The 72,089-nt window shown below is 31.1% G+C and overlaps 3 protein-coding genes across 6 annotated transcripts in view; 2 read left to right on the top strand and 1 right to left on the bottom strand.

The window, feature by feature from the left end:
• The first annotated feature begins 12,449 nt into the window (after window positions 1–12,449).
• On the top strand, window positions 12,450–26,972 carry LOC109795870 (uncharacterized). 4 transcript variants are annotated; one of them, XM_083077146.1, is made up of 8 exons: window positions 12,450–12,609; window positions 12,878–13,055; window positions 13,177–13,277; window positions 13,355–13,397; window positions 13,506–13,562; window positions 13,711–13,768; window positions 21,568–21,695; window positions 22,079–22,249. In XM_083077146.1, the coding sequence occupies exons 2-8, from the start codon at window positions 12,942–12,944 to the stop codon at window positions 22,232–22,234; spliced, it is 657 nt and encodes a 218-aa protein (XP_082933272.1). In that variant the 5' UTR covers window positions 12,450–12,609; window positions 12,878–12,941; the 3' UTR covers window positions 22,235–22,249. The 4 variants fall into 4 exon arrangements, with proteins under 4 accessions (XP_082933272.1, XP_020211020.2, XP_082933274.1 ...); XM_020355431.3 differs by lacking the exon at window positions 22,079–22,249 and adding an exon at window positions 26,604–26,972 and having other exon boundaries at window positions 12,451–12,609; XM_083077148.1 differs by lacking the exon at window positions 22,079–22,249 and adding an exon at window positions 26,608–26,972 and having other exon boundaries at window positions 12,451–12,609; window positions 21,568–21,699.
• Window positions 26,973–40,332: 13,360 nt separating this feature from the next.
• Window positions 40,333–41,654, top strand: LOC109796710 (Putative AT-hook DNA-binding family protein). The gene has a single exon (XM_020356470.3). It carries the CDS (start codon window positions 40,547–40,549, stop codon window positions 41,366–41,368), a length of 822 nt encoding a protein of 273 aa, XP_020212059.2. The 5' UTR covers window positions 40,333–40,546; the 3' UTR covers window positions 41,369–41,654.
• A 26,836-nt stretch (window positions 41,655–68,490) lies between these two features.
• The window catches only part of LOC109798147 (ubiquitin carboxyl-terminal hydrolase 16), an 8,490-nt gene continuing 4,891 nt past the window's right edge, over window positions 68,491–72,089 (bottom strand). Inside the window, exons 8-11 of the mRNA XM_020358383.3 lie at window positions 71,604–71,688; window positions 71,294–71,506; window positions 69,683–69,744; window positions 68,491–69,371 (exon numbers count right to left, since the gene is read on the bottom strand). Coding sequence (XP_020213972.1) covers window positions 68,705–69,371; window positions 69,683–69,744; window positions 71,294–71,506; window positions 71,604–71,688 — 1,027 coding nt within the window. The 3' untranslated portion in view covers window positions 68,491–68,704. The remainder of the gene's footprint in view (window positions 69,372–69,682; window positions 69,745–71,293; window positions 71,507–71,603; window positions 71,689–72,089) is intronic.

Raw genomic sequence — 72,089 nt, 5'->3', positions numbered from 1 at the left:
AAAGGCTCACCAATCCATGTTAATCCCAAGCGGGACCCTCCATAGATTAGCGGTTTTCATAAAAAGGAAGGGTTCATGGAGTCGCCACCAATGTTTTACTCAAAACATTGGAAAAAGGGATAAGGCAATTGATTTTATAAATCAACTTCGGCCATTACAACCAGAGTTGGGTAAGGGAGTCGGTTACGCGTGGGGAAGGTGTTAGCACCCCACAGCGCCCCTTTCGGGTTCCCTATGACAGATTATTTATTAAATAATAGCGCAAAATTACTAAATTACCCCTATTTATTATAAGCGATTGTAAATTAAATATCTACATGATGATAAATTTAAATATACACACAGAAAGCAGTAAAAGGAAGGACTTAAGAAGAAACCTTTGAAGCGTGCTTTTATATTCAAGTAAAACTGGGAAGCTTTTTGGCGTTCCCTCGCTCTACAAGCCCGCTCGCTCCCTCCTATAAAATTTTAACTATGGAAATCCGGAGGATTTCCCTTCGACTAGGTTCGAATCTCCAAGCTAAATGCTCGGAATTCCAGAACTTCGTCGGATCGACTCCCAGAGAGATTTCTAGGGCAGAACACTGCTCAAAAACCCCAGAATACTCAAGGAGGGAGTCAAAACTCAGTGTAAAAGTGTAGAATGACGTTCCATTGACGTCATATTTATAGGGGTGAGGCTCAATACGGTCTCTGGGGGTCAATACGGTCAAAATTGAAATTTTGAACTACAATACGGCCGTATTGAATTCAATACGGCCGTATTGAAGTTCAAAAAACTCAATCCGGGTCGGAAATAAAGCTTGAAGACTCTCGAAGACTGAAGGAAGATCAGCCAGAAGGACTTCCAGAAGGCCCAAGGAGGGTTCTCTATAGGTCTAGAGGTCTTAGGATAGCTAAAATAAGAAAAGTGGGAAGAATGAAGCCCAATACGACCTCCCAGAGGTTCAGTACGGCCGTATTGAACATTTTGAACTTCAATACGGCCGCACTGAACTCAATACGGCCGTATTGAACTTCAATACGGCTGCATTGAACTCAATACGGCTGCACTGAACTTCAATACGGCCGCACTGAACTTCAATACGGCCGTATTGAGGTTTTTGAACTTCAATACGGCCGTATTGAATTCAATACGGCCGTATTGTAGTTCAAAACTTCAATACGGACCGTATTGACCCCCAGAAACCGTATTGAGCCTCTTCCCTATAAATATGACGTCAATGGGACGTCATTTCACACTTTGACACTGAGTTTTGACTCCCTCCTTGAGTATTCTGGGGTTTTTGAGCAGTGTTCTGCCCTAGAAATCTCTCTGGGAGTCGATCCGACGAAGTTCTGGAATTCCGAGCATTTAGCTTGGAGATTCGAACCTAGTCGAAGGGAAATCCTCCGGATTTCCATAGTTAAAATTTTATAGGAGGGAGCGAGCGGGCTTGTAGAGCGAGGGAACGCCAAAAAGCTTCCTAATTTTACTTGAATATAAAAGCACGCTTCAAAGGTTTCTTCTTAAGTCCTTCCTTTTACTGCTTTCTGTGTGTATATTTAAATTTATCATCATGTAGATATTTAATTTACAATCGCTTATAATAAATAGGGGTAATTTAGTAATTTTGCGCTATTATTTAATAAATAATCTGTCATAGGGAACCCGAAAGGGGCGCTGTGGGGTGCTAACACCTTCCCCACGCGTAACCGACTCCCTTACCCAACTCTGGTTGTAATGGCCGAAGTTGATTTATAAAATAAATTGCCTTATCCCTTTTTCCAATGTTTTGAGTAAAACATTGGTGGCGACTCCATGAACCCTTCCTTTTTATGAAAACCGCTAATCCATGGAGGGTCCCGCTTGGGATTAACATGGATTGGTGAGCCTTTTAATAAAATTGCTCGTTTGACGAGGTCTCAGTTTGAGAATAAGTCATTCTAGCAATCCATATTTTTAAACAAATAAAAGAGTCCAACCATCCCTCGCGAGTGCCGAAAGCCCCGTTTCGGGCCAGTGGCGACAGATGGCGACTTCACTGGGGAAGCCTCGAGAGTCAGTCCCATTTAGTGACAGATTATTTTTAACAAATAATAGTTAAAATTACTTTATTACCCCTTGCTTGTATGATAACATGCTTTATTTATTTGGCTTTAATAACTGTTGTTTGTTTAATTTTCCGCAATTGTTTGAAATATAAATTGCACACAAACCTTTGCACACAACAGTTCCCTCTATACCCGGGGGCATGAGTGGTAAGCCATAGGGAGTGGATGTTAGTACGGCCGGTTGTCGAATGGGTCTATAGGTGCCCGTAGACCGTTGTCGGAAAGCATCACTCAAGGTGATAACCATGAACTCAAGTCCGACAGTGCGTTGGAGCTTTCCATCGGCTTACGACGAGAGGAATTGGGTCCCTATAATGGGGGCACCTTGGGGGCCTCAGACCGGTGAGAACAGTTAGAACCACCTTGAATATGCACTTTTCTGCAGGATACCCCTACCTCGTGATTCGCTCGTGACTGTTCGTGGATGAGTGAATTGTTTGTGCATTGTTTATGTGAAATTGTATGAGCATACATTGCATTTCTTTAAACATACAACATTCCTTTTTAAAAATAAGAATAAATAGGAATAAGAATCTTCCATTGCATGGTGTTAACATCTACCTTCATCACATTCATGTAGGTAGTTTCCCTTTTCACCCAAAAAAAATACAAAAAACAAAATACCCAAAAAAAGGAAAAAAGGGTTATTTATCCAAACCAAGCAATATCATGCATCATCTTAGGGACATCCCGAAAACATGATAATGCTTAGTTCAATAAACACAATGCATGCATATTCAACCTCATCATCTCATATCATGCATTCTCATCAAAGATCATGGAGGGATCTAGATTTGCATTTCATACATCCCTCCCAATAAATCATTAATAAACATTAATAAAAAGAAAGAAATAATCGATGCGTATGTTCAAGATGGATCGCACGCCATTTGTTATTAAGTGTAAGCCAACAACCGCGCCAAGCGAGCGCACATCAACTCCGTTGTTGGTAATCAAGACGAGTAAAGGGGAAGGTCCAACACCGTTAAGGATCACTACTCCAAGGCCTTTTCCCTACGAATCAAATAAGGCTGTGCCGTGGATATACGACATCCATTCTTCTGCCGACAGCGATATTTCCAACATCGCTGGACTTGGGGGCATGACTAGGAGTGGCAGGATCTACACTCCCGAAGATCTTCATGATAAAGCCCCCAAGAATAAAGAAAAAGAAGAAAAGAAAACCGAGGAAAAAGAATCCGAGGAGGAGACAGACGAGCTGTTAAAGTTTATCCGATAGAGCGAGTACTCCATCGTGGATCAACTTCATAGGACGCCCGCAAAGATTACCCTATTGTCGTTGATCCTAAGCTCCGAACCGCATCGACAAGCTCTGTTGAAAGTCTTGAACGAGGCATATGTGTCGTATACCATCTCCCAAGACAAGTTTGAGGGGATTGTTAGTCACATCACGGCTAATGATCACCTCACTTTCACCGATGAAGAGATCCCCGCCGAGGGACCAAATCACAACAAGCCCTTGCACATCTCTGTAAAGTGCAAGGAGTATCACATCGTAAAAGTCTTGGTGGATAATGGATCTTCCTTGAATGTGATGCTTAAAAGAACTTTTGATCAAGTGGCAATCGAGGGAGTCCAAATGCGCCCGAGCAACATGATCGTTCGAGCCTTCGATGGTTCTAAAAGAGAAGTGGTGGGAAAGATCAATCTTCCAATCCAAATTGGACCCACTATCTTTAATGTCGAATTCCAAGTGATGGACATTACTCCCGCATACAGCTGTCTCCTCGGCCGACCTTGGATTCATGATGCGAAAGCTGTTCCTTCTACGCTCCACCAGAAAGTCAAGTTCATAGTGGGTGACAAACTGGTGACCGTACAAGCTGAAGATGACATACTCATCAGCAAGCCATCCACCATACCTTATGTGGATGCAACGGAGGAAGCTTTAGAAACCGCCTTCCAAGCATTGGAAATTGCCAATGTTGAGACATTTCCCCGAGAAATGAAGAAGGTAGCCCATATGCTCACTAAGAACGGATACTTGCCAGGACAAGGATTAGGCAAGGACTCCCAAGGAATCCCGGAGCTACCCGTTATCAAAGATAATCCGGGGAAACAAGGGTTAGGATACAACCCTGTTAAAGATCAAAGAACGAAGAGGAATCAAGATCCTTCTCGACGTTCTTTAAGCCAGATCTTTAGGAAGGCCGGTTCACAAGCATCAAGGTCGGTCGTCGTCATCAAGTGCTCTCCTCCTTCCGATAGGGATGTGTCAACCTGATGACTATTAGAGATTACTCCTCGGGGACAGCCCGACCCCCGAGCCTCGATAGGGCACATGTTTCCACTATGATTATAATAAAATCATTCTTCATTATTTCTTATTGCTTCTTTTCTTGCTTGCAATAAAATTCTAAACCACATTATTTAACCCTGTTTGAATGAACATAAGTGAGGTTAAAATCGTCTTAATAATCAATAAACCCACATCATTTTGTGTGGAAGTGTGTGTGACAACTTGGAGCACCTTTCCTTGGCCTCAATAAGTGCCGTCATGGATAAAAAGAAATCCATTCAGGACAAAAATCCTAAAAAACAAAAAGCTCGGCAGGAAACCCAAAAAGGGAACTGCGCAAAAATAAGAGCAAAAGACCCGCTAGGAATCCCACAAAAGGGTGACCTAGGCAAAAATTAGGGTTACAAAATAATGAACAAAAACAAAAGCCCGCTAAAACTCCACAAATGGGTGTTTTAGGCAAAAGTTAGGGCAATCGAAAAACAGAATAAATCCATGATGGTACCACCAACTGAATTCAACAAAGGGGCTCAAGAAAAGCTATCCAAGTTGTCAAATCACAAATGTTAATAACCAAGACGTGCTTAACTTCATAAGTGTTTAATCAAACAAGCCTAAACACTTAAGCCTACCATTGGCCAAGCCATTCTTACAAAAACAATTTTTCAAAATAAAAATAAATCCCCTCTAAAACACAAACTTTCGAAAAAGAATATACCTTTCCTTTCTTTTCTCTCTTGTCCCAAACGATTTTTGAATAATCTAGTGGAAACATGGAGATATAGTAGTCAATAGGAGGGTTGACACATCTTCTAAAGGAAAGGAAAATCATTTGGTTGATGACACCAAATCTCAATATAACATGCATCATTCCTCGGTCATAAAAGTCGGCAGCGCACAGTCCGTCTGGAGGAATGGCAAAATCCAAGCAAAAAACGCATCGGTTAATTCTTTTGAAAAGTGAATCAAATAGAATTAGGTGCATCATACTGCATACATGCATACAGATGATAGGTGTAATGGAAGATCACTTATTCTCTGTTTATTGAAAAAACAAAAAAATATATATAAACTTCAAAAAAACAATGCGCCCGTACCATGTTCAGTACACCCGTACTAAAAATAGGGTTATGAACAAATTTTCAACTCAATACGGGCGTACTAAAATGGATATGGCCGTATTGGCCACAAAGAAATTTTCAAAGACCTCTTCATGAGGCAATTACATAAAATAGAAAAAATAGGAAAAATTGCTTGTGTATGACAGCAATCAACAAAAGTCGAAAACGAAAAAAGGCAAGGATACGAACAATACTCCTCAGTTTGTACAGAATAATTGAGCCTGGAGAGGCTTGCTGAAAAAATACTTCCTCAGAATAATTAAGCCTGGAGAGGCTTGCAGAAACAATACTCTCTCACCATACAGAATAACCGAGCCTGGAGAGGCTTGCCGAAATAATACTCTCTCAGAATAATTGAGCCTGGAGAGGCTCGCCGAAATAATACTCTCTCAGAATAACTGAGCCTGGAGAGGCTCGCCGAAATAATACTCTCTCAGAATAACTGAGCCTGGAGAGGCTCGCCGAAATAATACTCTCACAGAATAATTGAGCTTGGAGAGGCTCGCCGAAATAATACTCTCTCAGAATAACTGAGCCTGAAGAGGCTTGCCAAAATAATACTCCTCAGAGACATTTCTGTATAGAAAAAGCCAAAACCAACAAAAAAGGCAAAAAATACAGAAAAAGCCAAAATCAACAAAAAATACAGAAAAAGTCGAAATCAACAAAAAAGGCAAAAATACAGAAAAAGCCAAAAACGACAAAAAAGGCAAAAGATTTAGAAAATCAATCGCCTCCCACAGAATAATTGAGCCTGGAGAGGCTTGCCGAAATAATACTCTCTCAAAATAATTGAGCCTGGAGAGGCTTGCTGAAATAATACTCCCACAGAATAATTAAGCCTGGAGAGGCTTGCCAAAATAATACTCTCCAAAAGACGTCTCAGCTCGCATTCTCGGGCTGAACAAAAAACCAATTCATCATACAGAATAATTGAGCCTGGAGAGGCTTGCCGAAATAATACTCCCACAGAATAATTGAGCCTGGAGAGGCTTGCCGAAATAATACTCTCTCAAAATAATTGAGCCTGGAGAGGCTTGCCGAAATAATACTCATACAGAATAATTGAGCCTGGAGAGGCTTGCCGAAATAATACTCGTACAGAATAATTGAGCCTGGAGAGGCTCGCAGAAATAATACTCCCCAGAGAAACCCCAACTCAAGCTCACGGAACAAATCCCCAGCAAGAGCTATCAAAGCAAGATCGACAAAATTCTCAATGGAAGCACGATCGCCCAAGCAGTATATCTAGTCAAAGGACTTAAAACTTCCTCAGTGGAAGATAGCTCTCCAACTCAGGCGTTGAGTGAGTCTAAGCCTGTAGAGGCTTCCTAAATAATACTCTGGGATACATAAGATCCCCAAATCCCCATTCGCCTACTCAAGAGGCATTCCTACAAAAAGGAAAAAAATCAAAAGATCAATAATCATTCCCCAAGTGGAATTCGGCATCGAGCCAATCATTAAACGTCAAGATGATCCGCCTAACAGAAGAGGCTAATCAAAATCAACAAAACGACAAAATCCCCCAGCGGATGATAGCCTACACAGAGGCAACAAAACCAGAAAAAACAAAAAGAGTCACCCGAACAAGGATAACCGGGATACTCCACCATCGTCGAAAGGACGTCAGCCAATCATAAGGCACCGCTCATCTCAGAAAGAGCATCTTCGTGTCTACACCCCAGGGAAACAGAAATTCCTCAATGGGCACCAACTATGCAAAGGAAAGTTGGGACACAAGAACCTATGAGTAACTGCACATCCCCTAGACGGATCCCTGCGTTATCCAGCCCTCAGTGGCACAAAAATCAAAAACAATCGTCAAAGCAGCATCGTGGACTGTGGAGACAAAATCAAAATCAACATCCAGAACCCCCAATGGATAATAGCCTACATAGAGGCTACAAAATCAGAAAATCAAAGAGAGACACCCGAATAAGGATAATCGGGATAGTCCACCAACGTCAAAGGACGTCAGCCAAACATAAGGCATCGCTCAATTCAAGAAGAGCATCTGTGTCTACACCCCAAGGAGTCAGAAATTCCCCATGGGTACCAACTATGCAAATGCAAGTTGGGGCACAAGAACCTATGAATGACTGCACATCCCCTAGACGGATCCCTGCGTTATCCAGCCCTCAGTGGCACAAAAATCAAAAACAATCGTCGAAGCAGCATCGTGGACTGTGGAGACAAAATCATCACAAATCCCTGGAGAAGGAAAACTCACGCTACCCAGTTGTCGAGAGCACCGAGGTATGCACAAGTCTGGAGAGACGGTACTCAAACAAAGTCTGGAGAGACGGTACTCAAACAAGGTCTGGAGAGACGGTACTCAAACAAGGTCTGGAGAGACGGTACTCAAACAAGGTCTGGAGAGACGGTACTCAAACAAGGTCTGGAGAGACAGTACTCAAACAAGGTCTGGAGAGACGGTACTCAAACAAGGTCTGGAGAGACGGTACTCAAACAAAGTCTGGAGAGACGGTACTCAAACAAAGTCTGGAGAGACGGTACTCAAACAAGGTCTGGAGAGACGGTACTCAAACAAGGTCTGGAGAGACGGTACTCAAACAAGGTCTGGAGAGACGGTACTCAAACAAGGTCTGGAGAGACGGTACTCAAACAAGGTCTGGAGAGACGGTACTCAAACAAGGTCTGGAGAGACGGTACTCAAACAAGGTCTGGAGAGACGGTACTCAAACAAAGTCTGGAGAGACGGTACTCAAACAAAGTCTGGAGAGACGGTACTCAAACAAAGTCTGGAGAGACGGTACTCAAACAAAGTCTGGAGAGACGGTACTCAAACAAAGTCTGGAGAGACGGTACTCAAGGTCTGGAGAGACAGTACTCAAAGTCTGGAGAGACGGTACTCAAGGTCTGGAGAGACAGTACTCAACCATCAGCGTCGTCAGAGGCACGTTGGTGTTCAACTTCCAGCTCGGGCGTCGAGTGAAGTTGACCCTGGAGAGGGTAAACTTAGCTACCGAGGTTGTCAGAAGCGCCGAGGTATGCAACAACCTGGAGAGGCTACTCAACAATTTTCCACCGGAAGACGCTACAAGTCAGAAGGTTGGCACATCACCCGGACAATTGGGTCAACTCCTTTACTTGTCAGCCGGTACACCAAAAGGCCGTCCGACTAAGTAAAGGGGGGCTGTAGACCCCTAAAATTGTCCGGGTCGGAAATAAAGCTTGAAGACTCTCGAAGACTGAAGGAAGATCAGCCAGAAGGACTTCCAGAAGGCCCAAGGAGGGTTCTCTATAGGTCTAGAGGTCTTAGGATAGCTAAAATAAGAAAAGTGGGAGGAATGAAGCCCAATACGGCCTCCCAGAGGTTCAGTACGGCCGTATTGAACATTTTGAACTTCAATACGGCCGCACTGAACTCAATACGGCCGTATTGAACTTCAATACGGCTGCATTGAACTCAATACGGCTGCACTGAACTTCAATACGGCCGCACTGAACTTCAATACGGCCGTATTGAGGTTTTTGAACTTCAATACGGCCGTATTGAATTCAATACGGCCGTATTGTAGTTCAAAACTTCAATACGGACCGTATTGACCCCCAGAAACCGTATTGAGCCTCTTCCCTATAAATATGACGTCAATGGGACGTCATTTCACACTTTGACACTGAGTTTTGACTCCCTCCTTGAGTATTCTGGGGTTTTTGAGCAGTGTTCTGCCCTAGAAATCTCTCTGGGAGTCGATCCGACGAAGTTCTGGAATTCCGAGCATTTAGCTTGGAGATTCGAACCTAGTCGAAGGGAAATCCTCCGGATTTCCATAGTTAAAATTTTATAGGAGGGAGCGAGCGGGCTTGTAGAGCGAGGGAACGCCAAAAAGCTTCCCAGTTTTACTTGAATATAAAAGCACGCTTCAAAGGTTTCTTCTTAAGTCCTTCCTTTTACTGCTTTCTATGTGTATATTTAAATTTATCATCATGTAGATATTTAATTTACAATCGCTTATAATAAATAGGGGTAATTTAGTAATTTTGCGCTATTATTTAATAAATAATCTGTCATAGGGAACCCGAAAGGGGCGCTGTGGGGTGCTAACACCTTCCCCACGCGTAACCGACTCCCTTACCCAACTCTGGTTGTAATGGCCGAAGTTGATTTATAAAATAAATTGCCTTATCCCTTTTTCCAATGTTTTGAGTAAAACATTGGTGGCGACTCCATGAACCCTTCCTTTTTATGAAAACCGCTAATCCATGGAGGGTCCCGCTTGGGATTAACATGGATTGGTGAGCCTTTTAATAAAATTGCTCGTTTGACGAGGTCTCAGTTTGAGAATAAGTCATTCTAGCAATCCATATTTTTAAACAAATAAAAGAGTCCAACCATCCCTCGCGAGTGCCGAAAGCCCCGTTTTGGGCCGGTGGCGACAGTGTTGAAAATTTATAAATTGATATTGTGTTAAATTATTATGTTAACAGTATAGTTGCTTTATACTGATTATGTTTATTTTTTGAATACTAGTTTACCTTTCTATGTTTCCATGAGATTGGATTGTAATTGTCATATTTGGTATGGGAGAAGAGCAATGATAAGTTACTGTTAAAGCTTGTGTTTAGGCCATGTTGGACAACGGCGGTGCAAATGTTTTAAGCTACCTTAGTGTGGTTGGTTGTTAGTAGTCTTAACTGACTGACAATTAGGAATTCTTTCATACATTAGTATTGGATTACTTTATAAATATATACATTATATATGCTTTAGTAGCTGATAAACTTGAAATTATACGTGTGTATATTATCATCGATATTACTAGTATGTTAATTGTAGTTGATTGTAGTTTTATATTCTTTCACTATTAACAGTTGTGTCGTTAAGTGTGGTGACCTGTCGGATCGTTACACATATCATATGCAAATGATTTTTTTAGATGAAAATTAAAATGTTCAATTTTAACCATTAAATTAAAATAAACGATTTAAATTAAAAGATTATAAATAAAATTATCATATATTATCACCATCATGATTGTCTTTATCATTATCTCAATCACCATCCATATTGCAATTTTCGTCTTTATCATTATCACTGTTGTCATTGTCACCACCACCTTAACAAAGTGACAACAATGATGATGGTGATGATGATGATAGTAATGATAGTAACAACAATGATGATGACAATAATAGAGATAACTAGATAAGGATAGTATATTGTAATTTTATTTGAATTATTTTAATATAATTTGTCCATTTTAATATAAGAGTTAAAATTAAACATTCCCATTTAAAAGGTCAATCCCATATTATACGTCTTTGTTTATTAGTAATAAAAAAATAATTTATCACATTTTTTATATTTAAATAAGATAAATTATTTTAAATAAAATCACTTTTATTTTTTCTTTTTCTTTTCAAAGAGTCACTTTTAAATGTTATTATGTAATTGAAAGTATTTTTTAACAAAGTAATTAATATTTCATGTCAAATATTTATTATATATAACTAAAATTTATAATAAATCATGTGTATAAATAAATATTATATTTGAATATATATATATATATATATATATATATATATTATTTAAAATCTGTTTAAATTGATATTTTTAAATAAATAAATTATATTTAAGATTTATAATATTTAATTTATATTATAATACAATATTATTTTTATTTTTATGATTTATTGTTAAAATATCAACTCTTAGCATATATATATTTATTTTTTATTTTGTACGAGAATATTTTTAAAGATTTTTCTTTATCTAAATTTTTTTAAAGATTGTTTAATTTTTTTATCTAAATCAATTTTTATTTATTATAACTATTTATAAATTAAATTTGATATTTTAAAAATAAATAATCAATAAATCAGATCCTATATATTTAATATGAATATATATCTTGCACAAAAGTATTTTTAGAATTTTTTTTAATGAGAGATTTTTTAAAATCTTTTTAAGTTTTTTATTCAATGTAGTTTTATTTATTATAATTATTTATGAGTTAAATTTTAATAATTTTAAAATAAATTGCTAATAAATAAAAATAATATTATAATATAATATAAATTATTTATTATAAATCTAAAATATAATATATATATATATATCTTTAAAAATATTTTTTATATAAATTTTAAATATAATTTATATATTTAAACATGATATTTTTTTACATATAATTTATTATAAATTTTAGTTATATAAAATAAATAATTTAATTGCACAAGTTAAAATACTAACTAATATTTAATTTATAAATAAATATGATATTTATTTTGTATATTGTATTAGTTAAAAAAGTTTAAGTTATTATTTTTTTAATATTTATTTTTTAAATTTATATTTAAAGCATTCAATAACTTTATGTTATATATATTTAATCAACTCAATATATTAAAAGCAAAATAATTATCTTGTATGATAGACTATTATTTATTTAGAGAATTTTTGAAAAATTCTTTTAACTTTCTATAAATTTAGGTTTTTTATTTATTATATTTATTTATAAACTAATATTTTAGCTTGTATAATATACAAATATTTTTATTATATATAATATAATTAAAATTTATAACAGATTATATATCAAAATATTATATTTAAATATATAAATTACATTAAAAATAAATATTTAAATTATATTTTAAAATTATAGTAAATAATTTATATTATAAAAATATACATTTATATTTATTTGTAATTTATTTTAAAATATTAATATTTAATTAATAAATAATTATAATAAATAAAAATCATATTAAATAAAAGATTAAAAATTTCTTACAAATCTTTTTCTTTTGAAAAATTCTTAAAACCAATTTTACATAAAATAAATTTAAATATTTAGAATTGATTGAATTTAAACATTTTAAAAAATATAATAATTAAAATAATATAATAATATTTATTTATCTTAAATCTAAAATTTGTAAAAAAAAATTAAAAATTAAAATATAATTTATATATTTAAAATATCTATTTATACTAATTTAAAATATGCTAACATACGATTCAGTTCTGCGACAAAATCTGAATCTTGTTCTTGAAAAAACAAGGATTTTGGAGAGTTGTTTGACTCGAGGCTGATTGGGGTTCTCTCTTACAAGGTCTTTCTTCATCCTCCTACTCTCGCATGCATTCTTATTCCTGTTGTAAGTGTGCATGTTCTTACACTTCTTCTCTGTCCAAGCTTTCTTTTTATTTATTTGTTTATTTTTGCATGTCACTGAAATTTGAAAATTTCTGTTTATTTTCAAATTTTGGTTTCAATTTTTTGTTTAGTTCATGTTTCTCGTCTTTGGTGTTTTACATGACAATTGAATTTTGGGTAAAGAAGAATGACATACACAGATTAATGCTGTGTGTATGTTTTTGTGTTAGCCTAGACAATTAATTGATTATGTTTTCTTGTGGGTTTAGTGCATTATTTAGCGGTGAAATCAACAAGTTGGGACCTTTGGGCTTTCTTAGCCCAGATTGAACTATGAAGGCTTGTGGGAGTAGGAGTGAGACCAGTGAAGAAGTTGCAAATGATTCAGTGGCTTTGGGAGATGTGATATTTATCAAGCTTCGCAGTGGCTCATGGTGGCCTGCGCAGGTAGGCGAATTTTCGTGCTTCCAGATTTCTTTGACCTCGTGAAAGGCTAGATACCATGTTTAATATCAACTAATTGATGTTTAAATTACCTTTTTTTCTGAAATAATTGACTTTGTTGTAGGTTGTTGATGAAAATAGTGTTAATAAGAGTGTTAAACCGAGCAACAGGAGGAAACGATTGCCAGGGGAAGTCCTTGTTAGGCATTATGGAAGTTATACATAGTCAGTATTTTTTTCTATTGATGATCTGTACATTTTACACATTAATTCGTTGTAACAATCCTTGTTTCCTTCTGCAGTTCTTATGCAGATCCTATTAAATATGGTTCTGAGTTTAAGACGGTAAGTTGATATTTGGAAACTGTTTGATATATTTATTTACTTTTTGTCTCCTTGTAAATATTAGGGCTTTGCATGAATTTCTTTGTCCTTATATCTCTGAGTTTTCAGATACTTGAGCAAAATGATGGTTCTCTCAGGAAAATACTTCTGCAGGCTCTTGAAAAGGTACATCGTACCTATAACTTTTTCATTTGGATTGCTAATGAAGTCATGAGCATGATCTTCAGTTTTTTGTTTTTTTCTTAGGCAGCAAGTTGTCTTAAACACTTTGAACTAACTGTTTGGTTTGCTGTCATTTTTTTGTGGGTGAAAGGATCTTCCTAGTACAAAATCCCATAGATCAAAGGGGTCATCATCATCAAAGCCTAAAGGTTACCCCATTTTCTTGCAATTCTAATGGTTTTGCACTTTTTCTTTACCAAATTACAATTGCATAGCTATTTTGAGTTTCCTCTTTCCATAGAAAAGAAAAAAAAGGAGTGAAAAAGAGTGTAAACACCCAAGTGTTTGGGCTATCCCTTTTCCATTTGTTTTTGTTGGTTTATAGTTGATTTTGTATATTTATCAAATGCATTGTTCTTTTATTCTTTTTTGTTATTTTAGATATGTTGGATATCTCTTGTTGACTTGCTATTTAGGTTGATCCCTAAGATTAAGAGATAATTATTTCCTGCATTATTTGTTGTATCATAAATGTATTTATTCAGCCCATTGTTGAGGGTTCTCTTCTTCAAGAAATCAGTAAAAGGATCAGTTATAAATTCAAGTTGGTAGCAAAGCTTCCCTGCCCTTTGGTTTGTTCTTGGTATTTGTCAACCATGGTATAGGCTGACCCTCCCTATTTTTTTTACCAAGTATGGTTTGAGGCATAGTTATCAACCGGCGGAGCAGCCGACTCTCGAAGTGGGATTGTGGATAGCAGGATTACTAGTATTCTAATGTTATATTTATGTATATTAAATAATAAATTATATATATATATATATATATATATATATATATATAAAATCTAAAAAAAGCATAACTCTAAATTCATGCATTAATAATTTTTAATGATAAAAGTTTATAGTACTCGAACAAAGCACATCATAAAATGTCTAGAAAATAAAGTGCTTAAAGCTTAAGTCATCTATAGCATAGCTAAAGCTCTAAATAACTAAAAAATTAAACATTAAAGTTCAATCTTCTTCCTCATCAAGATTAAAGTTTTCTTCTCCTTCTAATTCATCACTCCCACTAGCATTAGAATTATATTCTTCTTCTACTTCATCTTCATCTAAATCTTCTTCCACTACTTTTGTCACTTTTTTCCTTTTTCTTTACTGATGTAGATGCAATTGTTGTTGCCTTTTTCACTAGTGTTTGTCTCCTAGTGTATTTCAAAGGTTCACTAGCTTCAATTGCCTTGGCCTCATTTGTCCAAGTCAAAACATCATCATCAAAAACCAAATCATCTTCAACATTATCATCTTCATCCTAATCTCTCAACATCCACTCATTGTTATCATCAATATCATTTAAGACAATATGATCAATTACATCCCGTTGCTCAAAGCGTTCTTGTAGAGCTTGATTGTATTTAATAAAAATCAAGTCTTGAAACTTTTGGTGCTCAAGTCTACTTCTCTTCCTTGAGTGAACCTATAATAATTTAAAAAACATGAATGTTAGTTAAGTTTCCATTTTTAATGGTAAACTCAAATTTAAATTGTTCATTTCAATTTTACATAAATACATTAAGTCATTAGCTTACATGCTTAAAGGTATTTTAGTTATGCTCTCAAACCAATGAGCTATAAATCAAGCTTAGTACCTTAATGGCAAGAATTTGCAAACGTGGTGTATGTCCTCAATACATCTTCCACCACTCAACTGAAATGCTTTTCATACACAATGCATTAAGAATTGAATATTATTATTTACACAAAATTATCAAATAATCATAAAATTTGTAAGTGAAGTTAAGACTTAAGAACTTTTTAACTTATTAGGAGCCATCTTAACCCTTGTTCTCACTGCTACAAGAATGCTAAATCTGTCTCCCGCCCTTTTATACAGTAGCATCTGAGTGTGAATGTTGTCTACAAATTCATTATCCCTAAGCCTGTCAATACATTTGTGGATGTCATCCATCACTTCATCATCATCATCATTAATTTTTGAATTTCTTTAAAAGAACTCGAGATTTAGATAATATTTTGTTGCATGCAAAGGATGATGAAGTTGGCAATCCCATCTTTTATCAATAATTGCAAATATATCTGTGTATTTTTCTTCATTGTGATTGAAAGAAATTTGAATTGCCTCTTTTGGCCCTATCCATAACTTCATAAATGTAATCCATTGACAATTTTTTTTCATTATCCACTAATCTCAAACCACGTACAATAGGCCTTAAAGCATAGATAACATCACTCCAAAATGGAGGCATAAGAATAACATCTATTGTTTTCTTTCCCTTATTTTCTTTGGTTCCCTTTGACTGCAACCATTCATTGGATGTAAACATCCTTTTAAGATTGGTTTTTTACTTATGCAATTGTTGCAAAATGAGAAAGGTTGTTGCAAATCTTGTAACTCAATGCATCAACAAATGATTGTAAATGAAACCCACAAGCGTAATGCCTCTTTGTATTACCCTTTTAACTTTAGGGATCTTTCCAATATCTTCTAGTATCAAGTCAAGACAATGGGAAGAACATGGAGTCCAAACCTAAAAAGACCAATAACAAAATAATTAAAATTAAAAGTTATAACTTATATAATCTTATGAGTATAAAATTAAAATCTCATTGAGGAACGACGATGACTAATTCTTGCCTACCATAACATAATTGTTTCCATTGTCTGTCACCACTTGAATAACATTTTTTTCTCCAATTTCCTCAACAAAATTATTTAAAAGCTCAAGCATTTTCTCACTAGTCTTGGTATACTCAGAACCATCCATACTCTTCACAAACATTGTTCCCAATGAACAATTTATTAAAAAGTTAACCAAAGTTCTATTTTTTCTATTCATTCAACCATCAGATAGTGAGTATTCATATTTTACTCTCTTCATGGCCCTTCAATAAGCCATTGGTGTATTCCAATTTCTTTTTAAGGAATGGAACTCTCAATTCATGGTAGCTTGGTGGCTTAAATGGGGATCGTAGGTGCCAATAGCTTCAACCATCAATTTGAAACTTTTTGATGGGGCAACATTAAATGGTATTCCATTCCTAATAAAGAAGCGGGCAATGTATTGAACTACCCTTGCTCTTGGTTTCTTATTACAAGTATCATTTAAACTTGTTTGTTTGTAGACTTTACCTAATTTGATACTTTCTTCCGATTTTTTAGCAAAGTGCAAATCAAGAGGACCTTCGACGTTTATACCCCTCCTCTTGGTAGTAGAAGTGGCTTCACTTGATGTAGATAAAGGTCTCTTAAATCTAGCAATAGCTTGGATGTCATCTTCCTCTTCATCTTCTTGCATAGACTCCATATATACTTCATTGTCAATTTTTTTCTCTCATAAGCAACCTTTATTTCTAATTTAATATCCTCTGATATTTTTTTGCAAGCATGTACATCTCCGCTTATTTGAAGTTGATGTCTTTTTGCACTAGTAATTCCTCCTATAGAAGTTTTTAGGCAAAAATCACAGGTTACACTCTTACTGTTGTTTTTGTCTTTAAAGTTATTCCGCTTCCAAAATACATCAATGTTGTCACCAGTAGGCTTAAACATTTCGATTGAAGAACTCATTGATGGTGTGAGACAAGGACTAGTTCCAATAGCGTTTGGTTAGGCCATGGTTCTGCTGATCACCAAATAAAAAAAAAATGAACTGAAAAAAGAGAAAGAAAAGGAACAAACAAAAGAGATGAACAGTGGAAAAATAGGAAAGAAAAGTGAATATAAACACGAGAATGACGGAGAATAGAAAAAAATAAAGAAAAAAGAGAAAAACAAATTGATGAATGGAAAGTCATTAAAGAAGATGAAGCAAATCACAGAGTCGTTAGAGAGGATGAAGTAAGAATGTCAACGGAGAGAGTCGTCAAAGAAGATGAAGCAAATTGTTCAAGCAAGTGAGGGAGAAGAGAGTTACAATGGGTTAAGATAGTTCGTCACCTAATATAAAAGGCGATGGGACTTATGAGCTCATTTAATGAGGTATTTTCAGATTTTTTTTTAAAAATTGCCACGATAGACCGCAATGCCCCACCGCAATCGTCGCTACTATGGCCACTATTGACTACTATGATCTATGGGTCTCTCTTTTGTGAAGGACCTCTTCCTATTTGGTTGCTGCTCTAGTTGTTTCTTGTGCTTTTCTTGTTTGGTTGTGCTTGCTTGTTATTGCAGTTTCATTCTATTTGTTGTGACTTGTTTTAATGGATGAAAAATTGGTTGATTCCCCCAAGGCTGATTCCAATTGTCTTGTTCGTTTAAATGACTTATTTTTCCGAATGTGAATAAGGTAAAGAAAGACAATGATCAAAGAGTCAAGACTCAAGACAACAAGACACATTGTACTAATCTAATCATCCTCCTCATCCTCATAATTCCCATCATCATTACTGAGGCATATCCTTCAGCTTCTCTTCCAAATTGTTAAAATTAATATTTGTCCATTTTTCCTCGGATTCCTCATTAATGTCTTCTAAATCTTCAACTTGAAACATTTTTCCTTTCCTAGTTGAAGAAAGCCCTCATTTGTTTCTTTTAGAAGCTCTTTGAGATGATGCACCTTCTCCATTTGCAGCTTGCTTCCTTTTGTTGCACCTAGTATATATTATACTTTATAAGCTCTCCAACCTTTAAAATCCTATAAACATATTCCCAAGTAAGTGGATCATCTCCATAAAAATTTCTGTGATCTTGAGCTTCATCATCATCTCCATCCATTTCTCCAACTTGTTCTCATTATAGTCATCAATATCATTAAGGCTAATTGGATCAATTTCCTTCTTAAGGTTGCATCTTTGCTTGAGTGCTTGATTATATTTGACATAGACCAAGTCATGCATTTGCTTATGCTCAAGCCTATTCCTTCTCTTTGTATGATTATACAACATTTAGTTAAATAGTCATGGAATGATTATAAGAAAGATTTGGAATTCATTATTGACTCTTAAAAGCAAATTGATCACTTGTTCAAAGACACTCCAATTATGTTCACAACCTGAAACACTACAAGTCAAGCCTAAGATCTTTATAGCTAGTTTTTGTAAATTAGGAGTTAATGAACCATATGGTCGCTACCATTGAACTATAAAGTCAAGGAAAATGTGTTAAACACTTAAGCAAATGACTTGAAGGATAGAAGTTTAAAATTTTTATTGGCTTTGTTTCTTTCTTACCTAGTGACACCCTTTTCCTCATTGATATGGCAATATCATTCCCAACTATTTCACCTGCAATTTTTATAAGTGTGCAACTACAACATGATTTTTCGACCCACATCTAGATTTCCCTGCAACTTATTGGTGCATGAATATAATATTATAACCTTACTATCAAATTCCATTTAAGGATTGTCATAAAACAACTCTTGGATTCAAAAAATGGCCAGTTGTATGTAATGAGTGATGAAGTTGAATATTCCATCTTCTATCAATGATTTTCAAATACTTTATATTTGCTCTCATTATTATTAAAAGACTTCACAATACCTTTCTTTGCCCTATCCATAGCTTTAATATAGCCCGCAATGGGCTTTTTCTCACCATCAAGAAGCTAAAGTACTTTCACAAGAGGATCTATGACTTATGCACCACATTCCTCCAAAAATTTGGTATCAATTCAATTTCACTTCTCTTCCTTTTGCCAACTTGTTTGCACTCCACTCATCCAAGATAAACATCTTTCTTATATTTGTTTTCTCTTGGAGGATCCTTTCCAAGGAATGAAAAGATGTTGCAAATCAGGTTACCACATGCCTCATTAACTCCCTTTTGTTTGTAAAGAACCTCAACAAACCCAAAGTGCTTGAATAGCTGCAAATAAAAGCCAACCAAAGTAATTGCCTGCTGAATTGTTTTTTTTTATTTTTTTATTTTTTTTATATTGAGAATCCTTTAAATGTCCTCCAACATTAAATGTATGCAATGTGCTACACATAAGAGTCCAAAATAAGTTTTAGGTCTTTTTTCCTCCAATTTCTTGTTAGCAAGAACATAGGTACTTCCATTGTCTGGGGAGGCTTGGACAATTTTTTTCCCTCCAATTTCCTTTACAATTGAATCAAGTAATTCAAATAGCTTTTCTCCCATATTCACAACATTAGATCCATCAACAAATTTGATGAACATTGTCTAGGCAGATTATGCTCCTTCTTGTGAATTAGGCCTCTTAAGCTCCAATCTTCACTTCAAAGTTTCAATAATGTCTCTTCTTCTTGCTGGAGTGCCTCACAAGCATAGAATGGGAATTCCTGAAACATAAAAACACCCAAAGCGTAACAAATTTCACAAATAGTTGAAAAACAGGCCGAGGAAGACCTAAATGACAATATGCAATTTTTCCCAAGTACAATGCTATGCATGAATGATATGAAATACAACACATTAATATTTTGGCCACTCTTCTTTCATCTCCTTCTCCTACCCAAGTTTTTGAAGGGTGTTTTTCACTGTTCTCCCCCTTTACTATCCATGACTTTAAAACCTTCATTTCTCCAGCTGTGCTTTCCTTGCTTTGTTACTTCCCCCGCATTATCGTGTGCTGTTGCAGTTTGTCTTTTGTGATTGCAAAGTTTTCTCTCAGGCTTTTGGCCCCTCTGCAAGATCTGTAGCTTCCTAGCTGTTATTCATGTCATTTAATGATGGTTCCTCACGCTCAGATCAGTCCAGTGGATACCCACTTTGGTTTGAGCCTCCATGCGCAGACCATCGTGTGGCATTTGTCTCAACTTTTCAGCAACCTCAATAGAGATGTATCACAGCCCTTTAGTCGAATTCTGCACTTTAGTTTCTATAACTCCAAGCAGCTATTTGACTGTATGCAGGGTGGCTTATCCTCTTTGTGGGTTTGCTGCTGTAGTGCTGTTTGGACATACGATCTGGTGTTGTTTGTATTGTGTCTATTTAATCTTATTCATAGTTTAATATATAGTTGCTGAGTTTTGTATCTGTTAGATTACGTTTGGCCACATCTGCCACTGTATTAGTTGGGTTTTATTTGTATGAAAGTGGAGAACTTAGCTTCAGCTTTAGCAGGTTTTAAAATATTTCTTCCTCTAATCCATATTATAAGACATTTTTAACCAAATTACACAGAACAATATAAGTAGTTATGTTAGTTGATTTTAAGTTTATAAAATAAAATCATGATTTACCAAATTTATTTTTCTTACTTATCATTAAATTTTCATGAGAGGTGGAGATATTATTCTTTATCAAAGTTTATGTACCAATATCAATAAAAATGATAAATCTCAATTGAAGAGAATTTAAGAAGTGAGAGAGAAAAATATATATCCTCACAATCTTTAATAGGAGCAAACAAAAAAATAATAATTTGATGTTTTCTAAAAACTATAAGATGCTTTATATAAAGGACAGAATTTTTTCTAAATTATGTTTTATAACAAAGACCGGAGGGAGTAACATTTATGTTATACATAGTAATCTTTTGTTTTTTTTATATGGAATAGGTTATATTAAATACTCATTTACTGATTATTAAGCTGGATGTTGGTTCATGTTGGCATATAGTTTCCCATTAGTCCATTACTCATTGATTGTAAATCAATGCATAAGGCTATGTTTGGTTCAAAGTAGGGGGAGGGAGGAGAGATAACTATTTCCTTGTTTGGTTCACAAGGGAGGAAAGAGATTTTAAAAACTAATTAACCTTTGTACCCTGATAATTTTGAATTTAAAAACATAAGTAAGGATATTTTTGGCATTATATTAAAAATGTTTAAAAATCTTTTCCCGTATTTGTAATGTATTGGGACGTATCCGTATCGGATACATATCTCATACTGATATGGGAATGAAAGTAGTGTATTCGTGCTTTAGAGCTCCTCTCTATTCTCACCCCTTACCCTTTTAAAAATTGAACCAAACAAAAAAGTTTATAAAATCCCTTTTCCTTCGCCTCCATTTCTCTCTAATCAAACACTATAAATTCCAGAAAATATTAATTTCTCCCTGTTTTATTTTTTCAACAGGAACTTCAAGCAAAAATGCCGCAGGCAAGCGAAAATCCAATGGGCAAGATGAGGAGCAGAACACAATCAAGCGCCAAAAGCAAAAGGAGACATTGGATGGTGATGCTAGCCAAAGTCATGTAACTGATGTAAGTATATGGAATTGAACCTTGTTATTTCATGTGTTGTTTATTCGATTTTGTCTGGTGTATTTGTTGAAATAAACTTTAATGTCAGTTTTTAATGGTTTTAATTTAGCAGTTTTTTATTTGGTTCAAATAAAAGGTCAAGAGTCAATAGTTAGCAATAATGGGTTCTGATTGTAGGCTGTTAATAAAATTTTAAGCTTTTGAGCTTCTGAAGGACAAATATCAGTCTATATATATATATCATTGTATTGTTTGATTATACTCTGAAATAAAAACAGAGAAATTCACCTTCTCCTCTATTAGTTTTTTTTTAATTCTACAAATTGGTATAAGAGCTAATGGCAAGTGTGACTAATTATCTGTCGCTGCTCCGACTGACGAAGACGACAAACTACGACAATTGGAGCGTCCAAATGAAAGCTCTTCTTGGGTCTCAAGTGCTTGGGAGGTGGTCCAAGAAGGTTTCGAAGAACCGGAAACTACCATGGGATATTCAGCTGCCCAACACAAAAGTTGAAAGAGACGCGATCGAAAGATAAGGCGGCTTTGTACCTGTTGTATCGAGCTGTTGATGAGTTAGGCTTTGAGAAGATTGCGCGTGCGTCAACCTCAAAGGAAGCATGGGACATTTTGGCAAAAGTGTACAAAGGAGCTGACAAGGTTAAACAAGTCCGCCTTCAAACTCTTCGCGGCGAGTTGGAAAGCATGAAGATGAACCAGTCAGAATGGGTCTCCGATTACATCACACGTGTTCAAACTATGGTGAACCAACTCAACCAAAATAGAGAGACGTTAACTGTTGTACGAGTTGTGGAGAAGATTTTGAGGTCGTTAACCGATAGTTTCGAGAATGTTGTATGTGCTATATAAGAGTCAAAGGACCTAACAATGCTCACGGTCGACGAGCTTGCAGGATCTCTCGAGGCACACGAACAACGTAAGAAGAAGAAGGAGGAGGAGATACTTGAGCAAGCACTCCAAATCAAGGCGTCAATCAAAGACGAAAAGGCACTCTATTCTCAAAACATTTGAGGTAGAGGGCGTGGCCGTGGAGGTCGAGGAAATGGTCACGGTGGTAGAGGTCGTAGTCAAGAAGGGTATTATGAGGAGAAAGAGCAATCAAACCAGCAAAACTGGCGTGGAAGAGGACGTGCTCGTTAGAGAGGCAGTCGGACAAATTATTCCAATGTCGAGTGTTACAAGTGTGGCAAATATGGTCAGTATGCGAGGGATTGTAATTCCGATAAGTGTTATAATTGTGGCAAGGTGGGGAATTTTGCGAAAGAATGCCGAGTTGAGAAAAAGGTGGAAGAAACAACCAATTTAATCACGGAAGATGTGGAAGCAAAAGAAATTTTTCTCTTGATGGCATATAACGAAGTCAACACTAACAACAACACGGTGTGGTACCTTGACATGGGTGCAAGCAATCATATGTGCGGGCACAAGCACCTATTCAAAGAATTGCAAAAAGTTGAAATTGGACATGTGTCGTTTGGAGATCCATCAAAGGTTGAAGTCAAAGGCCAAGGTACAGTTTGTTATTTACAAAAGGATGGCTTAGTTGGGTCAATCCAAGATGTGTATTACGTACCAGATCTCAAGAGCAACATTTTGAGTATGGGGCAACTCATGGAGAAAGGTTATACGGTACTTATGAAAGACCGGGAATTACACTTGAAAGATAAGCACGGGCATTTGGTCGCTTGAGTTGAAATGGGGAGAAATCGCATGTATAAGCTGAATTTGAGAAACGTTCAAGAAAAATGTTTGCGAGTCAACGTAGAAGACAAGGCGTCAATGTGGCATCTCCGTTTTGGTCATCTACATTATTGTGGTCTAAACGAGTTGGCAAATAAGAACATGGTGCACGGGCTACCGGACATGAATTACGAGGGAAAATTTTGTGAAGAATGTGTACTCACCAAGAATATGAGAACTTCATTTCAAAAGAAGGCAGAATATCGTGCTAAGGGACCTCTCGAATTAATTCATACCGACATATGTGAACCAATCACCCCTGAATCTTTTAGCGGTAAAAGATATTTCATTTCCTTCGTTGATGATTTCTCACGAAAAACTTGGGTTTATTTTCTAAAGGAAAAATTTGAGGCTTTTGAGGTGTTCAAAAAGTTCAAAGTGGTGGTGGAAAAGGCAATTGGTAGACACATCAAATCAGTACGATCCGACAGAGGTGGTGAGTATACTTCGATGGCTTTCATGGAGTATTGTGAGGCGGAAGGCATAAGGCGATTTCTAACCGCACCATACTCTCCCCAACAAAACGATGTGGCCGAGAGGAAGAATCGGACAGTTCTTGATATGGTTCGGTCAATGCTCAGGAGCAAGAAGATGTCGAAGGAATTTTGGGCGGAAGTTGTGCAATGTGCTATCTATGTGCAAAATCGGTGTCCACATGCGAAGCTGGATGATCAAACTCCACAAGAGGCATGGAGCGGATAAAAACCAACAATTTCTCATCTCAAAGTATTTGGTAGTGTGGCCTATGCACACGTGCCAGATCAGCGAAGAACGAAGCTCGAAGACAAAAGCAAAAGGTATATTTTTATTGGGTATGACGAGAAAACAAAAGGATACAAGTTGTTGGACCCAATAAGCGAGAAGGTCGTGGTAAGTCGTGATGTATGAGTTAATGAAGCAAGCAAGTGGGATTGGAGTAACTCAACAGAGGTTATCAACGAAGATGGAGGATCTTCAACCGTTATACCAACAATTAAATCAACAAATCCTGAAACTATTGATGATGAAAATGAACCGCAATATCCCAAAATGCAAAGTTTGCAAGATTTGTATGACTCAACAAATGAGGTACACATTGTCTGTCTCTTGGCTGATTCCGAAAATATAAGTTTTGAAGAGACAGTGCAAGACATGAAGTGGAAAACAGCCATGGACGAGGAGATTAGAGCAATTGACCGCAACAACACATGGGAGTTAGCGAAATTGCCAAAAGGAAGTCAACCCATTGGTGTGAAGTGGGTGTTTAAGAGGAAGATGAATGCTCAAGGCGAGACAGAACGGTACAAGGCACGACTTGTTGCAAAGGGATACAGGCAAAAGGAGGGAATTGACTATGATGAGGTGTTTGCTCCTGTTACAAGAATGGAGACAATTCGATTGCTCATTTCACAAGCGGCTCAATTCAAATGGCCGATATTTCAAATGGATGTCAAGGCGACATTCTTGAATGGTGTACTCGAAGAAGAAATCTACATCGAACAACCACCCGGGTATATGAAAAGTGGAGAAGAGAAGAAGGTGCTGAAATTGAAGAAGGTGCTCTATGGGTCAAAGCAAGCACCGCGGGCATGGAATACTCGCATTGATACATACTTCAAGGAGAACAGGTTTGAACAATGTCCCCATGAACATGCCCTTTATGTGAAAAAGAGTGGAGTTAATATGTTATTTGTAGCTCTTTATGTTGATGACCTCATTTTCATGGGGAACAATGATGAGATGGTACAAGAGTTTAAGAGCACAATGGCACAAGAATTTGAGATGACAGATTTGGGTTTGATGAAGTTTTTTCTTGGTCTAGAGGTAAGACAAGGAGAGACGAGGATTTTTGTGTCATAGGAGACTATGCAAAGGAGATTTTGGAAAAATATAAGATTGCATATTGCAATCCAGTATCAACACCAATGGAACCGGGTGCAAAACTCTCAAAATTTGATGGAGGAGATCGAGTCGATGCGAGCAAATATCAGAGTTTGGTGGGAAGTCTTCGCTATCTCACATGACCAAGACCAAATCTTTCATTAAGTGTTGGCATTGTAAGTCGATTCATGGAGGAGCCTGTTTATTCACACTAGAAGGCATTGAAGCGAATTCTACGGTATATTCAAGGAACGGTGTCACTCGGTTTATTCTATTCAAGTGCGGAAGATTACAAGTTGATTAGGTATTTTGACAGTGACTGGTATGGAGACTTAGACGATCGAAAAAGTACGTCGGGATATGTGTTCTTTATAGGGGACACGACTTTTACTTGGCTTTCAAAAAAGCAACCAATCGTAACACTCTCGACATGTGAAGCTGAATATGTGGCAACGTCTTGGTGTGTATGTCATGCAATATGGCTTAGAAATCTGTTGGGTAAATTGGAGCAACAACAAATTGGTGCGATTGTGATGAGTTGACAATAAATCAGCAATTGAATTGGCAAAGAACCCAGTAAATCATGAGAGAAGCAAACACATTGACGTTTGCTTTCACTTCATCCGAGATCATGTGAAGGAAGGAAATGTGGAATTAGTGCACGTGGCAAGTCGAGACCAAGTCGTAGATATCTTCATGAAACCGCTACCGGCAGTATTTTTCAACAACTACAAGAAATTGATTGGCATGAAGGATGGAAGAAGCATTTTTTTTTTTTGGTAAAGAATGAAATTTAAAACAGCAGACAATCAAGACATAGAGTCTCTCCCTAGTGCTAACAGGATAAAATCAGGAGGAGTCCTCCAAAATACAACGGAACCTACATTCCGTACACCCCAATTAGCAAGCGTATGAGCTACTGAATTCATCTCTCTAGAGATATGACTTACATAAACAATCCAGTCCCTAGCATTTAAGGTTACATGGGAGTTTTGTTGAAATAAACTTTAATGTCAGTTTTTAATGATTTTAATTTAGCAGTTTCTTATTTGGTTCAAATAAAAGGTCAAGAGTCAATAGTTATTAGCAGTAATGGGTTTTGATTGTAGGTTGTTAATAGAATTTTAAGCTTTTGAGCTTCTGAAAGACAAATATCAGTCTATATATATATATATATATATATATATATCATTGTATTGTTTGATTATACAGTGAAATAAAAACAGAGAAATTCACCTTCTCTTCTATCAGTTTTTTTAATTCTACAATATTAACTTTTTTGCTCAGGAAGCGAACTCGTTAGGGAAGTCCCCAGAGTTGAGTTCCAGGAGGATAAGAGTGATGGAAAACCTTGGACTCATTGCTCCAGCTGGATCACCATTCCAAAAAAAATGCACATAAACTATAAAATATAGTGATGAAGGAATTGGTGTAGACTGTAGACTGTAGAGAAGAGCATGCGTCAATACATTTTCTTTTAACAACACATGTACATGCTCCTTCATGTCATTACTAAGAAATGTTAAATATGTTTAGGATCCTCTTATTTTGGTCAAACGCCCGTTATCATGCATGCAAACATTCGGTCCGACTTTTTGGTGTGAAAAAATGTGGGAAATGATTCTTACAGCCACTTTTTTGTGTTTTTTACGAGTCCTTTTTGAAAAACAAAACTGTGTCCATTTGTTTTAACTATTTTTTTTTGGGAGAAAAAGTAACTTTTAAAAATATACAAAGTGTTTATTTTTAAGAAATTTCATGTGAAGTAGAGGTCATTTTTTGTTTGATTATAATTATATTAATTTATGAAATATGAATGATAGTTATAATTATAGTTCATTTTAGAAGCTATTTAAAATAATCAGAAACCTATTTTTTTAAATATTAGTGTATAATTTTTAAAATATGCCCCTTATAAAGGTGATTATTTTCTACTTGAAAAGAATATGTCGCAGTCATCGGCTACACATAGTATTACAGCTTTTCACAGTTTTCGTTTTGAATGAAATAAAATAGATAGAAAAAGACGGAGAAGTAATGCTGGTTTTGATTTGTTCAAAATTTGGTTAATGGGAAGGTTAGGTGAAAAATATATCTAGGTATGTAAACAAGGTTAGCGGTTCAAACAAGAAGTATTTTTCACAAAAAAGAAAATATTTTTAAAGTAAGTGTTACGAGCAGTTAAGTTTTACGAGTATTTAATACTAGTACTTTAACCTGGTTAATATATAGACATGTTTATTATAATAATTAAAATTTATAATAAATTAAATATAAATAAATATTAATGTTTAAAAATTTATAAATTATATTTAAAATTTTTATAAATATTTAATAGATATTTTTAAACATATAAATAATATTTTTTATTTATGATAAATAATTTATATTGTAATATAAAATTATTTTATTTATTGATAATTTGTTTAAAATATTAATATTTTATTTATAAATAATTATACTAAATTAGATAAGAAGCTAAAAAATTTTGTATAAATCCTCTTGTTATCTAAAAACACTCTTGTACAAGATAGAGATTTGTATTTAATATATAGGGGTTGATGTTGTATATCTAGAATTTAATTATGAATTTAAAGCTACTTAATAGGATGATATAAGTTTAGTTTCAAAGTTTTTAAAATTACATTTAGCTTTTATTTATTTTTTAAAATTAATTTTTTTTCCATTCTGATTTTAATTTTAAAATTAACTCACTTAAAAGGTTTCCTATTTTGTTAAAATTAATTTAAAGGTGTGATAGTGACGTGGATAATATTAATAGTATTGATAGTAATAATGATAATAATAATAATAATATTGACAGTGGTAATAATATCAATAATAGAATAATTGTTGTAAATGTATTGAGATGTCTTATAAAAAAAATAAACCAAATTAACAAATATTTTTCTTGATTTTGAAAAGAAATGTAAAAGTGTTCTAAATTAGGAATATTTCAACACCATTCTAGTAAAACACGTTTTGTTTTGAAAAGGTGTCCCAAACAGTTCATAAGTTACAACTTTACATTGTTGATCTACATGTTTTGGCCGCATTTAAACAAGATTCTTGTAAAATAGTCTACATATAGGTTATTAAGTTTAATCTATTTATTTTCACCACGAGATTTCCCTTTTTAAAAAATATTCTTACTCAACGTTTTTATAACACTTTTTTTATAATTAATTTTTCTCTTTCCTTTTTGTATCTTGTAGGACAGGTAAGATATATTGGCATAGGAATACCACATGTTCATTAGTACTATACACTAAACTTGCTTTTTTTATATATATATTTTTTTTATAAAAAGAATTGGAGGTAGAACTGCTTAGAAGGATAGAAGGAAAACGAGTTGTCTACCTGAAAATAACAAAGTGCGTTTGTTGTAAATGCATGTTGTCATCTACATTCCAAACACTCCTTTTTCTGTTGTTTGTTATATTGCTAGTATATTTTCACATGAAAGTTAAAAGCAGGGCAAAACATTAAAGTGCTGAATTGTGAGGTTGGAGATACTTTCAGTGCATTGTGGAAATGTCAAAATCATAGCATGAATCCAACTAAGGTTTTGAACATGTGAGGGAAGAAAAGGAAAGCAAAAGAGAAAATAAATTAGGTGAATTATATCGTATGCACTAATCTAGTGTCACACAACACTGAACCTGGATGTTAATCTTCCCCTCTTGTGCTTCGGGTGGGCAAATATGACATTCACATCACATTATACTTGAAAGGTTTGATTGAAGGGTAAAAGTCAAATACCCCTCAAATCATATTAAGAACTAAATGAGTCTATGAACAATTCAAAAATTTTGTCAAAAGTAATTAAGTAGATAATAAGTCTGTCATTAAGATTTGGACTCAATAAAATTAGTATAAATAATAATATATTAAAGGAAAAAAAATACTTTTATATTTATTACAACATTAATTGTATTGACCTGTTTGAAATAGAAAATTGACTTAAATTTTAAAGTATCTTTTGTTGGTATCCTCTTTTTATCCTATCAAATAGGTGTATCTAAGAACTATTCATTTCAATATTAAAGATAAAAATAGCACATATTAGACTTTTCATATAAGTAAAATTGAAGATCACAAAAATATTAAGAAGAAAGACTATAAAGATGAAGTATTATCGTACAAAGATAGGGAGTGATGGAATTATGTACCCTTATGTAAGTACACATATATACTTTCTATAAATAAAAAATTAGGCTAAAAACCTAATTTGGTCCCTTATTTAATTGTTTGTTTCAATTTAGTCCCACTTTAATTTTTAGTCTCAATTTAGCCCCTAATAAATTAAATTGTTGCAATGTCGGACTTCCGTCCAAATTATTTAAATAGAGTTAACTGTTGACCACGTGGATGCCACGTAGATGCATAGGTGGATGTCAAATTTCATTAATGCATCTGGAACCAGAATGGGCCGTTCTGGTTCCAAATGTATTAATGTCAGACTTCCATCCGAATTATTTAAACGGAGTTAATTGTTGGCCACGTGGATGCCACGTAGATGCATAGGTGGATGCCAAATTTCATTAATTCATCTGGAACCAGAACGGCTTGTTCTAGTTCCAGAATGCCAAATACAAATGATCGATGATTATAGTTCACGGTTGTGAATCGTGCAAGAAAAAAGACCCAAGGTACAAAGCATTTCAAACACTTGATTTAGTAATATTGTCAATGGGGATTGATAACTTCAATTGCTAAACATTTAGGCTATACAGTGTATCATTAAGGACAATGCAGTGTATCACTAAGGACAATGGTAGCAAGTTTTATTTCATTGTTGGTCAAACTAGAGTGAACTACTTACTACCAAATTGATACTATACAGTCAAGGATGAAACGACATGGTATTTCCCCTTGAAGTCATTGACCGATGTACCCTAACAACAACAACCTGTTATTGAGGAGGTACAACCTGAAGTAAAGGAAGAGGATACACAGGACCAACATTTCACCACATAACCACATGTACAGGTAGATAATGTTGATATCCTATCAGCCATTCAGTGTTATATGGTAGATAAGATGTATTATTGACACCTTCAGCGTTATCCAGATGATTTCCCTTCTCAATAATTTCTTTGAACTTTTTTAGTATATGTTATGTTATGTTATGAATTTTTGTTTTCAGTCTTTGAACCATATTTCTGTCTTTGAATTTATGATATGTTATGAATTTTTATTTTCAATTTTTGAATCACATTGCGGTATTTTGTTGAACTGATTGGCATTTTGGAATGGCGCGTTCTGAATTCAGAACGGTTCGTTCTACTGCACTCGTGGTGTGTTAATTTTGCATCTGGAACGGCCCATTCCAAATTCAAAATTAACACACAACATGTGCAACCAGAACGGGCCGTTCTGGTTCTAGATGCATTAATGAAATTTGGCATCTACCTATACATCTACGTGGCACCCATGTGACATTCACGTGACCAACAGTTAACTTCGTTTAAATAATTTGGACAGAAGTCTGACATTACAACAATTTAATTTATTAGAGATCAAATTAAGACCAAAAATTAAAGTAGAACTAAATTAAAAAAAAACAATTATAATAAGGGACTAAATTAGGTTTTTAGCCAAAAAAAAATTATTATTAGAGATATACATGAAAAGGAGATAATAAATAATACATTAAAAAGTTAAAATGAAATTTATATTGAGACTTTCTTTTTTTGTACATTACACTTATTATCAAACTAAAGGAGTTGTTACGAGAAAGAGTAGATTAAATAAACTTTTCATCTTTATAATATAGAGGTATTTTTGTTTGATCTTTTATTTTTCCTGTTCGGCTTTTAAAATATAAAGGGAGACCAATATTTTGACATTATTTCTCCTTATTTTTAAGGCAATTGACAAACATGTTGTTTTGGACTTTTGGTCATGTTGCAATTCTCAAACCAACTTTTCAAGCATGGAAATGTTTGCTTCTCTAGCTTTCAATAAGCCCAACCCACCTTGATCTATCTATGGGTCTCGAAACCTTATCCCAACCTATTAAAGGTGTGTTTGTGTTTTATTATTCACATGCATTTCAATGCTTCCAAACAGAGAAGCATATGTATGCGGGTGCATTCAAATTAACAGACGTTGTAGAAGGAAAATGTAAAAACAAACATGCACTAAATGATGCCTCATCCACTATTTCATTTTCCACACAAAATTCCAATATTTCAGTCAATTATTTCACAACTTCTACATGGGAACCAAATTTTTTTTGCATGTAATAGGTGAGTGTGGGTATAACCGATAGAACATAAGAGTCTAAACTAAAGCAACCCTATCAACTTTATTGAGAAATCTATGCTTCCAGGACAAGTTTAGAATGCATCTTAAAATGTTTTAAAAATAAAAAGTGTAATATAAAAATAATGAAAAATGTGATAAAAAATTTGTTATATAATTATGTAGCTTTGAAAAATAATGTGTTATATGATTGCATAATTTTTTAAAATAGTAAAATGTAAGCAATTAGAAAGAGTTGAAAGCAAAGAAAACATGAAATAAAAAGTATATTATTAAAAATTAATTTATAATAGAAATATCAAATACATTGAAAACATAATATTAAAACATATCAAAATTTTAAAAATAAAGACAAATAAAAAAGAATACAGTATAATATTCAAAATTTATTGTTGAAATATTAAAACATGTAATACTGAAAATTTCAGAAATATTGAAAATATATAATTGATAATTAAAAATAACGTTTTATCATTTAAAAAAAAAAGTAAGCATAATTTAAAAAAAAATATTTTTTTAAATAGTTAAATAAAAATTGGAAATAGAAAATAATAAAAAAAACATTTTCAAAATAAAAATACAATTAAAATTGTTTTAATTCACTAAAAACATAGTCCCCCGCTACCTCATATCTGAAAATGTGTCACGTAATTAAAAGGAGACAATTATTTTGTGAAGGACATCAAATATGATATGATACATTTACATTTTCATAAGTGTGGGAATAAAAGTAAATATTATTCTAGTTGTAAGGACTAAAATCATATTTAATCTTTAATTAATATTAAAATTTTAAAAACAAAAATATATCTATTAATGTTAAAGTTAAAAATATAAAAAAAAATTAAAAAAATCCAAAATCATTGAAAAAAATTTAACGGGCATAAATTAAAATTTTTAACAAAGCAAAAGCATTGTAAAGTAATGTGTTTATTTAGTGTGTTGCTTTAAAAACGAAATGAATTATCGTATTTATTTTTGTCTTTCCCCGAAAGATTGCATGTGTTGAAGTACCTTTTATTTTATGGCCCCTTCAACAAAAAGTGCAGAGCTTACAGACGTGTTATTGTACTTCGATACCTTTTTTTCTCCATGCTATCTTCCTCCATGTGCTTATTCCTATTGTTTCTTATGTTTAAAGCATGTTGTATGTATCAACTTTTGTGCTTTAAGGTGATGAATCGGTTAAAGCTTAACCAAGGATATTTCTACCTCATATTTTGCATGATTTTGAAGATATACCGGCACTCACCTTTTTTTCTCATGAATATGTTTCGCAAATTTAAAGTTGACAACAAATACTTAACTTGTGTTCCCAGAACTAAACATTATTTTAACACCGAAAAAAAATTAATCTTACAAGTATTAGATCAATTTTTTTAATCTTAGGTTAGATCCTATTGGGTTAAGAAGTTTGTATACTCACTCTTTTATTGAGTCATTAATTTACTACACTTCATGATAAAAATTTGATTGTAACACTGAATTTTTGTAGTATTTGTTAATTTTATTAAATTACACGTTGTTGAGAAACTTTAAAAATTTAGGATCTTATGAATTTTAGTCATTTAAAAGTTGCTCTAAGTAAAGATTAAGTTTGACTTGTTAAGGGAAAGGTATATAAGATTTTTTATAGAAGTAAGCTTCGTAAGTTCATTTCTTAAGTTTAGAGAGAAGTTAAAGAAAAGAACTATGAATCCTAAATTTTTTCTTTCCTAGCCTAGCTGAGATTGTAAAGGATCATGATTGAGTAGTGATTCGAAACCCTTGGATCTGAGAACTAGAGTCTTTAGAGTGTCATGTAGAGTTTCCTAGAAGACCTCGCTTTCTTTCTTCTTCTACCCTTGATTATAGCTAATTCGAAGGTAAAGGAAGCTCTTGATTGTTTATGTTGAGTTATTGGTTGAATTGTTGCTTGAAATTCTCTTCATTGTAGTTGTGTTGCTGATGAATTGAGAAGAGTGTTTCTTGTTCTTGGTATTTTGGTTGTTTTTGAAGAAGAATTGGTAGATTTTATTTATGTAGTGGTTGCATGTTTCTTATCTTGATGAATATGAGATTAGTAGGCATATTTGAGTAGTATTACTTGTTGCATGTTGTTGTGGTTTTTTGAATTTTAGGTTTAGAGCCAAATCGCAATTCTGCCAAGTGCAAAAATTGTCGTAAGGCTGAGCATAGCTTCAAGATGTTGGGAGTGATGCAAGATAGAGACTTTTTGCCTCATTGATGTTAGGCACGAGATTGGTTAGATGAGAGATCTTTGATTTTTTCATGCCGGATGTGGGTGCCTTTAGAGCTTTCTAGCTTGGTGACACCAGACGTTAGTCAAATGGCGCAAGGTGTGATCAACATAGAAGTTCTCTACATATACGACATTAGATGCCCGTGTGGTGACGTCGGACATGGGTCAAACAGAGGCTCTCTACCTAAAATGGGTTCGATGTAGGCTTTTGCTATCCTAGACGTAAATGTTATAGGGAATCTTTACCTCATTCACACCAGGTACAGGTAGTTTGGTGTCGAGTGTGGGTGAGCCAGAGGCTCTCTACCTTAATGATGTCGAACGTAAGTTACCAATTGAAAATGTTTTGTTTAACTGACTAATTGTTGAGTATGTATGTGATAGTTGAATCCATCACATGTTGTATGTTGTTATATGATTCTAATGCATTTTATATGGAGTTATAATGATATATGTGGATATTTACGTTGTTTAAAGTTATAAGTTGAATGAAAGTTGAAATGTAGTAAATTTGTATGTTGGTAGGTGTTGAGTAGCTATATTGAAAATGTTTAAGACATGGTGTTGAGTTATGTTGATTGATTTAGGACCAGAGAATTTTTTTTTTTAAGTTGCATATCCCATTATGAGGATATGGTGTTGTGGTGCTCTACGAGTCTAGTTGTTGAGAAATTGACTCTTAAAGTAGAGTGTTAAGTCTCCCCTAGGACTCTAGTTGATGCAATATGAGGTCAAGTTGAGTCATACGCGTATATAGTGACTAGTATAAATCTATATGGGGGCAAGGTTGAGTTATACATCTATAAAGCAACCAAAATTGAGCAAGGTATAATGTCGGAGGCAAAAATCCCTAACTAAATATTGGAAAATGTGTAGTATTTGGAGGTTAGTCAATAGACTAATCTCATAGGAAGTTTAGTTATATATGTTAAAGTCATGGTAAGCTCACACCCAAGTTGTTCTATCCTAATAAGAACATTAGACTTTCCTAGTTTAAGTGACAAAATCTGAGAAACCACGTTGTTCTGTAAATTTTTATCCAAATTAATTATTGATCTAGCTAGCCTAAAAATATTGTGTTGTTAGTTGGTTTGATAGGATTAAATCACTTAAACTGGTTACTTGTGTTGTAAAAGATCTTTTAGTTAAATGCATGAAGACACATATAGTTGTTGTATTATGCGTATGATGTGTTGATCGTGTTGTGTTGTTCATGTGTTATCTTGTTATGTTGTCGAGTTACAAGAGTTGATTTGTGTTGTTAAGTTGTTGCCTTCAAAAAGGTTGATGAATGTTAAGTTGAGATGTTGTTGTGTTCAATAATTGAGTACCTTGCAGAATTGTACTATGTGTTGTTAAAGTTGATAACCATGATAAGTGTGTTATGTTGGTTATATTGGTAGTATAGTTGCATTTTACTTTTATACTTGTTATGTTGTTTATGGTAAGCTTACTTTACATGTTTCTTTGTGGTTAGACTACAATAATTATATCTAGCATGAGAGTAGAGCAAGAATAGGCCAAATGAGGAGTTATTGTGAAAGCCATGTTGGTGGATGATAGTACTATTCTAGGATACCCTTGGCGTAGCATTCCTTTTGTAGTATTACTTGATCGACACTCTAGGTTTATACTTTTAGTATTGAATAATTATATATACGTGTGTGTAGATAGCTAGATAGATAGAGAGAGATAAGAAATCCATTTACTCTAAGAATAACTCTACCTATACTTACTTCATTCAATAACTCATATTTTACATCAAATTTTAACGATCTAATATTGAATTAAATGTTCTTAATGCATAAATCAAGTTTACAAATTTTTAAAAAAAAATTGAAAATTATTTAATACATCATTATATAAATTCAAATCAATTATAAAATATTTTTATGATTATCTGTTAATTTGAATTAATAAAATGAAATATTAAATAATTTTTAAATTTTTAAAAAATTTACGTACTTGATATATGTAAAGTTATAGTTGTAATCCCACAAGGGAATTTATTTCATTATTTTAGTTGTCGATAAATTTTTAGCATGTATATATTGTTACATATATCCAAATATTATTTATATATTAATTTTAAATAATTATATTTATATTTTTTTATTGTTAATAATTAGTTATAAAATGTAAGAACCTAAGTAATGGATTTCGGCCGCATTGTCCGCATGTATGCATAGTAATTCCTATATTGGAGTTTCCCCTTATAAAACATGTGCTCCGTGAATATGCATAAACTCTTCCTTCATGATCATGAAATTACTCATATGCCGAATAATAATTGAAAATTGTTACAATTAGAGATTCCATTAAAGTTTCAAATAGGGCAACACACTAGAGTATTATCATGGGACCAAGACTATTACCATGAATCAACTCCTTATTGAGACGTAATAAGTTATGGAGAGTGATACATAAAATCAATTTGGACACAAATTAAAAATGTTTTTTATTTTTTTTATTAAAATTAAAAAAGTAATTTTTAGTAAATAAATTTAAAAATATACTTGTAACTTGTATACAAACAAATTATTCTTAATCTGAATAACATATCATATTTAATTTAATAAAATAATGTAAAAAATGTTTATGTAAATATATAGGATCTAGTTCATATGGACGAATAAAAGTGTATAATTTTATGAAACATTTACATTTTCGGAACATATACAACCACTTTATGTTAACATTTTAGCATTTTACGAAGCATATATTTTTAAAAATATATACGTTTTAATTGTAATGTCATACACGTCTTGAACTTAATTAATTCTGCTAGCCAAAGATTGTAAATATATGAAGCATTTTTCATGGTATTACCACTCATGAATAAATTAATAATTATGTTATTTCGGAAAAATTCTAATTACTTTACATTAACGTTCCTTCCACCCCCCAATTTATTCAATTATATTTAGTATATCATATTGAGAGAGAAAAAAATAAATTATCTTGTTGAATGATCCAAGAAAAATAGTAATGTTTTTTTATCATGAAAAAACATTTTATATACATTTATAAGATTTGATTAAAAACAAATTTAATTAAGTTACCAAATTACAATTAAAGCTATTTTATATACAAACCGTTTTGATACACGTGTAAATTTGAATATGACCCGTATAAACAGTTAAATTCGGAAAAAGAAAAAAAAAACATGGTGTTTGGCAAGATTAGAAGTCAAAGTAACTAGAAGGTAAAAGCAAAGACAGCAACGCATCACCAATTGCGATTTGAAAGGCTTGACAAGTTCATAGGTTGGGTTACAAGTCGACACTTGCATATATTCGTAGCCTGTATTGTGTAACACAATTCAAAAGAAGAAAAAAAATAAAACACGGTAATAGAATGTAGATTATTCATGAAACTTCTTTAAAACGACGAGCTATAGTTTAAACAAGAAAAAATGTAAGTATAGTAATTAAATTATTAAATTTGCAATAGAATATATACACAAATATAATCAACCTTACAATAATTAAATTTAAATTCTAATTTAGTTAATATAACATGGAGGCAGAATATCAAAATAACATGATTTGAGATGGTCAGATGAAAAAAAATATATTATATATTCTATGTATTAAGTATTTTTTTTATTACAAAATATGTATCAAATATATAAGTTAAGAAGTTGAAAAATTAATAGAATATAATTTTTTTACAATAATTATATAATTTCTTTTACAAAAACTTATTATCTTTTTTTTATTTGTCAAAATTGTGTATAAGTTGTAGAAGTGTTATAATTATTCATAATCATTTTATGTTATTAAGTTAAACTATTGTTTAGTGTTGAGAGACTCTAGGGTCTATGGATCCCTTGGGAGTTTCAATAGCGTTGATGGTTTCTCTAGGTAAAGGGTCAATTTGACCCGAGAGGACAAATATATAAGATTTTTGTTTTGAATAGAATTTCATAAACTTTTTTTTCTCTAAGTCTAGTGAGGGGATTCTAGAGAGGATGAATTTGTCCATGAGTTTTCACTTTCTCTCAATCTTCTCCTTTTCCTTCTCTTCTTTGATTCTCGTTGTGTTGTCTTGTTGGTGAGTTCAAGTGCTTAGGAGCCTTGAATTGAGTTGTTGATCCATTCAGAGTCATGTTGTAGAGTTTTGAGTTACTCGAGGTAAGAGAAGCTAGATTCTTGCTTTAATGGAGTTGTTGAGTTGTTGAATGAAGTGTTGGTCGTATGTTGTATGAATTCTTTGTAATTTCTGGTTGTGTAGGAAACAAATCAGAGTGGGTTGTAGTGAAAGTTGGGATTTTGGGTTCTTGATGAAGAAGATGAGGACTTGCGATGATTTGTGGTTGCATGTTGAATCTAAGTGCATATATGGGTTGATTGTGATGTGTATGAATGTTGTTTGATGTTGCATGTGTTGGAATTTTTTTTTCTGGGTTACAGGTTTTGAGACAAAATCAAGTTCTACAATTATAGGATTTTGATATCGTGTCAAACATGCCTTCGAGACGTCGAGCATCATTTTCACTTGAGACTCTCTATCTTAATTACGTTGGGCACAAGATCCACAACCCTAGGCATGAGGAGAGAGACTAGTCTTAGGTTAGTAGAGTGTCAGGTGTGGTTCGAACGGTGTCAAACGTGAGATTGTTGGGAGGTCTCTAACTTGGTGATGTCGGGCCTAGAGTTGAGTGGCGCCCAGCATGGCCAAGTCAAAACTCTTTATCTGGATGACATTAGGTGCCAATATGATGACATCAGACATGACTCAAGCAAAGACTCTCTACTTGAAATGAGACCAGGCATCGCATTTTTTCATGCCAAGCATGAGGTCTTAGAAACCTTTATCTTATCCACACCGCGTTTGAGTTGTGTAACATCGGGCATGGGTGAGGCAAAGAGTTCCCTGCCTCGATGGCGTCGAGCGCAGAATGTGTTGCATTGAATGTTATTAGCTAAATGAGAGCATGTTGATGAATTTGATGATTGTTGAATATGAGATGAATAAATGTATATGTTGTATATTTTAAAGTTGTTAAGTGTTGTTATTCTACATATGATGATGTTCTGAGATGAATGATGATTGAAAAGTTGAATGAGTTGAGATATGTGTTGGTTGTGTAGTGGTGTTAAATATATGTGAAGTTGTTGTGTTGTTGAGCTGTGATGATCAGCTTAGGACTAGAGGAAAGATTTTTGAAAGTTGTATATCCTATTGTACGGATATTGTGATGTGGTACTCCAATAAGAGCTTAAATATGTTGAAAACCCTTCTTGGAAAGTTGACCCTTCAAGTGAATAACTATATTGAGTCTCCTTTAGGACTTTGTTGGTATTGTATGTAAGCAAGGTCGAGACACATGTGTATAAAGTGAGCATAGTATATAAGGGACAGGTTGAGCTATACTTATTGCAAGTGAAAAACCAGGTAAAATATAAAATCGAAAACTTAGTTTCCAACCTAGTATCAGAAAGGCATAGTATTTGGAGGGTAGTCAGTGGGCTAATCTCATAAAAGACTTAGTTAAACTAGCTAATGTCATTGTAGACTCATACCCATTTAGTATATCCTAATAGTGGTACTATACTTCATTGTTTAAGTGACGACATTTGAGACATTGAGTTGTTGTATTGTGGATTTATATCCAATTTTTTATTGATCTAACAAGTCCAAAAAGATCACCTTATATTGTCGGTTCGATACAGTCAAGCCACTTAAACTGCCTATCTTGTTTTGAATGAGATCTCTACGAGATCTTCTAATTGAAATACGTGACGGATGCATATAGTTGTTGTGTTGTAAATTACTAGACATGTTTATATCTACGAATGATTTTACCCGATTTTAATAACTGAATTAGTTTTATAGCACCATTTTTTTTTATGAAGATTGGTTATCTACTAAGTAAGCTTTGATAGGGTATAATTAGTGAAGTTTAAAGATCATTCTTGTATTGATCATAGTTTCTACTATGAATTTAATGAGGAGATGAACAGGTGTCATGAAAATGAGAGGATAGAGCCTTATCGGGACAAACGAAGCATGGTTGGTAAGATTTAGATTATAACTAACCTAACTAGGAATTAGGTAGCATAATTCATGATTTAGTGGGAAAGAATAGATGACGTTTAGAAATAAAAAAAAAAAAAAAAAAAAAAAAAAAAAAAAAAAGAGGCGATAAGCACCGTTAGATGAAATGACAGAAGCTGAGAGAATTTGACCTAAAGGAAATGATAGCGGTTTGAATTTGCAAAGTAACGTAAAGATAGTGATCAGCAGGAAGCAATGAGGAAGATGGGGATGTAAAAAAAAAAAGGACCCCAAATATTTGAATTATGATAAAGGCATGGCATCCATCCCCCATAACCCAAAACCAAACCCATCAAAAGGGGTCCTTATCAGAGAAAGGATCTACCTCTCAAGAGGGTTGAAGGAAGAAAAGGAAAGGCGGTGCTAGATTGAGGCACCCAATAATGCTATATTTCTCTATCTGTCTCATGTGTAAAGTGGGCCCACCCTTGTTCCAACCAGCGGCGCCACTAGTCTTTACTTTCTTTCCAAGCTCACCCACCTCTCTCACCTCTCACACCCTTACCCTTTTTCTCAATATATATAAATCTCCATTCCCTTCCCCACCCCCACTTTCCCTCTCTCTTCTCTTCTCTTCTTATTTTATTCCAATAACCCAATCACTCTCTCGCTCTCCATTGGTTAATCCTTACAAAAACAAAAACAAAAAAACACAATGAAGGGTGAATACGTAGTAGAACAACATACTAAGAATGAAACACCACCTAGTATGTTCTCAAAGCTTCAGCCTCACCCCTTCCAACACCACCCTTTCCAACTCCCCACCGAGGAACCCACCGCTACACCCACAACCGCTCAGAAGGCCAACTCCTCCGGCGGGGGCGACGGCGCCACCATTGAGGTCGTGAGGCGTCCCAGAGGTCGTCCTCCCGGCTCCAAAAACAAGCCCAAGCCACCCGTTATCATAACCCGGGACCCCGAACCCGCTATGAGCCCCTACATTCTCGAAGTTTCCGGAGGAAACGACGTCGTCGATGCCATCGCGCAGTTCAGCCGCCGCAAGAACATGGGCATCTGCGTCCTCACCGGCTCCGGAGCCGTCGCCAACGTCACGCTTCGTCAACCCTCCACCACCCCCGGCGCCACCGTTACTTTCCACGGCCGCTTCGACATACTCTCCGTCTCCGCCACCTTCCTCCCGCAGCAGTCGCCGCCGGTTCCCAACGGCTTCGCCATCTCGCTCGCCGGGCCGCAGGGGCAGATCGTCGGAGGACTCGTCGCCGGCGCGTTGATCGCCGCGGGGACGGTGTTCGTGATAGCCGCGTCGTTCAACAACCCCGCGTACCACAGGCTTCCGCCGGAGGAGGAAGGCACCTCCGTCGGGGATGGACATTCGCCGGCGGTGTCCGGCGGAGGAGACAGCGGCGGGCATGGGCAGGCGGAGTCGTGCGGAATGTCCATGTACAGCTGTCACTTGCCCTCTGATGTTATTTGGGCTCCGACGGCGAGACCACCTCCTCCGCCACCACCTTACTGATCGATCAATCACGATGCTTCCGTTTCTCTCTTTTTCGAGGTTAATTAACTTTGAACTATTGTAATCATTTTTATGTGTTGGTCTGTTTAATTTGATTTAGATGGTGTAGTTGGAATTAATCCTTGGTATTAGTTTAATTAAGTTTATAAATGGAAAGACTAGCTAGTGGTTAGTTACTATTTGAAGTTATGTAGCTAGGGTGGTTTCTTTGCGGCGCTAACCAGTAACTAAATGGATTGATCTCCAGCTTCTTCAATATCAACTATTAAGAGTTATTAATTGTTTATTGAGTTTGTTTAATTAATGTTAGTGATGCTCATATATATATTTATATATATGTGAGAAAGTGAAAAGGTGGTACGTTATTTATGCTTGTAAGAAAAGGAAAGTCAGAAATGGGTTATGCCGGTTACCCTTTCTCTATCAGCCTTGGGAATAGGCCATGATCTTGTGCATATTTTGGGTGATGGGGTTACCCTGTTCACATTTGGTCACAATGTGGTTGGTTGGTTGGTTTTGGTTAGAGTAGATTTTCGAAAGTGGTTTGGTTGGGGTGTTGCTTTGAAGTTTGGGAGTCTGAGAATATCTGAGGACTGACTCTGATGCTGTGCACATCTGCACTCACTGCTGTGAATGGTTATTGGAAGACGATAACGCTGTAGCCTCTGAATGATGGAGATGACAAATTTGCTTTCTTGGTTTATGGCAGTGGAGAACGTGGCTAGGGTTGTGCCTGCCAGTTTCTTTTCAGCAGTTTTGCTTTGCTTTATGGAATAAGTTCTTTCTTCATATCACTTCAGAACAACCTCTCACCCTCTCTTCTCATCTTTATCTCTCCATCTCATTACTTTATATCTGATCTATCTGTACTTTCTTTTGTCTCTTTCTCATCGGCCCCTCTGATATGCAATTAAAGAGAAAGAGAAAACTTGATAAAATTAAAGACCTCAATTGCTACAATTCTACTGTGCCCTCAACTTTATTGCATCACCCTGGGATCTATCACGCGGCTTATTGCCATCAAAATTTCCTATTCCTATTACTATCACTAGTGAAAACAAGTTTCCCATAGGATCATATTCACTTTTGCTTCCCAATTTTTTTGGTGTTGTGTATCATATCAGTAGAAATTTCCGTTCTATTGCATCTTACAATATTACTTGGTGGAAGAGGCCAAATCCTCATCAATTACAAACTTTAATCATTGTATTGTTGTTACTTCTGATACTCTAAACTTGGGATTTTCATTTACCAAGTTTATGTCTCATCAAATATGGTTAGTTGTGTTTGGATATGATTTTAGTTTTAAAATACAATTAAAATAATGAAAAAAAGTTTTTATTTTATTTTATTGCTTTCTTATGGATTAAACCATTCATCAACCTTACCACAATCCTTTAGGAGTAGGGTTTTAAATTTAAATAAAAATGTCGAAGAAAATGCATTGACTGAAACTTGTAATAAACTACCAAGAAGAATCCCTCAAACTTGACCCTAATGATGAGTGATGTAAATGTTTGATATGTTATTCAGTCCTTGCATGGTGAGAGTCGGGAAAGCTTTTATATATAGTTTATCCCTTTCGTGTACTTTTTTTACAATGTTTTTTTTATTATATCTATTAAATTAATCCTCTCAGCTTCATTTTTTCTTATCTTTGTTGCATAAAAGATTATACTATTATATTTTCTCTATAAGTACGATAGTTACTAATAGGGCCTGTAAGGATATTAGGCTATTTTTTAGTTTAATGATTATATTTTTTAGTAAACTGTATAATTAATACTCCCACTAGTAGTTATAATTATTCTATAAATTATTAAATTAATAACTATTTCAATATGAGAATAGGGTTGAGTTTAGCTTATTATAGTTCGAATCCCTTATTTTTGAAAGTTACGACTAATTTAGGGTTTGAACTTATAATGTTTTTCAGAAAAGAATAATTTACTGAATATGGAATACAAAGCAAAGAGTACTTCAACCTATTTTACGAAAGCAAACAGAATAATATAATCTCTGCATATAAATTTAATAAATTGCAAGGGTTTTGTGCGCCATATTGAGGAAAAGGAATCACCTACCCTGTCATAGAAATAAACCATGACCCTGATCTAGATTTGACGAGATTCATCACAAACATTGTATCCAGTATTTTAGAGTTCAAAATTATTCCACTTATGAATCCAAATTATACCAGACATACAATCAATACTTCACGAGATTTTACATTTTAACCACACTCGTGATTTCATGTTTGTCATATTTTAGGATTGAGCTTATTGAGACTCTCTAGAAGAACAAAACTGTTGTGTATGCCTTTTTATTCACAAAATTTAAATAAAGACTTTGCTTTTAAAAAAATGATTTTGTTAATTGTCGGTGATACTTGTTAATGTCGTAATCCATCGATTTTTTTAATAAAAATAATTTACTTCTTTACTAATATTTATTTATTTATCTTTATTAAAATATTACTATGAATTAATTAAATATAATATTTTACATTGTTATTTTTGAAAAATGTTAATAAAATAACATTTTTATTTTAATATTATTATTTTTAGTTATTTTTAATTATTTTTAAAATTAAAATTTCACATAAAATAATCAAATGTCACAAAGAATAATTATTTAAAAAAGTGTTATTTTCTTACGAATTTTTTTGAAAAAAAATATTCGTAGAATTTTTTTGCGAATTTCCTGAAAAAAAATATTTGTAGAAATTTTTTGCGAATTTTCTTGCAAGAAATTTTTTGTGAATTTATTTGAGAAAAATAATTTACAGATATTTTTTACAAATTTTGCTACAATTTTAATGATCATAAAAAAATTTCATGATAAAAATTTGCAGAAAATATTATAGAAAATTTATTTTATTTCTTGCAGATTTTCTTATAAAATTAAATTCGCAAGTAATGTTTATTAAATGGTAGAAAAATTTTGTAGGTAACTTTTCTTGCAAATTTTAATTCGTAGAAAAAAATATATTTAAATATATAAGTTTAATATTTTAAAAAACTTCAAATTTCATATCGATTGAAAATAAAATAATTAAAGAGTATATAAGTTGAGGGCAACACTTACCTTATAAGTTGATTTGTATGGTTAAGTGTTAGGCTTATAATCTACAATCATAGAATTTAAAAGATTATGTATCACATGTTGGAGGCGTGGAAACAAATGCTTCGGATAAATTCATTATGAGCATTTGAAAGTTGAAGAATTATTGATAGAATTTATAATAATTTTTTTAATTTTTTTCGTAAAAAATATTCTTGCAGAATTTCTTGCAAAAAAATTCGTAGAAAACTTTCCTGCGATTTTTTTTTGCAGGAAACTTTCCTGCAATTCTTTTTTGCAAGAAAATTTCTTGCGAATTTTAAAATTCGCAAAAATATATTATCCACGAAAGTATTACCTGCAGATAAAATTTTTCACAAAAATTCGCAAGAAAAGTCGCATGTAATAAGATAAATTCTAGCCGTGAATCTTTCTAATTTCTAAATTTTTTTTATGAGATTAAAGTCTTACATCTAATAAATAAATGATACATAAATAATATATATAATTATAAAATTATATCTAAGATAAATAAATGTTGATATTTAATATAAATTTGATAGTAATTAACTAATAATGTCTTCATCCTAAAAAATGTGTAGGAAGTTAGGAGTCATAAAATATAATTAATAGTAACATCTACATTAAAACTAACTATTATTATATTGAATTAACTAAAATTTAACATTATTAAAATGTTACAAAATTATCACTTTTATAACATTTGGAAAATGTTGTTTTATATATAAAAATATTATTAAAATTTTTTATTAACATGGATTATATATAATATTTGATAATATATTATAAAAATAAATTAATAATATATATAATTAAATAATATTTTTCAAAAGTTGCCAAAAAAATTTTTTTAGTGAATTATTATTTTTATATTTAAATTTGAATATAAACCAAAACTTCAAATGAACTATTAGAGTTGGCTTAACAACTTAGTAGCAGCACGAGGTCATGATAAATACTCAAGAATTTATGTTTAATTCTCATCATTGCAGTAGTAATTTTTTTTATAAAAAAAAATCGTATCTATTAAAAAAAGCACTTTCAAATGGATTAGATTCCAATAAAATCATATGCATAAAGTCGAGTTCATTTTCTTTACATAATGTGGTATAGATTTGACGGGAGAATATCATCATTGTCTTTTTTCTTTCAATTCTTTTATAATATCATAGAAACATACACACAGTATTTTCTTTATTCATTTTAATTATTAAAGTTGCATTACTTTATTCTCTTTAAACGAAGGTCCTCAGGGCGAAAGGTAAATTAATCGACAAATGATCATGCACATTTCACTCGGTCGTAAGGTTTCACACTCAAGTTTACTCAGAAATGTTAAAAATTAAACCAATTCAAATTAAAATTTTTAAACCGATTTAAAAAGATTAATAATTAGCGATTTGTTTTGATTTTCAAATTTTTAAAATCACATGATTCGATTCAATTTTCAGATTGAGATATTAAACCGCTTAAAATCAAATTAAACTGCACTTATTCATAATTCTTTTCCTTCTAAATGCATAGTATATATATATACAAAATTAACATATAATATAAGATGTATATTATAAAATCGTGTTATTATTAAACCCCAAGCGTGTGGTTCAGCGGTAGGGGTTGATCCACCCTTAACCAAGGTCAGGGGTTCGAATCCTGCCTTGTGTATGCAGCCGCGTTAAATCTTGGGGCCAGCTATCTCACCCTTTGAGGTGCCTCCAACGTCGCGAGAAGATTAGTCACTGCTGTCGGCGTATCCAGGGACGAACCAAAAAAAAAATCGTGTTATTAAAATATTTTCCCTCTCTAAATATATGTTTAATATGTAAAAAATATTTTATAAATTTTAAATTATTAAACTGGATTTTAAAATGAAAAATTATGAATTTAAATAATGTTTGAAAATATTTTTAAAATGATTATATGAGAAAAAATATTTAATGTAATAACTAAAATTATATTAAATACTTTTACTAAAATAATAAGTTATGAATTGTCATTAAATATATTAAGCAATCGAAATATTTTAATATTTATATATTTTTAATTTTAATTTTGATACATAGTCTTTAATAAATAATATAATATTATATATTTTTAATTATTTTTTAAATAATTTTTTTAAAAAACGTAAAATTAAACTATTAAGAAATTAATTAAATTTTATAATTCATTATATTAAACAAAATATGGCAGTTAAATTTTTTTGTTTGATTTAAATACCTTTTAACCTAAAGACCGGATGAAACCACAGCAGGAACCCTTATTGGGAAATAGATCCCCTAACTTTGTAGAGGAAAAGTTAGGGTAATTTAACACATTTAAACCATTGAATTTGTAATAATGGATCAGATTGTGACACGTGTATATTTAAGTCAAAATATATTTTGTACATGTGTCACAATCTGATCTATTATTACAAATCTAACGGTTGAAATGTGTTAAGTTACCATAACTTTGATATCTCAAGGTCAGAGGATCCGGATCCTAGTATACTCCATTACCCAATCGTAGATGGATGATCAATTGTGCTGAGTATTGTCCAAAAATAAAGTTAAATTAAAAAGCGAATAATCAATTGCGTGGTTGATGTATACAGGGGCGGACCTTCTTAGTGACTGGGGAGTCACGGCTCCCCCAAATTTTTCTAAAAAAAAATTTATATATATATATAGGAGATTATAATTATACCGGTGTAACTTTTACTAAGTATTACACTGTTCAATAACTTTATATTAATTATAAATTTTGTAAATTCAACCGTTAAATTGAAAGTTCATATCACTTTATACGTGTATATCAAATTTTGTTAAAATTGAACAACAATTTGAAGGTAATCAAAGTGTTCATATTTTAGTGTATTTTGAAATGAATATATTACGTCAATTTTATTTTATAAAAATGAAGTATAAAATCATTTTGGATTAATATAAATATTTGTATATATGATCTAAGATATAAGAACTTTCAATCTAACGGTTGAATTTACAAAATTTACATTTAATATAAAATTATTGAACGGTGTAATACTCAGTAAAAGTTACATCAATATTATTATAACCCCTTCATATATATATATATATATATATATATATATATAATATTATATTTGTATGATTATTTTATGAAATGACTAATGAATAATAATATTATTTTGAAATTTTATTATTATGTATGTTTATTTTGAGTAAAAAAAAAGAAATTCTATTATTTTTTTAATTAGTAAAATATTTAATTTATATATAAAAAAATTAATTTTACACTTCCAAATCTTTTATCCAAGTTCCGTCACTATATAGATACATGTTTTTTTAATCAGAATAAAGAATTGCAACATTAATAACCAGAATTGAGTCTCTTTATATTTTTATTTGACTGTCCTTATAATTTATTTATGCCATTTTGACATGACACCGATTTGGTATTTTAGGTTTTTCGAAATGCCAAACTTATTATGAAATGAAATAAACGAATAAACAATGTGGGTGGATATTAAATTTTGAAAATATTAAATTAAGGCATCAGTGTCAATGGTAATTTATTTAATTTTTTCACTTAGGTATTTTTGGTGCTTTCGATATGCCAAACTTATTATGAAATAAACGAATAAACAATATGAGTGGATATTAAAGTTTTAAAAACTTAAAATTAATTCATCAATGTCGGTGGTAAATTATTTAAAACTATTTTTTAGAAGGGACGTTTGAGGATGGCCAATGAAGTAAACGAATAAGCAAATATATATTTATATATTTTAAAAATAAAAAACAAATAGAATAATTTTATCATAATAACAATAGTAAATCAATTTTTTCTCTCTCTTATATATCACTATAAAAAATATTACGAAACGTGCAAAAAATATTACTATAAATACAAAATATCTAAAAATAAATTTATTTGACATATAATTATACATAATTTTAATATTAATTTTGAATAAAACTTAACAACATATATTAAGTGACATTATAACTTATACATATATTATTTAACATATCAACATGTATTATTTTTATAATATAAATAAAAGTATTTTTTATGATAAATATTATGTTATTATAAGATAAATGTTATTATATGACAATTTTTTTATTATAATATTTTCATTCATTCAAACTTAATATAAAGAATAAAAAAAATTCATCAAAATATAATATTTTAAGATGATATTATTAAATAAGATAAAAATATTTATTATTATTGTTTTTTTTTATATTTTGATCATCATTTATGAGTTTTTTTTTTCTTTATATTTAAGTTTAGAGAGAGTATGTCCATTATATAATAAGAAACAAATGAATGTATCTTTTAGTCCTAATTATAGGAACATTGACCCATTTCCAATGCATTAATTGCTAAAAAAATTTATATCCTGAATTTAGGGCGAAGTTTATTAACAGAACATATTCATTTCTTATGCAAGTAAATACAACAATTAACTTATTAATATTATGAATATGATAGCAAAATATTTTTAGGAGCTTATAAGTTTATTTGATTAATTTAGAAGCTAGTTTGAAAAAAAAATAGATTTGTTTAGTTTAAGTTTATATACAAGTTTATTTTAAGAATTTATAACTTAGAAGTTCTTAATTTTTTTCCTTTTTTTTTATTAATTTACTTGAAACCTTTTTTTTATTCTTTTTAAAATTATAAGTTATTTTGCCAATCCTATCATTTTCTCTCTTTTATCATAAAATCTATTTTTAAAATTTTACTAAATACTTTCAACTCAATCAATTAACTTATAAACTTTTAGTTTTTTATCTCACAACTTATAGTTTATAAACTTTGAAATAATTTATAAGTTAATTTTACCAAACACATCCTATAAGTCACACTCATTAATAAATAAAAAAATTACCTCTTAATTACAAGTCAAATCATTAAATATAACCATTACTTAAAATATTTAATTTATAGTCATAAATTTGTCACATTATTAATTAAAATTAACTAACTTAACTATTTTTCGATTAGTCTTAATAAATTAAAACATTTATTTTATATATATATATATATATATAAATAAAAAAAAACAAAAGTAGCATCATCCAAACATATTATCATATATCGTAAAATTGATGACTTTTGTAATATAACATTTATATAAACAACTCAAGAGATGCCACTAAATCTCACATATTGGCATATGGACGACCGAGGAGCACCCTGCAAGACACAAGTTGCACTACTTGTAGGGTTGTCCTTAAGCTTAATTAGTTTGAAGGTGTGAATGTGTGATAACTAGAATATGCAGGTATTTAACACAGTTGAATTAAACTCTTCTTCCTTTGCCTTTTCTTCAACTTGGCAATGGAAGTACTTGCAAGAAAAACTAAAACATTCGAGTAAAAAAATGATCTTACTAATCAATAATGAATTATATATATTTAAATTTTTTTTTATCACTTTCGTATAGATAATTAATTCAATAAATAAAGATAATTCGCCAATAGTGTTTGTTTTGGACAAGTTGTGCTCGCCTATAAGATGAGAAAGTCGACCTAATTGAGCAACTAAATTCACAGGTAGTACAACATGGATGATAATGTCAGGTTCAAGGCTAGAATGAGCCCCAAAAATTTAAATAAGTCTATATAGTTGTACAGTTTTTTTTTTTTTTGGAAAAAAATATTATATATTTTATAAATAGATTAAAATTACTTTCTCACTTCATGACTATGTTATTTTCTAAATTAGTTTAAAAATTAGTCAAATTCATCATTATAGTAATTTATGATTGGATAATGGTATAAAATTATTTTATACTAATAATACATAATTCTTTATTCTCTATAATAAAATGTATTATTTTAATAATATTATATGTCTATTTTTATGTCATATATATATATATATATATAACATATTTTTAAAAAAATACTTGTATTAACGTTTTTATATATTGTTTCATTCCAAACTCATAAATATCAAGACAGACGTAACTACCCGACCTGTAATTTATTTATTTTTGTCCTGTACTGTAATCACAAAGTTGTCTTTTGACACAGACATGAGTAATTTAATTTCTCAATGCTTCGGAAGCAACATGCTGTTAATGATGCTATTACTCTTTCACCCTCTATTTATTTATTTTTCTTATAAATACTCAATCCAAAGTTCAAATACACCTCTTTCCAAATTTATTCTCTAATTCAGTAATAAAAATGTGCCAAAAAATCTATATTTACTTTATTTGGGTGTGAATGTTTTTAATTATCCAACCACTACACTACTGTTGGTGCAGACTGCAGACATTTGAGACCATCACAGTTGCTCTCAACATATTTATGAAACTGACATTCCTAGTTCATCTCGAACAATATGTTAAATTCAACCACGTTTAAATCATTAAATTTTAAACTAACCCGCTTATCAATTCAATAGCTTCTCCTTTTAGAAACCCTGGCTAAAGGGTGCACGAAAATAGAAGTATGTACCAAATTAACATAATGCTCCATTTTCTATTCACCGTGGTTACTATTTACTAAAGTTCCTTGAATGTCCATTAAGATATGTACAAATATCAGAATTAATAATGTCGGCAGTTTAAAAAAATAAAAGAGTAAAAAGGATAAGATAAAAACATCATATTGTCACTTTTTACATAGTTACCTAATTAAGATTAGATAAGTGTTATAAATTTTATATTAATTAAAAATTAAGATCATAATAATATATTTAAGAAAAAATCAATCATAATTTTACAAGTTAAATTTTAAGAGTATGTTGTAAATGTACTGTTCCGAGACAAATAATTCCAAGTTTTTTTTTCTTTTTACAATCTCAAATAATTCCAAGTTGGACTATTCAATTTGGACTAGTATGAAGTAGCTACAAAATTCACACACTTCTTCATACCGATCTACGCTTCTTTTCTTGACCATTTTCAACTCCTGAAAACTCTTCCTCCAAATTTTTGTTTGTTTTTGCTGACGATCGTCCTTCAGTCAAATACTTTCAGCTGGACAAAATCAATATGCACCCCAACTTTTACTTGAGAATATCATTCAAAGTATACTCTGAAATATAGTAACCTTATTTTCAATTTTTATTTTATAGTGAAATTCGTATAAATTAGTAATGTTTTAATAATATTAATATATGTTATCAATAGCGCAGACGAATCATAATGGGGATTCTCGTTCAAATCATAACTCCATGCTCTAATAATCATCTTAAAAAGTGTGGGATCCTCCCAAATCGTCGCCACCACGGTACCAATCAAATATTTTCAATCCTTTTGGGAGAATAACACCACTAAACCTAATGATTCATGTTCATGTTTTGTGTTGACTATGCTGCTTCTGTGTCGGCTAATGATTATTTAAGAAGAATTTGTTACACAAGATTGGTCCATTTGGTTAATTAGTACCATTCTGTATCTTTAATTTGCATTTCGGTGAATGTGTCCACACGTAGATAAAGGGATTTCCTCATTTACCAACCCACTTTGGTTTCATTCAGCTATCGTTCCGTGGATTGAAGTTAAGGAATTTCAAAGTGAAAATTAATATTTGTGATAGATTTTAAGAAAGGTTTAGATTATTTAACCACTACCTAGCTTGTAGAGAAATTAAATAGACCTAATATGGTCATTTTTTTTAAAATTTGAGCGGTGGAGTTTATTTCATGCATCAAATCGTGAAGCTGACATGATGGGTTTGGTTCCATTACCTAGTATGGTCATGGGTCTTACTGGCAGCAGCACTCATACTTGCAACTAGACAAATAATAGAAAAGGGACAAAAAAAGAATTAAAAGAAGGAAGAAAGCTTCTGTTTTTAATTGGGGGTGATAGCGACATGTATATTATCCAATCAATGTGCAAGCCGATATATGCACATACAAGAGGGGAAAGTTCACTTCAATATTTTTTTAATCAATAATAATAAACAAAATTGTATTATTTAATAAATTTAAATTAATAAAAATAAATATGTGATAAAAATAAAATATTAAAGAAAGTGTCATCAACAGGTATATAAAAATATGATAGAAAAACTAAAATAAATAAACAATTTTTCCTGTATTTTCAAATAAATGAGTATACAAAAAAAAATGAAACTTATTATATTATTTTTGTTCTTATTTATAAAATCCAACTTAAAATAATTATTTCTTTTTTCATATAAGATCCAACTTATATTATCTTATATATTAATTATCTTTAAATTAAAATATTTTTAATTAAAATATATTATCTTAATTTGATAAAATATATCAATTATAAATTTAAAAAAAATATATTTTAATTAGTTAGAAATAGATGAATATTAATTAGAAGAGAAATTAGTATACAAATATATTATAATTAGTTAAAAATATGAGTGTTAATTCAAAAAGAGAAATATATGACTATTAGGGTTAGTCTGGTGGTTGGGTAGAAAAAGATTGGGATAGTTAGATACATGAAGACCTAGATTCAATCCTCATTACGACCATCTTTGTAATCTTTCTTATCTTTACCAAAAAAGAAAAGAGAAATATATAAGAATACTTTTTGAAATATATATATATATATATAATTTATTATTATTAATTAAATTATTTATTTTAAAATTTAAAATTATATAATTAGATCTTATATATTTATTAGAACAGAAGTAGTGTGTATATATATAGGTATCGGCAGCAGAAAAAATCCAATTGGTTTGGTGGCCTCATGTTTTTGTCCATAGTTATTGCACATGCATCTCATGGATTGATGATCTCCATCTTTGGCCTTGGCCGACTTATTTATTTTTGCGTGTTTTGTTTCTCTAATTCTAATAATGACTAGTCTTTGTTGGGCATGCATGCATGTAATTGAGGCCTCATGCTCTATTTCAAGCCTTCATTATATGCACACCGACAGAGTACAACTTGGCTCTTCATCAAAAAATTTCTTCTGCTTCATACAATTTAAATCTTTCAGTATGTATATGCTTTACACTTTCTTAAAGAATGACTATTTTATATATTTTATCTATCTGTTTAGGGGTAAAAATAAATGAATTTATATGAGAGTGTTAAGAGAATAAAATAGGAATCGAGTGGATTGAATATTTATGAGTGAATCTCGTACGCAGAAAATATTCTCATCTATAGACACTACGTGTCTATGGAAGATCACTTCAATTTAATTCAAGTATTTCATGGAGATTCATATACTAATTCTTTTTGGTATTCAAAGTTGACAACGAAGGTTAAAATTAGAACCATTTATATATTATTACTTAAATCCTCTATATATTATTAAGGTGTGTTTACTAATTAAAAATAAATCTAAAATTTATAGTAAATATTTTAAATATATAAATTATGTTATAATTAAAGCTTTGAAATATATTTATATATATAAATTATATTTTAAATTTATTATAAAAAAATTTACTGTGATATAAATTATTGAAATATTTTAAGAATTAATATTTTTTAAAAGTATTAAAATAATTTAAAAATAATGATGAAAATGATGTAGTGAAAGATATATATATATATATATATATATATATATATATATTATTAAAAACATTATCATTAAAGAAAACATATGTTGAAGAAAAATCTTAAAAGTAATTTTGTTGATTAGTTTTTTTTATTATATATAATAAATTTTAAAAACATTTTTAGAGAGTAAAAAGGGAAAAAAAATGAAACAATATAAGAAAGACCGTGAATTATAGAATTGAAAGTACTAACTCAAACTTACAAATGCTCTAATTTTTTATTTTTAAAAACTAAAAAAGAGCTAGCTATTTTTAAAAACACTTTTATCAAATAAGTTTTTATCTAAAAATATACTATAATAAATGTTTAGCTTACAAGTTTTCAGCGAAATATTGATGATTAATGGTCCAAGTTCGTTGAACCGAATTCATTAACCTGTGGTGTGGCATAAATATTATGGGGTCACTGCGGTGAGGCTGACATTATCTTTCAATCACTATTCAACACGTGCCTCAAATATATATATATATATATATATATATATATATATATATATATATATATATATATATATATATATATATATATATCAAAAGAAGGATTTGTTTACTTTGAGATGAAGTCTACCAAGATTTACTTCGTTTAATAACTCATATTCTGCATCAAATTTTAACGATCCAACCATTAAATTAAAAATTTTTCATGTATAAATTAAGTTTATAAATTTTTAAAAAATTTAAAAATCATTTTAATTTCATTTGATTAATTCAAATTGACAAATAACCATAAATTATTTTATACATTAATTTGAATTAATAAAACGAAGTATTAAATAATTTTTAAATTTTTTAAAAATTTACAGATTTGATCTATGTATTAAGAATTTTAAATTCAACGGTTGAATTGTTGAAATTTGATGTAAAACATGAATTATTAAATAAAATAATTCTAAATAAACTTACTCCTAAAATAAATGGATCCCTCATATATATATATATATATATATATATATATATATATATATATATATATATATATATAATACAATACTAATAGATTAAATCAATCTTATGATTTTATAAAAGTAGAAAATTGATTTAGTTAGTCAATTTCTAGTTGACAAAATATATAGTGACATATTTAAACAAAGAGATTTGATAAAAATAAAGAAAAGGTAAAATAATCAAGTCACTCACTTTATTATAATGGACTCTTTTTATATTGATGAGTAACTATTTTATTTAATTCAATAAGTTACTTCTCATCTCTTAGTAGTTCAATTTAAATTGTATATCCTTCATTATTCAACATTATAAATGTTAAAATAATATACCAAAATAGATTTTATTATTAAACATTAAATACTATTATCTAATCAATGTTATTATTACACTTTTATGATATTTCTTTTAATTATTAGATGAATTTTGAAATGAAGGATTTTACTTGACCAATTTTTTTTACACCAAACTTTATTTGACCAATTAAAAAACCAAAAATAGTAAATGTGAATAATTAAAAGTAAATATCAAAACCACATATTAATTAAAGTAGGAAAAGTGAAAGTGCAATTCAAAAATATAAACGTTATCCTTTTTTACTTCAATTTTCTAATTAAAATTAATTTTACAAATGCTAGTTCACACACAAACTATATACGGTGCACATTAAAAATTATCTAATGGCAATCGAACTTCTAATGGCCATGGCAATGTGAACTCCGTTTGCCGCAACAAAAACATCTTTCAGCTGAAAAGGTAAATTGTCAACTCTCACATAAACAAATCAAAGGTTTTATTATTTCAACTTGTCCCTTTGTTGCTGCTTTATTCGACATAACTTTCAGACCAAAGAGTTTTTGAGAGCCAACAATGTTCACTGGTGATGCAAGTAACCACTCTCACTTGCTGACTTTCACATCGTAATATAATCTAAGCTAAATACTTATTTTAGTCCCTTATAATAATTGTTTGTTTTAATTTAGTCTCTTTTTTATTTTTTGTTTTAATTTGGTCCCAAATTAATTAATTGGTTTCAATTTGGTCCTAAACTAATTAATTGGTTTCAATGTAGGACTTCTGTCCAAATTTCATTAACGGAGTTAACTGTGTGAACACGTGGATACCACGTAGATGCATACGTGGATGCCACGTGGATGTCAATTTTTTTTGAAAACACCTGGAACCAGAACGGCCCATTCTGAAACCAGAACGGGCCGTTCTGGTTCCAGACTGCTAATCATAAACGATCAATGATTATAATTCACGGTTGTGAATCATGGAAAGAAAAAGACCCAAGGTACAAAGCATTTTAAACATTGAATTTGGTAATATTGTCAATGGAAATTGATAACTTCAATTGCTAAATAGTTAGGCTATACAGTGTATTATTAAGGACAATGCAATGTATCACTAAAGACAATGGTAGCAGATTTTATTTCATTTCAAACTGAAGTGAACCACTTACTACCAAATTGACACTATAAGTAAAGGATGAAATGACATAGTATTTTTTCTTGAAGTCATTAACGATGTATCCTAACAACAACAACCTGTTCTTGAAGAGGTAGAACCTGAAGTAAAGGAAGATGATACACAGGACTAACATTTCACCACAACCATATGCAGGGACATATCTAAGTTAATTATAGTGGGGGTACTTGTCTCCGCTAAATTTTTTTTCATTCTTTTCTATATATAAAATATTAATAATTTTATAAAATATATATTATTAATTATATTTTAATTATGTTGTTATATATAATATAATAAATATATTAATATTTTTTTAATATTTTATTTTATTGTTTAATTGTTTTTTATTTTGTGGTAAAATTATCTTCATTTTTAATGAAGAAAAAATTAACTTACTTCAAGAGTAAGTCTTGATAGATTTATTCTATTTAATAATTAATGTTCTATATCAAATTTTTAAGAATTTAATTGTTAAATTAAAAAGTTTTTCATGTATAGATCAAAATTATAAAAAAATTTAAAAAGTTAAAAATCATATGATATTTCGTTAAATTAATTCAAATTAATAAAGAATATTATATTCTCAGTCTTGGAACAGCCCGTTCTGAAACTAGAATGACCCGTTCTGAAAATAGAACGGCCCGTTCTTGTTTCAGAACGGGCCGTTCTGGTTCCAGGTGTTTTCACAAAATTTGGCGTGCACGTGGTATCCACGTATCCATCTACGTGACATCCACGTGACCACACAGTTAACTCCGTTAAATAAATTTGGACGGAAGTCCCACATTAAAACCAATTAATTAGTTTGAGACCAAATTGAAACCAATTAATTAGTTTGGGACCAAATTGAAACTAATATTAAAAGTAAGATTAAATTGAAACAAACAATTATTATAAGGACCAAAATAAGTTTTTAGCCTATAATCTAACTCATATAAAACAAATAAAACTAAGTTGCGAAAATAAACACACAAATATTGTAATTAATGTATACATATAATACTATGAAAATTAAAAAGTATCAAATCTTTGTGGAGGCACACTAAAAAATAAACTTTCGCGTACTAAGTAAACCGTTAATTGGATTAACCTTCATTAAGTATGCATATTTTAATTACATACATATTTACAAATTTCTAAAATATATATACAAAATATTAATTAAATTTGATAGCACACCACCTAGCTAGTGTTATTTGACCATTACTTCATTTGATTATTTAATCGATAGTTGACTGCACGTTTTTTAACACATATATCGATCTCTCTCTTGCAAAGGAGTCGATTTTCCTTTTTAAAAATTTTGCTGCCACTTTTCGTCTTTCCGCAGCTCGTGTTCAAGATATTGATCGCATGCATGTCTTTGTTGCTTATTGTTATTATATAATAAGTATGATTCCTTTGTTAACTACAATAATGACTAGAGTTTCTTTTTTTGTCTTTTTCCTTTCCGGCAAAAAGAAAAACAAAAGTAAGGCACGCCTGAGAAAAAAGAGAACACAATATAACTATGGCCAGCCATCAAATTACTCAGACATTTATTTCTCTTTCTCTTATGAAACATCATTGAGTTCTCTTTGTACCAAACAAATGAACATGCAATAATGTGAAGATATATGGAATTGTGTAACCGAAAACAGGAAAAGGAAACAAAGAGAGGGAGTGAGGGACACGCTTCAATTCCTGTCTTATGCTCAGTGCCCTTTCAATAGACTTGGGCTTCAAGTTTCCTTCTCTCTTATTGCAAAATTGACATCCACCTTCCCTCAGTTATCAAATAGTTTAAAAGAACAATACACTGTTTTGGTAACGTTTAAATTGAAATATACATTTTTTACACTATAACACAAATAGTTTTTAGCAACAATTGAAAAATATTACTTAATTATGTATAAATGTTACTAATTTGCTTTAGCAACATATTATCAAATGTTATATATATCTCATGTTGTTAAAGACTTTTAATAACATTTTTATATAATTAGGCAACATTTTTCAAATGTTAGCAAAGTAGTATTTTTGTAACATCTTAATGATGTTGCTAATATTTTATTAATTTATAAAATAATAATTAATTTTAATTTAGATATATTACTATCAGTTATTATATTTTTATCTCTTAAACTCCTAGGAATTCTTAGTTATTTTTTAGGGGAAAACATTCTTAATTAGTTACCACTAATTATATATAAAGTATCAAATTTCATTTATCTTAAGTATAACTATATAGTTATATATACTCTTTATGAGTCATTAATCTATTCGATGTGAGACTTTAATTATAGATAATAATTAGAGATAAGAGAAATATATGTTTTTTACTTGATGTGGGACTTTGATTTTAGAAGTAATTATAATAATATTTAAAAAAAAAAGTTTCAAAATAACCTATGTGAAATTTTTTTTACTCAATATGAGACTTTAATTTTGAAAATAATTAAAAAGAATAATATTAAAATAAAAATGTTACTCTATCTATAATGACATTTTTTAAAAAGTGTTGCAAAATAACGTATTTGTTTAATATTTAGTAACATTTTAATAAATATAAACAATAAAATGTTGTTAAAGAATTAAAATCCAGTAGTGTTAGTTAGTAAAATATGAATGCTAGGATATTTTTATTGTAAGAAATTAATTCAAACACGGATTAAATCGCGAAATGAAAGCTCCTAAATAATTCTAATTAACATATGACTAAAATCCCTCATTTTTTTTTTGTGTTAAAACATAAATGTTTACACAAATCATTGAAATGAGATTTAACTTTGATTTTAATAACAATTTGAGTCAGAAAATTTTCTGGTGATCAACAATTAATTATTGAAACCGATTAGATATTTAAAAGAATTTTATAAATTGAGTTTGGGTATTAGTTAATTAGAATGATAGGGATCAAATTGTAGAATATATTTTTTTGACTTGGTAACTTACTTGAGGTAAAGGGTTAGTACATGAAAAAAGAAATAAAACATGAATTGATTGTAATTATTAGATTGTTATATTTGGCCAAAAGTACATATCGTACTTCATGAATCACTACAAGGAAAATGATAAATTGCGACGGTTATCTAAAAATTGTCGTTGCTTTGATATTGCGACCCTTCATACGACAGTTTTTCAAAATCATCGCAAAATTGTTCAACATTGCGACGGTTTATTGTAAATTGTCGCAAAATTTGTAGAACATTGCGACGGTTTATCATAAACCGTCGCAAAATTTGTTTAACATTGCGACGGTTTATCAAAAACCGTCGCAAAATTGTTCAACATTGCGACGGTTTATCTTAAACCGTCGCAAAATTTGTTGAACATTGCGACGGTTTATGATAAACTGTCGCAAAATTTGTTGAAGATTGTGACAGTTAATCATAAACCGTCGCAAATTTTTTTTAATATCTCGCAAAACTTTCAGCATTGCGACGGTTTACTATAAACCGTCGCAATCTACAAGACAATTTTTTTTAAGTATTATGTATATTATCTTAATAAACTTATATTTTATTAACAATTTTATATATACTTCCTTTAACATGAGGTACACGATTTTTTTTTCTTTATATAATTTCAAAATCGTGACTAGAATATAAATTTATATTTCAACAAACTTATGAATTTATCTTGTATGTAAGATGTGTTAGAGTATATAAATAAATATAATCATTTTATAACTTAATTTTTGAGTTATCAGATCACATATTATTGAATAATTTATAATGTTAAATTTTATAAATTTTATTTTAAATTCCATCTTTATAACACTATTAAAAATATAAAAATAAATATGTTAAATTTTATAAAAATCCAGTTTAATTTATTTATGATATAAATATGTTTTTAATATCTAATATATATTTTTAGATGATAATTTATTTTAGAATATATCTTATAATAACAATTTTAAATGGAACATAAATCTTCAGATTTTTCTTATTTTGATTTTTTTAATTAATATATACAATTTTACTATTTTTATTTTTTCAATCAACGTATACAATAAATAAAAAACACAAAAGATAAACATGCATGGACAAATTTTATTTTATCAAAAAATTATTTATTTTAATATATTACATTATATATGTGAATATTAAGACATATATATATATATCAATATATATATTATAATTAAACTTTTTAAAAAATTAATTCATTATTAAGAAATTTTTTTTTATCACATGAGAATTAATTTCTTTCAAAAATTTGACAGATATCAAATAAATAAATATTTTTTTCAAAATCTATATTTTATTTTATTAGAATATAATTTTTATTTTTTAAAATATTATTTTTTAGATAAAAAATTATGTATATGTCAAATAGTAGTGGGGCAAGTGCCCCACTATTCAAACGTGCATCCGTCCCTGTATATATATATATATATATATATATATATATATATATATAATATAGGGGGTTATAATTATACTGGTGTAACTTTCACTAAGTATTATGACGCTCAATAACTTTATATTAAATGTGAATTTTGTAAATCCAACCGTTAAATTGAAAGTTCATATCACTTTATAAGTGTATATCAAATTTTGTTAAAATTGAACAACTGGAAGGCAATCAAAGTGTTTATATTTTAGTGTATTTTGAAATGAATATATTACATCAATTTTGTTTTATAAAAATGAAGTATCAAATCATCTTGGATTAATATAAAGTTTTGTATATATAATCTATGAGAGATATGAACTTTCAATCTAACAGTTGGATTTACCAAATTTACATTTAATATAAAGTTATTGAGCGGTGTAATACTTAGTAAAAGTCACATTTAATATATATATATATATATATATATATATATATATATATATATATATATATATATATATGAGGGGGGGTTATAATTACATCGGTGTAAATTTTACTAAGTGTTACACCGCTCAATAACTTTATATTAAATGTGAATTTTGTAAATTCAACCGTTAAATTGAAAATCTTTTACTCTTAAATCATATATACAAAATGTTATATTAATCGAAGATGATTTCTTATAAAATTAAATTCAATCTGTCGAAAAATTTATATTTTCGATGAGAAAATTTTTGTAGGAAAAACTATATTATTGATGGAATATTTCAGAAAAATTTATATTTGTCGAAAATGTAAGAACTGGTTTTAAATTTGATATGAAAATATTATGATATAATTAAATAAGATTTTAAGTTAGTATTTTATTAATGGTTGATAATTAAAAAATAAAACAAGGATAAATACATTTTTTGAATATTATATGCTTGATTTAAGATAACTTAAAAAATAACTCTTGGTAAAATTATTTCGCTCAATAACTCATGGTGTGTGTTGAATTTCATCGATCCAATTAATTGTTAATTTAAAAGTTATTAAAATTTACTAATAATTAATATAAAAAATTTAATTAGTTTTGGAATAAATTATTTTCTAATTAACAATATAATTGAAACATTAATTATTTTAAATTATTTAAATAAAATCTTATTGACAATTTACTATATAATCTTAATATTTTTGTATAACTAATATCTGCTTTTAAATTTGATATGAGAATATTATATATAATTAGATAAGATTTTAAGTTAGTATTTTATTAATAGTTGATAATTAGAAAATAAAACAAGGATAAATACATTTTTTTGAATTTTATATGTTTGATTTAAGGTAAATAAATATATTAAATTAATTAATAATTATTTAAAATATTAAAATTTAATTTATAAGTATTTAATAAATAAATATTTATAATTTTATAAATTATATTATCATTATAAATTATAAAATTAAATAATTTAAGTTATATTTTTAAATAGAAATAAGTAGATGTTAATTATAAAAGTAAGTACATATAAATAAAGAATAACTAAATATATTATTATTATTATTATTATTACTATTATTATTATTCATAATATAAAATTATTATATATTTTTATTATAGTACAAATATGAGATTGTATATTTGAGGATATTAATTTGTATAAGTTTACTGACAACATATATATACATTTTGGTAGCCTACTCATCAGAACTTCACAGTTAAGCGTGCTTGACCTGGAGTAGTACAGAGATGGGTTACCTTCTGGGAAGTTTCCCAGAAATTGCACAAGTAAGGATAAAACACGCTAAATAGTAAAATATTGTAAAATAGAACCCTTAAAAGGCCAAATATGAAGATTGTTACATTAATAAATTTATTAAAATAAAAAAAAATTAATTTTCGACACGTAAAAAAAGAGTCGTAATATTAATTTAGAGGCAGTTGGTGCGACAGTTGATGAAAGGGTCGCAATGTTAATATAGACGCAGTTGGTGCGACAGTTGATGAAAGGGTCGCAATTCCAAGTTTGCGATGGTTTGTGCAACGGTTCTGATAACCATCGCAAAATTACCTGGTGACGAACAATTCTACGACGGTTCCCAAACCGTCGCAATGTTGTCTTTGCGGCAGTTCTAACCGTCGCAATGTAGACCATATAATCGTCGCAAAATCATCATTTTCTTGTAGTGAATAACTAGGGAGATTCTTCTCATGACTTGTCAAGGTTTTTTCTTTATTAGATCACACAAAGTCATTTTAAAAATATTTTTTGTATTGTAATGCATCAACTTCATTTGAGAGATTAAAGTAATTACTCTTGCACATGTTGATTTAAGATACATTTATAAGGATATGTTTTACTAATTCACAACAAACACTAGTGGAAAAAAAGCTTTTAAAATCGGTTATTTTCAAGTTTTAAAATCGGTTCCGTAATCGATTTTAAAAGAGTCGATTTTAAAAGTTAACTTTTAAGATCATTTGTTTTATAACCGATCTTAAAAGGCCTGGGTCCAAAAAAAATTAAAATGGAACGGGCCGTTCCAGGTTGTTAAAAAGGCCTAAAAAGATAGTGTGGAATGGGCCGTTCTAGCATAGTTTGGCATAAGTTTAACCAATCCAGAACGGACGTTAGAACGGCCCGTTCTCCTTGCAGTACAGGCCGTTCTCCTTACAAAACGGGTTGTACTCCTTGTAGAACGGGTCGTACTCCTTGCAGAACGAGCCGTTCTCCTTGCAGAATGGGTCGTTCCAGATTTAAAATTTGTCCAAAATGAACCTTTAACGAAAATAGAGACAAGAGAAGAGCATGAGAAAACGAAAAGAGACATAAGAAGAGCATGAGAAAACAAAAAGAGACATAAGAAGAGCATGAGAAGACAAAAACGAAAACGAAAACGACAACGAAATTTATCTTATTAGAGACTTTAGAAAATGAGAGCGCGAGAGAGTAAAAAAAGAAATGGAGGGAAAGATTAAAGAGAATGAGAATGGAGGGAAATATAAAAGGCTTCTGACGATACTTTTAAAATCAGTTATTTAAGAACTGATTTTGTATACTATATACAAAATCGGTTTTGAAATAATCGATTTTAAAAGTAGTACTTTTAAAATCGGTTCTGAAATAACCGATTTTAAAAGTAGCACAACCGATCTTAAAAGTATTTTTAAGATCGGTTATTTTATAACCGATTTTAAAAGTTATGTCTGATACAACTTTTAAGATCAATTCTTTTGTAACCGATCTTAAAAGTTGTATCGATCTTAAAAGTTGTGTCAGACATACCTTTTAAGATCAGTCATAAAATAACCGATCTTAAAAGTACTTTTAAGATTGGTTAAATTTTAACCGATCTTAAAAGTGTTCATATTATTTACAAAATTGTCATCGCGTTACTTTTAAGATCGATTACCTTGTAACCGATCTTAAAACTCCGATTTTAAATTCAATTTTACACTAGTGAAAAATCAAAACCACCACAAATATTGATTATCAAAACCATCACACATGTTTTTTATTATTGTTATTTGGTGGAGGATTTGAGTTGAATGAGTGGTTAAAATAGTGTTGAATGTATAGTCAAACACAAATGAGGTAGATAATCAATTAAGAATAGAAGGAAAAGGGAATGGAGGAGAAGGAGTGGCATCTAATCGATTATCAAAGAGAGTTTGACATTGATAGGGTAAAACACATAAATAAAAATATATAAAAATAAAAAAAAGAAACATAATTGATTATTTTCCATCTATAGCGCTACTTGTTCGCAAATTTGTGATGTTTTATGTGAAAGTTTTTTGTGGGAGCTTGCTCACTTTCCTCGCAAAAAGAGAGAGAGGATATAGGAAAAATAATTAGAAAACCCATTTGGGCTCTCGGGGTTACATTACAGAAAATAAAGGGTTACAGCTAACGGAGTTAGGGCAATGGGCCCAAACATTTTTTAAGTATTTTTTTCTCTCTCTTTCTTCTTTTGGTTTATTGAACTTCTACTTGACTTCAATTTAGCTTTTCTATTTTAATTTGTATTTTATTTAAAGCATAACACATGGTATACTTGTCAGAAAATGGAGCCAAGAATTCTTCTTTCGAGTTCATGGACCTGGACTTCTCAATCTTCATATATCAAATGTTGGTTATACTTAAAAAAGAGATTTCGATACAAAATTATAACGTATTTAGAGTATTAGATTGTATTTTATAAACTTAGATAAAATTTAATGTAGGTATATTTATAGGTAAAAAAAATGTTATCATTGAATACTTAATCATTAAGTATATTTAAGAGTCTTTACTAAATTATAACGACCAGACATTATTTTTTATTATGGTTACAAATGTGTTTGATCAGGTCAAATACTTTTGGATTTTATATACAATACTAATTATAAAACATAACATAATATAATATAATAAATCAAATAAAACATAACATATAATATAATAAATAAAATAGAAATTTAATAAAAGATTTCAAAATAATAATTATCTCTTATTCTATTTACTGATTTAGGATTTGATCATTCTATATCATTATTAAAGATCGATAAGCATATGATTATAAATAAATTAAATAAGTAGATCCAATCAATTTTTTATATTTTAAAGACTAAACTCAAACTTTCGATTATATTATTTATATAAATGAATTAAATTTGAATAATTTATTTTTTAACTACTATAACTTAAATTTCAGGTGCTTAACTTGACTTATATATTTACCTCCTATTTATATGGTTTCATTCAACATTTTGTTTTCCTTTCTTACTTTCATAATCAATTATAAGAATACTATTTTTTTTTTTACTTTGTCTTTTGTTTTCAAAGATTTATACATCTCATAAAATCAGGAATTATTATTATTTTAAATAGATAACTAGGTAAAATATAATTAATGTGATGATTTTGTAATTATTTGTAAAATAAAAAATATTTTCTTAGACTAAATAGACCTTTATAACTCGTCTAATTGAGTCTTTTATTCACATTAATCGCAACTTGAGTTTCATTCATAGATTTTTTTTTTCTTTTGGTAGATAGTATATAAATTTCATTATAAATTCTTATAAAGTTGTGGTTTTTCTAACCTTGCAAGGAGACCATCTTCTAATATACACTTTTTTGAAATAAAATATGACTTGAGGCTGATAATAATTATCTAAATCAAAATTAAATCAACAAAATTTTCCCCATATATATATATATAAAAGTCCAAAATGACGTTGATGTGGGTGTGGCTGAGAATATGATGAGTGGGTCAAGTTTGGCGATGGCAAGATCTGCAAAGTACAGGCGTAGGCCATGGTCAGTGCTTGTCCCTTCATTCTCAAGTTTCTGTGTACAGAGGACTTATTGCGTGACATAATCAAATATCAACTTGTCATCACTATTATTAGGATAAGGTTCTATTAAAAAAATGTCTCACCCTTAAATTCGGGGTGATTAATTTAATATTCTCTCCCCTCTATTGTTATCATGAATTACATCATTCGTTATCCGTCTACGAAGTTAAAACCTCGTTTGTTTGTTTGGTTTTTACTTTTCCTTGATACATATGACTTTATGAAGAAAAGCACACAACTTATTGCTAAAATTATTCAAATAATATATATAGTTTAATATATGGTAATTTTAAATTGCCAAAGCATTCCAGATCGACAGAAAAGACGAACATGAGCTCATTAATTTCTTCAACAGAGACTTGACCAAGATTCTGCCTATCTGCATGGTTCATGCAACTAATAAAAGTTAATCCACCTAGGAAGCATTATTCTCTATATAATTGAAACCTTAACTTTGAGTATGATTTTAATTTTATCCATCGTTAAAAAAGAAAAAAAACATTAATTAATTATGAATTTTAGCTGATTTCTTTACAAAAAGAAAGCCTTGTTTTAAATTAACTCTAATGTAATAATGGAAGGGAAAAAAAACTTTTTTTATTCATTATACTCACTCACTATTTGTTAAGAAGGATTAGATGCATCAAATGCAAAAATGCCAACGGGGAACAATGGCATTTCTCCAAAATAATATTAATTTAATAATTAAAAAAAAGTATAAGAAGTGTTTTGACGGAAATCACATTCACAGTCACATGCTATTGACAATTTAATTCGTATAGTAATTAGCATTTTTCAACAAATATATATGAAATAGACGCCTAATGAATCCAATAATTTGTTAAGATATCACATCGGTTAGAAATTAGAAGCCTATGGACTCGATATTTTTTTTTGCTGAATGGTCTTGGCAAAGAGCCAAAGACACACAAACTAATTGAAATCCATCAAAGTAGTTATTTACATCAGCATCCTCAACGAAGGAGTTTACACCAAAATCAGGAATCATATTGTAAAAACAAACATCATTTGACAATGATAAATCGTGTTTGACAAAAGAATCAGCTAATATATTAGTTTCACGTCTAATATTTGCTAATACAACATTGCTGCAACTAATATTTAACTTTAATGAGTTCATCAAGCAACTCTCTAAAAGGTCTTCGAGACCGACTAGAATCGTCCAAAAGTTTAATAGTTTCAAGGGAATCAGACTCAACTATCAATCTTATAATTTTCCAATCAATTGTTATTTTCATCCCATAAAGAATGGCTCATAACTCAGCTTCTAAAATTAAACAATGACCCGTAATCAGGCCTTCCAAGCTCTAGAAATATCAACAACATTATAGATATCATAATAATTGATATGTCGCACTGCATTGCTTCTAACAATATCACTAACGAGCCCTTACACTAGCAACTACCTCTTACGTGACTATCCATTTGTTAAAAGGAAAAAAAAATCATGTCTTCTCCACCATAATCTATCTAACACCCTTTGGACTCGATATTTTAATCTTGCAAATGTCTAGAAAAAAAATGTGATTAATATCACTAAACTACAAAAATCAACTAACGAAGCAGATATTAGAATTCAGAAACAGACGATGAGGCTGAGTTATACCAGCAAAAGTTGTAGTCAGATTTAGCTAAACACGAGAAGTCCGATTACAAGCTTTACAATAAGGAAAAAAAATCAGGAGAAGAAAGAAAAATGTATGATAAGATAAGTCGTGTATCCGAGATAAATAAAATTAAGACTTAAATATATATGTAATTCGTATAAAATAAATTTATTTTGATTTGGTTTTTATATATTTTTTTTAATTTTGTAAATATTATTTTTTGTCCTATAAAATGAATAAATTTTAATTTTGATTTGTATAGTATGTTTTTATTTTTATCTTTTTAAAATTTAAATTCTTTTGTTTTTTTTCCTAGTGATATTTTGAAGTAAATGAATAATATTTATTTTAAGGATTTATATTTTTTCTTTCATTATTATAGTTTTAATGATCGACATTAAATTTTACATACTTTTTATTTAAATTTAGTTCTTTAATTTTAATTATTATAACCAAATTTCTGTATTATCCTTGAACTAAAATTCTCCTAATCTCATTTTTCCTTCAAACCTCCATTAATCAAATCCATTAAATCATTTTATTTTTTCTATTTAAAATCTACCATTTAACACAGTTTTCACCTAAAATTATTATTAAAAAAAAATAATAACCCATCTAAAGCTTAAATTTCGCATTTTCTAAATTTAATTGTTTACTTCTAAGCATTTAGAATTATTTTATATCACAATCTCAATTTTTTTCCTTTTAAGCATTGTATATTATTTTATATTCTAAATCCCACTTAAATATTTGAATAAAAAATAATTTAATAATTTTATATAAAAAGATAATGACAAAAAATCTTGATCTTTCTTGACCAGTCAAGGTAATAACTTTGTAATACCTAAATGCAAGAAAAAAAAATTTCTTTATTTCAAATTCTCATTTAAAATAATAGAATTGATTCATTGAAGTTTTATAACGGAGTTACAGCAATTTATATCTACACTGACAAACTGATATGACTAATTTTCCTTTGTAAAAAGAAGACAGACTTGAAGAATACATTACGCACAGCATCTCTCATTATTTACTGCTCCGGAGCTCCCTATTAATAAAAATTTTAATCCGTTCTTTTTCTCGACTTTCTACATGATACACCTCCAGAGTCTATATCATTAAAATGGTTAGATCCTAGTTTCAGAAAAGAGTCAGTCTCCCTACTATTTCTATTTCTACTAATCCTACCACTATCTAACTTTCTATGCTGTAAACTTGTGTTAGAATGCAAACCAGAAACATCTATCCCTCTCCTTTCAGCATCAGGAGAGACTGAATCATACCGGTCCATATCAGATAGGGGCGAATGTCGAGAGGTTAAGGGAGAAGATGAGGAGGACGAGGATGCATCAGAATCAGAATTCCTCCACAAACTACTCCACCCATTCCCTGAATCACCAAAAATATAATCGGACAAGTCATCTGTGCTGGTTGAATCACGGGTACTATCGGTACTGCAAGAACCTTCATCAGAATTGCTGCTGATAAGGGATGAATTATCACTTGACGAGTCTTCTTCTAAAATCCTTTTCAGGTGGTGAAACTTTGAATAGAAAGACTCTAAGCCAGGTGACCCATCTGGAGAAATGGAACTATTCACGTGTTCGGCAGCACCAGAATTTGGAGATACATGTCTTGCTTTCGTTGTATGAGTCTTTCCACTGACTTTACTTTTTGAATCCGGGGATAGTATTCTGTTCCTAACTAATCTTGGGGCCCTTGGCGAGCACCTACAAAGTGATTCAGCTAATCAGAGAAGCTAAAAAGAGAAAATGTAATTAAAAGGATCATTGAAGCCACCCATCAATGTTGAAAAAACTGGCCAGTTCAATCAGTCAAATCTGTGAACCCACTATGTTTCCAATCCAATTATTTCTTATTATGTAGTCCAATTCACTTTGGTTGAACATGTCAAATTCAACTAATTATCTGGTTGAACCCCATTAAACCATAACTAACTGCTCTTGCCAATTCAATTTCTGTTTCTGTTTACGTCCCCCTCCTCCCCGAGGCCAGGCCAAAAAAAAAATAACTGGGTTACCTTGCGTAAAAAAGCATATATGCTCCTTTTGTCAAGACTCTCTCCAATTCAATGGGCGTCACCTGCAAGACATACAGCAGATGTTTAAACTAAGTGCAATAAAGTAATAACCACAACAAATGTTCTGTATATTTCCTCCTGCTTGGTAATACAACAATGATTTGAGGACACATTCACCCACTGAACTCGACAGTACTTTCATCCTAGAACAAAATGATCTTTGGAAAAAATTGGCTAACAGAGCTTTCAATCCTGATTCCTGAACCTCTCGCAACACCTTTGTCATTTGTCTACCCTTGCATGATGTTATCATTTCAGTTTCATTGTTCCACTAAGGTTAAGGCTTTTTGTTTTAAAATTTAAATATTTTTCTTAGTTAACGAAAACTAATTTTGTCTTTCATAAATTTACTTTTGTACGAGGGTGGCGCAAGGTACCGAAGCTGCCTTGTGACTTGGAAGTCTAAAATTCTAAAAACATGAGTCTCGTGCACTGGATTGCTACCAAGTATTCTTTTGTATAAAAATTGAAGAAATTCACAAGTTATATGTTCTTAACAGTGTTTTAAATCCTGAATAGATGCATGTGGCGGTTAGCCCAAAAAATACTATAACGAGATAGCCGCAATTCTGATTTTTTTTTTTTTTAATGAAGAGAAGAGAAAACAGTGGCAGCTGGCTGAGAGAAGAGAGACGCCAGAGAGAAAAGATGCATTTGCGGTTGTCTCCGAGCCATTCATCAGAAACACCAGATGCGGTCTTCGGAGACGAAAGATGCAGCAGCAGCAGCAGCAACGTCAACAGAGGAGCCACAGAGCAAGGTACGAGAAGAGGCGAGAAAAACAAGGGCTGGGTCAACATATTAAAAGCCAAATATTGTTTTTTGGCAAATGAAAACCCCTAAGACAGCAACCCAAAAAAAAGCGTTGACATCTCTCTTCAGAGGACTTAATTGGAATAGTCCCATAACTTCATTGTTTGTAATGGCCGAGCTACACTTAACTGCTCCACTACAGCAGCCCCTGCAGTGACCAGGGGTGCACTGTTGCAGCGCTGCTGTAGCAGCACTATTTAAATCCCCGCTTTTTAATTCACATTTGTAAAGCATCCATGATAAATTTAGGTTTTTACGTTGTTCACTACTTGAATGGGGCTTGAATCAATTAGCAATAAAAATAACATTATGATCAAAATATTAGACAGCGGTAGGTAATGAGTCTAACAGCTAGACTGTCAAATAGTGGGTAGAAGTAACTTAAAGGGTAAATAAGGTATAATAAGGAGTAAAAGGGTCTTCAGTTTTTAACTATAGTTGGGAGGGAGAGCCCAGATTTCTTGCATACCTAGAGGAGTCTGTATTCACATTTTGTCATCTCTGCTCATGTATCTCTAGTCTTCATTAGATGTAAAGAGGGAGATATTTCTATCGATATACTTTCCATTTCTTTCCTATATTCGGAACTTCTGATCCAGTTCCATCATACATTCAGTTTATGAAACAGGAATGACCATGGGACTAATAAGAAAAACATAAGCCTAGAGAATTAAATTGAGGAACCAAAAGTGAAGGGCTTTTGAGAATTGGGAACAACTGCAAAAGTGAGGGACTTACCACACTGTCATCAACCTTGAACCACTTGTTTTGGATATTCTTCAAATAGCACACATAGTGACCCGAAAAGGCTGCATTCATGACATCTAAGTGAACAACTACCCCATACAATCTGTATATGGGTGATTTATCACTAGTACCACTCATGAAAGGTGCCAAGTTGAGTATTTCAGGAAATTGAACAGGCTTGTTGAGCTTCCCAAATTTTCCTGACTGCAATACAGATGTAGCAATAAGTAAAACTCTGCATACAGGCTGCATAAAATGCAGGTAGAGTTACATTTTTCCTTTGAATTTAATCCTGAAATACCTGAAATCTCTTCAATGCAACTGTAAGAACATTAGGTGCCTCTGATACTGTCAGCTTCTTCTTGGCCCTCTCGTAAGATTTACATCTTAAAATGGAAATAGTTTATGAACAAAAAGAAAAAACACTTGAGTACATGTACTTCAAATAAAATTCCACCATCTAAAAACCAAATAAGAGAACACTTGCGCAGACCAAATAACATTTTTTTTTTGGCTAGTAGAACCCAAAATATTGTGAAAAGCTAGTGACATAACTTGGTGATCACAATAAAACACAACTTTATAAGGATGGTTTGACAGATTATATTGCATATCAATCATCAATGGCACAGGCTGTAAATTTGCCACTAGCATTTTGCAATGCTTCTATGTACAGCCAAAACAAAATTAAATCAAAGAAAATAATGCACTTAACAATTGGTTAGAGAAAAATTATAAACCAAAATCATAAGCATTAATTTTCATATTCTGGTCTAACTGAAGATCA

This window comes from Cajanus cajan, chromosome 6 (assembly GCF_000230855.2).
Source record: "Cajanus cajan strain Asha chromosome 6, NIPB_CcT2T_4, whole genome shotgun sequence".
Taxonomy (NCBI): domain Eukaryota; kingdom Viridiplantae; phylum Streptophyta; class Magnoliopsida; order Fabales; family Fabaceae; genus Cajanus; species Cajanus cajan.
This window is presented reverse-complemented; position numbering and strand designations above follow the sequence as displayed.

Excerpts from the sequence above, each read along its gene's own strand:
- LOC109795870 (XM_083077146.1), top strand. The coding sequence starts at position 12,942 with ATGAAGGCTTGTGGGAGTAGGAGTGAGACCAGTGAAGAAGTTGCAAAT. Across the intron at positions 13,398-13,505 it reads ATGGTTCTGAGTTTAAGACG|ATACTTGAGCAAAATGATGG; the intron begins GTAAGTTGATAT and ends CTGAGTTTTCAG. Across the intron at positions 13,563-13,710 it reads TTCTGCAGGCTCTTGAAAAG|GATCTTCCTAGTACAAAATC; the intron begins GTACATCGTACC and ends TGTGGGTGAAAG.
- LOC109796710 (XM_020356470.3), top strand. The coding sequence starts at position 40,547 with ATGAAGGGTGAATACGTAGTAGAACAACATACTAAGAATGAAACACCA.